The 60,948-nt window shown below is 40.1% G+C and overlaps 1 protein-coding gene across 2 annotated transcripts; it reads right to left on the bottom strand.

The window, feature by feature from the left end:
* Nucleotides 1-21,535: 21,535 nt before the first annotated feature.
* Nucleotides 21,536-60,087, bottom strand: plpp3 (phospholipid phosphatase 3). Of its 2 annotated transcripts, none has more exons than XM_077220744.1 (6): nucleotides 59,464-60,087; nucleotides 40,737-40,891; nucleotides 38,053-38,333; nucleotides 37,477-37,534; nucleotides 31,123-31,299; nucleotides 21,536-23,538 (listed from the first exon to the last, which is right to left on the bottom strand). In XM_077220744.1, exons 1-6 carry the CDS (start codon nucleotides 59,597-59,599, stop codon nucleotides 23,410-23,412), a joined length of 936 nt encoding a protein of 311 aa, XP_077076859.1. In that variant the 5' UTR covers nucleotides 59,600-60,087; the 3' UTR covers nucleotides 21,536-23,409. The 2 variants fall into 2 exon arrangements, with proteins under 2 accessions (XP_077076859.1, XP_077076858.1); XM_077220743.1 differs by lacking the exon at nucleotides 40,737-40,891 and adding an exon at nucleotides 40,186-40,343 and having other exon boundaries at nucleotides 59,464-60,067.
* Nucleotides 60,088-60,948: the final 861 nt, after the last annotated feature.

Below are 60,948 nucleotides of genomic sequence, written 5' to 3' on the forward strand. Positions count from 1 at the left end.
AGGCCAACGGAATAGCTATACATGTAGAAGCATGGAAGGCTATTCCAGGTGCGACAGATTGGGTGCTAAGCACGATAAGCCTCACTTTCGAGCTCGGAGCGAGATGAAAGTGAAAGCGGTTGTAGCACATCTACTCCGTGCAGAAATAGCCAAACTGCTGTGCAAAGGGGCCATAGAACCAGTACCTGGTTCGTTTCTCTCGATCTGAAAGATGCATACTTTCAGATTCCGATAGCCCCGCATCATAGGCCATTCTTGAGATTTGCCTTCGACGGTCGGGTATATCAATACACCGTCCTCCCGTTCGGCCTATCCTTAGCACCCCGTACATTTACGAAATGCATGGATATGGCTCTCGCCCCCTTGAGAGTGAAAGGGCTGCGAATTCTGAACTATTTAGACGATTGGCTGATTTTAGCCCAGTCAGAGATGGAACTGATATCTCACAGAGCTGTGCTTCTCAGCCATCTGGAAAGCTTGGGTCTCACGGTCAACTGGACCAAGAGGTCATTACTGCCCAGTCAGTCAGTTTCCTTCCTAGGAATAGAACTGGACTCGGTGGCTATGACGGCCCGCTTATCGACACAGCGCGCGCGCCGTGTTCGACAGCTAGCTGCGTCTTTCCAGAAAGGCAGAATTATACCTCTAAAGACATTCCAGAGAATGCTAGGCTGTATGGCATCAGCTGCGGCAGTGCTTCAGCTGGGCCTGCTGCGCATGCGCCCGCTACAACACTGGCTGAACTCCCAAGTGCCTCACCGGGCTTGGGTTTCAGGCTACAGGCGAATCAGAGTGACTCAGAGCTGCATTTCGGCTCTGCAGCCCTGGTTAGCGGCCGACTGGTACCAGTGGGGATTGACGATGGAGGCTGTTTCACACCGATTGGTCATCTCGACGGACGTATCCAACCTTGTTTGGGGCGCCGTCTTCGAGGGCAGACCAACCTTTGGCCTGTGGTCGGACCAAGATAAACACTTCCACATAAACTGTCTGGAAATGATAGCGGTCGAGAACGCGCTCAAATGCTTCCTCCCGTTCATACAGGACCACCATGTACAGGTCCGCTGGGATAACATGTCGGTGGTGTCCTACATAAACCGTCAGGGCGCCGTCAGATCCAGAAACCTCTGCCATCTGACGGAACGCCTTCTTATGTGGTCTCAGGGCCGCCTGCGCTCGCTGAGAGCCGTGCACATGCCAGGCCATTTGAACGACGGTCCAGACACACTGTTCAGGAACCACATCCCCCTGGCGGAATGGTCCTTGCACCCCCAAACAGTCCAGTTACTATGGCGCCTTTTCGGCAAAGCGAAAGTCAACCTCTTTGCGTCAAAAGACAACGCTCATTGCCCTCTGAGCGTAAATCTGGCCCAGCCTACAACTTTATGCTTTCCCTCTGGTCTCTCTGTTACCACAGGTAATCAAGAGAGTCAGGGAAACGCGCCACTCGGTGCTCCTTATAGCCCCGCGCTGGGAGAATCAAACTTGGTGCCCGGAGGTGATGCGGCTGTCCCACACAGCCCCTTGGCCGATTCCGGTGAGGAGAGACCTCCTCTCTCAAGCCCGCGGCTCAATCTGGCATCCCCATTCAGAGCGCTGGTCTCTACATGCATGGTTGATCAACGGATACCCGTTGTGCTGCCAGAGGGAGTGATGAACACGATCACGCAATCCAGAGCCCCCTCTACGAGTCGGCTTTACGCGTCTAAATGGTCGGTGTTCTCCAAATGGTGCGCCGATAGAGATCTAGACCCACGAATGTGCGGGGTCCCGGGGTTGCTTAGCTTCCTCCAGGAGCTGTTGGATAAGGGCAGGTCCCCATCCACGCTTAAAGTCTATGTGGCAGCCGTTGTAGCGTTCGCTGAGTCGACGCGGCAGCCGTTGTAGCGTTCGCTGAGTCGACGCGCGGCCAGTCAATAGGAAGGAACGAGCTCGTCATTCGCTTCCCCCGTGACCCCCCTCGGTTCCCATCTTAGATCTTTCACTGGTCCTAGATGCCCTGAAAGCTTTCCCCTTTGAACCGTTAGACTCCGTGGACCTAAAGTACCTCTCGCTCAAAACCGTTTTTCTGACAGCTCTGTCATCAGTTAAACGTGTGGGGGATCTACACATGCTATCTGTTAGTGCTGTGTGTCTTGAGTTCCGGCCAAATGACTCTAAAGTCATCCTCAAGCCAAGACATGGTTATGTCCCTAAAATATTGGGCACCCCATTCAGAGCGCAGGTCATTTCTCTCTTGGCTCTGCCTGCATCCGACAGTGAGGGTAATGTGAATCTCCTCTGCCCCGTCAGGGCGCTCAGGATTTACATTACGCCCTCCGCCTCTTTCAGGTGCTCGGAACAGCTCTTTGTCTCGTTTGGTGGGCGCACCAAGGGTCTCGACGCCGTGAAACAGCCTGTCCGGATGGATAGTGGAAGCTATCACATTTGCTTATATGTCTAAAGGTCTGCAATGCCTTTTGGGCGTTAGGGCGCATTCCACCAGAGGCGTGGCCTCATCGTGGGCTTGGTCCAGCGGAATTTCCATTCATGACATTTGTGAGGCAGTAGGCTGGGTCTCTCCGTCCACATTTGTTAGGTTTTATAACCTGGAAGTTCCCGCCTTGCAGGCTATACTTCTGTCAGTGTGAGCAGTGTGTTGTCCTGCCCAGATTATCATCCGCGGACTTCCCTCACCCAACGTTAGCTCTCCTGGTTGAGCTGCACTATAGGTTGAATAGGTATGGACTGGCGACGCCGCTCTGTATACCCTATATGTGCTTCTAACATGTGCTGGCCCTCATTGCTGGCCACCTGTTTCCCACTTATCTATGTTCCCCGGGAATCGCTGGGTCTCATGAAGTGGAGGCTTGGCACGCACGGCGTTGACAATGGGTTCCCGTAGCGTAAGCTAGCTTACGCAATACGAGAGAACCTCTCGTAAGAGAACGATACTCGGTTACTAACGTAACCTCCGTTCTCTCTAGAAGAGGGAACGAGTATTGCGTAACCTGACCGTGCAAGCGCCACGAGCGTCTTATCGCTTCAGCTGATGAAACCAATGAGACAACCTACGAGCCTGGCTTTTATACGCTAAGCCACCCCCATTTTGGCGGGCTATGACACGTAAGGGCGCGAAGCGCCCTCATTGGACGTGACGTCACACGCGAGGCTAAGTGGTAGGTTGCAGCAGTTGCCGCAGGGCAACCAATGAGCATGCAGTATGGCCTGCTCTAGGTCTGCTAGCTGCTGCACTGCGTTGAAAATAAAAATAAAATTAAGGATAATTTTTGCCTTCAATATCTCGAGCAAAGATGACTTTACCCGTAGCATAAGCTAGCTTACGCAATACTCGTTCCCTCTTCTAGAGAGATCCGAGGTTACGTTAGTAACCGAGTTTTCTTAATTGGAATATTGTAGTTAAATGAAGCTGATCTATTATCTTATGCTCATAATATAATTTATAATCAAAATGTAATTTAAAATAAGAATATCATAAAAAAAACTCCACTGTGTAGGCTCTTAAAAATAAAACACTGGCAATTGTTATTAGCTGATCAAAAAAAATTTGACATTTTTAATGAAAATTTTAATTCAAATTGGCTAAACGAAGTGTTAACTCAAATCTCAATTCTGCCTTGATTTGTTGTTGCAATTCAATTTTTACAGTGAAAGATAGCATGAAGATGAAAAAGGTGGCTGACTTAGAAATCAGGGGAGTGAGTTTACAAGAGATAATGTGCAAGAGAGGCCAGTAGAGCAATGCTGCAGGCCTCAGAGGGTGAGCGGAAGAACAAATGGGGAGTGACAGAGAATAACAGCAGATGAGGAAGGAGGGAAGAGAATGAATGTGAGTGGCAGTGTGGAGGAGTCCAGCTCCCCTGATGCCTTCCGACCTGTAATAACATCAGCATGTGTTCATATCGCTTAATAAGTGTTTGATAAATGTGGAGGATCTCTGCATTAGCATGGACTGTTTCCATTGACAGACAGTCACTCACCAATGCAATCATATGTAGGCCCTACTCATATCTCTTCTAACATGCACATACTGGCCCTCATTTATCAAAAGTGCGTACACCAAATTTCCAGCGTACACCTGGCGTACACCCAAAACCACGGTGACTTTGATATTTATCAATATGGACGTTGGCGTATGGCACGCTCAAATCCTACCAGGGCAGGAGGTGGTGTATACATGTACGCACGTTTAGAGTTAGTGCGGAAATGCGCAGAAAAACAATTCCTTACACCACAAAACGCACTGACAAACTAAAAGATATGAGGAGCTCTTTTCCAAAACGCGATAAACGCCATTTTTAAAAATAAATTTGTATTTTATTTCTATTAATAAACTAGTGTTGTGTCTGCAAAGATGAAATTGATGATCACCATCTCCGTAGTGAACGCGCCTATAGAGAGCACTTTTCGACAGCACTTGATTCAGTAGTACTAACACTTTCTCTTCACTTTCTCTTCTCTTCTCTTCTATTCTATAAAAAAAAATGCACTGAAGTTAAACTGAGAGGGGTTATAGCACTTGCGTATTGTTGTCCTACTGTTAGTTTAACTGCTTCTATTGTTTTCTCATTTGTAAGTCGCTTTGGATAAAAGCGTCTGCTAACTGAATAAATGTAAATGTAATGTAAATGTAGAGAGAGTAGCCTATTTCTTTTCGTTTATAATTGTTTCGTTTAATGACATTGCAAGCTTTCTTTATAGATATATTTCTCATGTCTGTGAGGCATATACTGAGTTTTATTGGTGTTTTTATTACCGATTTATTGCGCATCCTATCTTAGCCTATGTTCACTTTTCATAATAAACATAGATGGGGGAAAAATAACATTATTATTTTTTAACAAATATGAAACTAAATGCACTTAGTTAATGGCTACAACACGTAGCCTAATAGTAGGCCTGAATATTGTTAGCATTACTTTTCAAGTTCGGCACGAATGACTATTAGGCTGAATGTGTTACTAAATGATTTGAATGTATTTTTAACATTGTTGTATTTAAGGACTGTATTTGTGTGTTATTTTTAAATTATTTGTTTTATGTGGTGGACAATATTGGAACGTGACATTGGAAATATTTATTTTAATTTTTACTATTTAATTTATTTTACTATTCATTTTGTTTGGCTTTTATTTATTTCATGCAGTTGCACTTACTTAATTTATATTAATTCATAGTATGAGTCCCTGATTATATGTTGCATGTTCTCTTGTTGTTGTTTTTGTTGTTGTTTTTTTAGACAAAAAATGGATGGATTTATAGCGTTTTGAAAAAAATATAATTAACTTTGAATTTATCATCAACAATATTGTTGTTTGATTTAATGACAATTTTTCATGATGGTGATGGTCTCGATCTCCAGAGAAGTGTCTCCTCTTTGCCGTCTTCCGTGTGTCCATGGCGTAAAATGAAGGTGTGGGGGAAGCGGATACTTGAATATATAGGGGCGTGTTATTCTAATGACGATCGTTTTCAGCCGCGGCATTTATCAAGGGCAGGTATTGCGTACACCTGGATTTCAAAGGTACGCACAGCTTCATAAATCAGGCGGTGAGAGGAGTGTAAGCATAATCTTACGCCAACATATACGCCCGTTTCTACGCAAGAATGATAAATGAGGGCCACTGTGTGGAGTATGCCCTCAATGAAAATCTGAGATTAATATTATATGTGCTAAATAAATAATTAAATTTAAATTTAATTGCAATTAAATTAATATTTTTAAGTACATTTAAATAACATGTAATTTGCCGAAATGGTCCTAAGGTACAAATTGGTTCATATGCAAAACTTTAATCTGTAGTTTATTGAATTTTTTAACCCCAGAGTAGAAGAACATAAGAGTTTATAATGTAGATATCTGGCACACAAGCACACACAAAACAAATATGTATGACTCACCTTGATTTAATTTTACTAGTGATGGCTATATAGGCAGACCATTTGTCTCTGTAGACATTAAAATATGTTGTTTTGGGAAAAACGCAAGAGACACAGAAGGGGAGAGAAAACCTCCCAAATCGTCTGCCGCTGACGTGTTCCAGATCATTTCTGTCCAATTTTGACTACTTGAGACAGTACACAGGAGTCCACCAGTGTGTATCTAAGTGCATATCAAGCTAAGACTCATCCTTACACCATCATTACTCACAGATTCCAAAAATGCTTCATCTTATTACTGGAAAGTGGGACGTGTTCTGTCCCTGAGAGTAACAGACACAGACAGTATAGAGATAGATTTGGACCTCCACACATTTACCACTAATGCAGCATGAATGAGGACTCTGACCAGCTGGATAAAGGCCATTTCAGTCCTCACATGGAAGCAAAATCTCCTGACTGACATTTTTAACAAACAAAGCAAGCTGAAGGAATATTGAAAAACAGCTGAGCACCGGCAAAATTTAAAAACCTCCTGGCAAAAACAAACCATATGTGCTTGACGTAGTTTTGACTTAATGGCATTCAAGGTTCAAAGTAGTTTACATCTATAATAAACTGTCCAGTAATGAGACATTAGCTTATTTAAAGTTGGCAAGGAGTATCAAACATAAGCTGCTTACATCTTACATTTGCTAAGAAGGCCTGCATGTATGATGTCTGATTGTTAGCATTAGCAACATCCATAATTATTGCTGTTTATTGTGCTTAGAATGTTTCATAATATGAAATCCTGATGCTTACCTTGATTTTGCCATGTATGGCGCTTTTCCATTGCATGGTACGGTACGGTTCGGTTCGGTACGGCACGCTTTGGCGCTTTTCCAATGCATGGTACGGTACGGCTCGGCTCGGCACGGCTCACTTGTGGCGCTTTTCCACTGCATGGTACGGTACGGTACGGCTCGCTTTAAATGGTAACACCTCTGTTGAGGTTCCAAGTGTACCGTACCGATACTAAAATGTGACGTGGAAGCACTGTAGATCACTGTTTGGTCAGACAGACAGAATCGTCACTACCAGCGTCATTGTATTTGCGAGACATCAAACCCGCTAGATTTAAAGGGTAACTAAACACTAAAACAACTTTTTTTAGTTAATTATCAGTAAGAATGGAGCTTCATAAATGCTGTTCATTGATTCGAGTAAATTTTTTGACATTTGGGTATAAAGTGTTTTAATTTTCAAATATGTGGTGTAAAAACGTCTGAGTGCTGCCCTCTTCAGGTTAAACGGAAAGCTCCTGCAGTAGGGGTACTCTCTGACGTAGAATACTCTCTGACGTCACTCTGTCACGCCCTTGGTGCGAGCTCACCACGCCCTTGGCAGCCCCTGGTATAAGAGCATCTCGGGCCCGTCAAAACTACTGTAGCGAGTCAGGAGTTGGAATTACAAGTATTGAAAACGATCAGGATAGATACTGTATATATTAGCATCTAGTTAGCATAGCATTTATATAGTTATTTAGATTATTTTGTGTAGCCTAGGTAGTTAGACTCGCCTAGGTAGTTAGTCTCGCCTATCGCTCAAGTGTGCAACCTGCATTTTACGTGGGATTGCTTCTCCAACGCAATGGAGGTGGAAATGGGCTTCTCCACACAGCTCGTGCTGCCAAACGCTGCTCTTCATACCTCTTCCTGCATGAACTCCACCACCGCAGCGGCGTCATGATGTGAGTCAGCATATATTTTTAATCACAATTTATGTTCCTTCTTATAAGGCTAAAGTTAATCCTCTGGTGTCGACAAACGCGCCGGCGCGATTTGCTGATTATTTTTTTCACATAGCAGCAAAATATAATGAACGTAATAGTAATAATAATCCTGGGAAAAATTACCTCAAAATGACTGAATATAAGAATAATCGGATGCCGATCGCGATGCGGGAGTCAAGACCGCAGTTTGAGCTGGTGTCCACAGACAATTCACCCTCCTCCACTTGAAGGTGGGGGAGAAAAGTTCTCGACTTCAAATGACCGCTCTGTTGCAAAGCTACTTGCGTCACTCCATTTTAGCTAGTTTGACAGCAGCTGTCACTACGGGTCTCAGATGTGCACACCCCCCCCACTCAGCCCCGCCCTCGGTCCGTCGCCTCTATCTCTGCTGGGCTCTGCCCACTTTTCCAGCATTTTTCAAATATTGCCAGTGGGTGGAGTCAGGCTTTGACCAGGGGTTTAGTTACCCTTTAAATAGCCAGTAACAGCCTCCAATGTTTTAAAACTACTTGCTTGACTTGCTTGAAGAAAAAAAAACTTCCAAAAAAGAAATGGCTGAATCGTGGTCAGTGGACGAGAACCGCAGGCGTCCCTCTTGTTACCGCTCCTCGGCAACTAACAACTTGCTAGTTGCCGAGGAGCGGATAAACTATACCGATCAGTCATAATCCCAGCCACTTTGAAGCGGTACTAACTGCAGTGGAAAAGCAACCCAGCTATAGCAAACCGAGCCGTACCGCGCCGAGCCGAGTCGTACCACGCTGTGGAAAAGCGAAGCGAGCCGAACCGTGCCACGCCGAGCCGAACCGTACTGAGCCGTACCATCCAGTGGAAAAGCGTTAGTAGATGGTTGCTCCTGGACAAAAATAATTGTTAAAAACATCTCCTTCATCCAACCGGACTTTAGTGTAGGACTAGTTACAGTAGGCCTAAAAGGAAAACGTTATTGTGCTAATAGCTTGCTCTTGCAGAGCTTAATAGAAGATTTAAAGGGATAGTTCACCCAAACAATTTTTTATTGCTTATTTCAAGTCATCTTTATTGTGAGATAAACTTTAAAACGGTCACATTGTATGATTAATAACCACATTGTGACATATAAAGCTACATTTTGCAGCATAAAACCGCAGCACAATGATATATAAAGTTGCAACTGAGATATATATAGTCACAGTTCTGAAAAATAAAGTTTAAATTTGGGAAAATAAAGATGCAGTTCTGACAAATACAAATGTGACTTTGAGATATAAAGTTATCAAAATCAGTGAAAAAATCTCAATTTTGAAAAATAATGTTGAAAAATATTCTAAAAACAGACGCAATTGTTAGATGTAATAATGAAATTATGAAAAATAAAGTTGCAATGAGATAAATTTGCAATTATGAAAATTCACAATTATGTAAACAGACACCAATTATGAAAAACACAGTCGCAATTTTGACATGTAACGAAAATATAATGAAAATAAAGTTGTGCTTCACACACTTGCCAATAATTATCAAGTAACCCAAAACACTTGGCTGCGTTCGAAAGCTGAAACAATGCTGCAGGATACGGAGGTAGGAAGGCAACATATACATCCAAATCCAAAGCTCTAGTTACATCTTGTACTGAGATATCTTCATCTGATCGGTTTTTGAAGCATATAGGTGCTTCACAATCGGAAGACTGCATTCTAATAAGGCTGCATATCTAGGCTGCCACGTCACCAAGCGCCACTGAAGGACGTCTCAATTTAAAGGATCATTGAAAGGCAGCCTTTGGCCCTGTCCCAAATGGCACCCTAAGCACTCCCGGCCTTCCTGCGATTCATGATGAAACGGCACTTGTCGGAAAGAAGTCTGCTGCGGAGCACGCACCAGTGCTCTGCAAAGGTGCTCATCGAGGGTGGATATCGACCGCACAGGGGGCGCTCGTGAGCGCCCTTCTTAAACCTAAAATGTACGCAGCCATGCTCACTTACTTGAACGTTTCATTCGGTTTAATGCCTGAGGAGGACTCTAGCCTACACGCCTCTGAATGACTGGACTGGGAAGGAAGTAGCCTCACAAGGATACAGCCTTCCGTTTGAGAAGCACCCCATGTGTCATTCGCTGCCTATGATATCCCACCATGCTGTGCATTCGATTACATGACAGTTAAAGGGTTAGTTCACCCAAAAATTTTAATTATGTAATTATTACTCACCCTAATGTCGTTCCAAGCCCGTAAGACCTTCTTTCATCTTTAGAACACAAATGAGAGCTTTCTGTCCCTCCACTGACAGCAACGTCATTGCAACTTTCAAGGCCCAGAAAGGTAGTAAAAACATTGTTAAAAGAGTCCATGTAACTACAGTTGTTCAACCTTAATATTATGAAGCGAGGAGAATACTTTTGGTGCGCAAAACACCCCAGAATAACGACATCATTCAACAATCTCTTCTGTTCCACATCATTCTCCTACGCTGTTGACGTAGTGTAAACTGTGCAGCGTTTCCGGGTTCTACGTCAGAATGTAGACTCAATATTGGCCGATGCTGGTCATATGTGTGTTAACCCAGGAGCTAGCCAATAATGAGCCGACGTTCTGACAATGAGAAGTTTATCTATATCATCTTTTTACTCTTTTAATTCAATTTATAACTGTATCATATATCTCTTTTTTATAACTGTTTTAATTTTCCTTGCTTTTATTTTGTGATTATTTTAATTATTTTCGTAAAGCACTTTGAATGGCCATTGTGTATGAAATGTGCTATATAAATAAACGTGTCTTGCCTGGATCAGATCAACCAGATCAGACAGAACAGGAAAACTCACTTCAAAAGCCTCAGACTGCACTCCTCATGTGGAGCCTCCAGCCCAGAACCATGGGAGACATGAACACACAACAACCGCAACTAATTGAACTCAGTTTACATTTATTGGAGGAGCACTAGCGTCATTGTTATGTCATTGGTAGAAATATCCAGAGAGTTATAGTCAATCTTGTCATCAACTCTAATGGTGTGGAGTAAACAGCGAGACCACTAAAAGCCAGTCGATAGATGTCTGTCACCAAACTGAAGTCGTACCGTAAACCAGAGTTATAATCTGCTTATTCTATCATGTTGATTCAGCAATGACAATGTTTAAAAAACAGATATTTGATGTGTTTTCCTGATCACTGTAGCAATTAAAATGTCCCAATCAACAATTTGCATTGCTGAATGTATAATTAAAAAACCTCTATTTCAAATAAATGCTGTTCTTTTGAACTTTCTATTCATTAAAGAACCCAGCATGGAAAGAAAAAAAAAATCAACAAAAATATTAAGCAGAACAACTGATTTCAACATTGATAATAATCAGAAATGTTTCTTGAGCATCAAATCATCATATCAGAATGATTTCTGAAGAATCATGTGACACTGAAGACTGGAGTAATGATACTGAAAGTTCATCTTTGCATCAGAGGAATACAGTAAATTTTAAATTATACCTAAAAAGAAAACAGTTATTTTAAATTGAAATAATATTTCAAAATGTTATGATTTTACTGTATTTTTGATCAAATAAATGCAGCCTGGGTGATCATTAGAGAAAAAATTAAAAAAAAAACTTACCAATCTCTTTTTGAACGGCATATCAAATCTTACATTGTTTTGAACAATTATCTCTCCTTTAAAGGTTACATGTTTTCTTGTTGCTTGTCAGATTTGGTAAAAAAAAAAAAAAAAGGACATTTTTTTTAAGTGTAGCTTTTGGGTTTGAATATGTATTTTATGATTTTTCCTTCTTGTCCTGCTTGTCACTATTACAGCATATCCTTTTTTAATCTGAGGATATGTATGTTTTTGGGGGATGTGTTTCAAATATGTACACATACATACAGACAGAGACCTTCATGTTAAATGCCTTACATACCACCTTTACAATTATACACATGAGTGCTAAATTAATATAATCTTTGTTTATTGCTAGCCCAACATCTGCCTCAATTACTTTTAACTGACCTGGGTGTTGACAGCTATTGTCGAATTTCAAAGCTTTGTGTTAAATACATGAGAAAAAAAACAAACAAACAAATGCTAAAATTGTCCCATTCTCCCCGTTTTCTGTGTGGTTTTACCCAGAATCCAACATTAAGACCTCCAGCATCTGCTATTGCACAATGATCCCTTTGTTGCAGATGTTTAATGGGAAGCTCAAGAAAAGTTTGGGAAATCGGCTCCACAAATCAAAACAAGGTTTACTTACATGATAACAGGATGATAGCAATTTAGAATCATGCTGTTGTATGATGCACTTGAGTAGTGAAACACAAACTAAACTGAACACACTCATTGATGACCTTGTCAGACACTGCAAGAAGGGTGAGAGAGAGGGAAACTGGACTCAAAACAATTGGATTCAACTTGATTCAAACATTATATTTAATTAGGCCTATAATTAGGCCACCATCTCCTCCAATGGAGTCAAAAGCATCTGAGTTCGCTTTGAGCCATGTATGTCCCCGGTGTTCTCAACCGTGTGGCCGACGAGCTATCACGAGCTGTGCTTCCGGGAGAATGGAGACTCCACCCCTAGGCGGACCAGCTGATCTGGAGAGAGTTTAGTGAGGCTCAGGTAGACCTGTGTGCCTCCTTAGAGACCTCCCGCTGCCAGCTGTTTTACTCCCTGACCGAGGGAACACTCGTCACGGACACACTAGCACATAGCTGGTCCCGGGGCCTCCGCAAATATGCATTTCCCCCAGTGAGCCTACTTGCGCAGAAACTGTGCAAAGTCAGGGAGGATGAGAAGCAGGTCCTTCTGGTGGCTCCCATTGGCCCACCCGGACTTGGTTCCCAGAACTCATGCTCCTTGTGACAGTCCCTCCCTGGCCCATTCCTCTGAGGAAGGATCTTCTGACTCAGAGACGGGGCACCATATGGCACCCGCGTCCAGACCTCTGGAAACTCCATGTCTGGTCCCTGGACGGGACGCGGAGGTTCTAGGTGACTTACCCCCAGAGGTACTTAACACCATCACTTCAGCACGGGCGCCGTCCACGAGACGTGTCGACGAATCATGCCTAGAGTTCGGGCCGGGTGACAACCATGTGGTGTCAAGACCCCGGCCTGGCTATGTGCCTAAGGTTCCTACCACTCCCTTCAGGGACCAGGTAGTGAACCTGCAAGCGCTGCCCTTGGAGAAGGCAGACCCAGCCCCAGGCCCGGACTGGCCACCGGGAGCACCGGGAGAATTCCCGGTGGCCTGGCGACTAATTTGGCCTGCTGCCAGCCAGCATTTTTTATATATTTTTTTTTATTATCATTTTATATTACTACCTTTACCAGTGATCATTTTCAAATTCGTCATTCAATAAAATTATTATTATTATCATTAATAATAATAATAATAATAATAAATAAATAAATAAAATCACGAATCTGTTAGTCTTGAATGGGAAGGCTAACTTACAATTCGACTTTACGCCTCAGCCAAACAGTTAAACAAAAAATGCGAGCAGCGCCCGATGATGGAGAGAAAACGGCCAGGTGGAGCAGAGAGGGAAAGGGGAAAGAAAGAGACAGCACTCCAAAATGTTGCAAAATTACTGCCTGTTCAGGCCTTCAAGTGCAGGTCAGTTTCATCTGTAAATACTGTACTTTTTTCTTTGTTAACTCGTCTACATTCGTGGAGAAATCAAAACAAATGAGTGAAACAGCACACAGAAAACTCACAGAAGAAATGTACTGAGGTAAAAATTTGAATTGTTTTTTTTATTTTATTTATAACATATGATTTAGTTTAACATAACACAACTAAGGGAGCTGTTTTGCTGAATATTATCACGATTGAAAATGTTACATTGATTGTTCAAAAAACAAGTAGCATAGTTAATATTTAATATTTAGTTACTTACATTTTAGACACAAACAAGAATATTAACTGTTTTTGTTCTATTTCACCGACAAAAATAGTTCCAAAGGAAAGCAATAGCAGCGTGGTGTTTTGTTACTGAATGATTCAGCGTTTTGAACAAATCTTTTGTTTGATTGACTCAATGACTCACTAATTAAGACGGTCACTTGCCGCCACCTATTGGCGGTTTAGTTTAATGTTTAAGTATTGCATTTTTTTTATATGTATATTCAAACATTTATTTAAAACATCAATCTCATAACAGCATTTATTGCAGTTGTAATTTTGCAGTGCAAATTATTTAATTTGATGGGTAACAGCCCTATAGTGTCTTATTAAAACTGAATTTATTGATCAAATGTAAGAATTTGACATGAAAGATGATGCATACATTTAATAAGGTAATACAAATATTTTTATTAATAATTTTATTACATTTTTTTGAATACATTTATCTAATTAAAAAGTCTTACGCAACCTGCTGACCTTCTAAGCTAACATTTTTTGTTTAACCTCTCTTCTGCAGTTTATATACATTTATGAGTGAGAAGTAGAGAGGAAACAGCTGGACTTCTAGAGTAAATGCTTGTATAACGTTATGTGCAGACCCATTTGATATTAGGACTGCTTTACTTCTAGGTTTGTTGTTTATGTTTTTATGTTATAGTCTGTGAAATAAATGTAAAAACAGGGCTGTCCGTGTTTCTAAATTTTATTTGGGTGGATGGCCTGGATGGGTGTAAGATTTCCCGGCCTGAAAATGTGTCCCAGTGCGGCCCTGCCCAGCCCTGACTTTGCTCTGTCCCGATAGCGCCCTGCATTTGTACGTGGACAGAACTCAAAGTCTCAGGACCTCAGACCAGCTCTTTGACTGTTACGGAGGCCAGCAGAAGGGAAAGGCTGTCTCCAAGCAGAGGTTGGCCCACTGGATAGTGGATGCCATTGCTTTGGCTTACCAAGCACAAGCCGTGCCCTGCCCGCTCAGGTTGCAAGCACACTCCGCAAGAGGCGTCGCATCCTCCTGGGCGCTGGCATGTGGCTCCTCGCTAACAGATATCTGTAGAGCTGCGGGCTGGGCTACACCTAACACGTTTGCTAGATAGTAAAGCCTACTTGTAGAGCCAGTCTCCTCCCGTGTTCTCACCCTAATCGGATAGAAGCACTGAGAGGCCCGGCTCTGTCAGCTTGCTGCACCCTACTGTGCACCCTTATTTCTCCAGAGTGAGAAACCTGTCGAGTCCTCCAACACCCTCGGCCCGGACATGGCAGAGCGTCCGGTGCCAGGCCTTTATCCGCTGAATCCTTGAGAACCGGATCTGGGCAGGGTTCCATATGTGTGACCCTACGGGGATCCCATATGTGTATATTTCCCACGGCTGCTCCTAAGACTGAAGCCAATGTCTTTCCCTTGGGCTAAGTCACCCATTATTTCATATGCAGTACAACCTTCGGGTTAGTCCATATGTATTTTCCACATAACTCTTTGAAGAAGTGGCTTCCGCAGCGTTCTCCTTCCTAAACAGAAAGGGCACACTTTCCCAGTGTTATCCAATATCTCACTGTATGGGTTATCACGGAACAACAGTGACAGATACACTCTGTGTAAGTGTCACCGATGTTAAGGCCAAGGGCCAAGTAAGTTTTTTTATTAAAATTAAAAAGGGATAAAATCAGGGGCAGGGACGTTCGGGGCTGTGGCTTTGGTACGATACAGGGAGGGGAGGGCTGGTAGGTATTCTTCCATTCTTCAGGTAAATATATTCCTCTCTGGGTGGGCTCGTGGGACGGACAGTGACTTCTCTCGTCGTCAGCCTCGTTGAATAAGCTCGTAGGACAGACAGTGGCTTTTCTCGTCGTCAGACTCGTTAAATAGCTCGTGGGACGAACAGTGACTTTTCTCGTCGTCAGACTTGTTAAATAGCTCGTAGGACAGACAGTGGCTTTTCTCGTCGTCAGACTCGTTGAGTCAGCTCGTGGGACAGACAGTGGCTTTTCTCGTCGTCAGACTCGTTAAATAGCTCGTGGGACGAACAGTGACTTTTCTCGCCGTCAGACTCGTTGAATAGCTCATAGGACAGACAGTGGCTTTTCTCGTCGTCAGACTCATTGAATCAGCTCGTAGAGCGGCAGCAGATCAAACACAGCAGTCAGCAGACTCACAGAACAGCAATAGCAGTATACAGCGGCGGATGGCAGAATCCCTGTTCACAGAACAGCAATGGTGAGTACAGAATCCAACAGTTAATAACTGAGTCTTTGCTTACCACAGGACAACAATAGCAGAATGCAGCAGCGGACGGCAGAATTTCTCTGTTCACAGAACAGCAATGGTGAGTACAGAATCCAACAGTTAATAACTGAATCTTCGCTTACCACAGGACAACAATAGCAGAATGCAGCAGCGGACCGCAGAATTTCTCTGTTCACATAACAGCAATGGTGAGTACAGAATCCAACAGTTAATAACTGAATCTTCGCTTACCACAGGACAACAATAGCAGAATGCAGCGGTAGACTCTCTGTTCACAGAGCAGCAGAGGGGACAGATCAGTTTGAACGAATCTTCAAAGTTATGGGTCAATTTCATCCATCAGAGACTCAGAGAAAACACAGTTGTTTGATCTCACCACACTTGTGCATAAATCACTTTTGTAAATCTCCACACGTGTTTGTTTCACTCTTTCAGACACTGCAAACTTACTCTACCTTCACAGTGATTAATCAACTCGTTTCTCTTCTCTTCATAGGGTGAATGATCCAAGGAATAGTGGTCTCAGAAGATGAACATAGATTCAGCGATCTTCCCAGCCGTTACCATTACTGTTCTTTGCTCTGTCAACAGGATAACACACACTGCCCAGAAACACAGGTTAGTCGTACACTGGTAATGGTAAATCTTTACATGTGATTTTCTCCAGAAGGTAAATCATAAAAGGGTGCACTTAACTTTCCCTCGGTGAATCGCGTGAATCCTGCAGTGGGTTTCCACTCTCTTTTCTGCCAGTCACTCTCCTTCTTTCTCTGTGAAGTTTTCTCACTTACTTCGTTGCGTTGCTGTTCGTGATTTCTTTTAAAAGACTCACTTAATGAGCATGTCTCGGGGGACTCAACATAGAACACTGATCAGGTCTTAAACCGCTGCTTTCTGCACCTGTCACTGCTCACTGCCGCTGCTACAATCCACTCGCGCACTCTTGTAGAGCTTTCCTACTGCCCGAGCATTTTTCCTCCTCCAACTGTGCTTCAAGCCCCTCTCTTTACACTCCTTTTTCCCGGACACATGCTTCAATGAAGCGCTACTCACTGGCTTCAGCTGGCGCTGGTTATGGTCGGCGGCCATGACAGGTAAACCCAGCACCGGCCCGGTGTTACACCGGCATTCCTTCCCCCTGGAAACGAGTCAACAATTTTTTGGTTTCCGGTTTGTTCACCCGGTGACATAAGCCTCCTCCTTTCATCCTTCCAGGCAAGAAGGTGTAGAGGCTTGCACGGGGCGCTGGATGGGGTTCAGCGGCTGTGGCGCTTTGGTAGGGATTCCTATTGGTCAGTCAGACCTACGTTGTAGTGACTGACTGATATGGAACATCTCAGTTACATACGGTAACCCTCGTTCCCTGAGGGAGGGAACGGAGACGTAGGTCCCGTCGCCACATCTGCTGCCACCCGCCGGGGCGGGCAGCTTATCAGGCTTGTCTCCTCAGCAAAAAACTGAAGTGTAATTACAGCAGCTGCTCGTTACATACCCGCGATAACGGGGCCGCGCAGCTGATGCAAATGATTGTATGCCAATGTGTATTGGCTTGTTTTAGTTTCACTCGAAGTAGATTGGCATTTCTAGCGAGATTCCTATTGGTCAGTCAGACCTACGTCTCCGTTCCCTCCCTCAGGGAACGAGGGTTACCATATGTAACCGAGACGTTTCTTTGCGAACTCTTCATTAGGCTACACTGCGCCTCGTTTACGAAACAAAATGCTCTGAAAAAAATATAATCCTCTGACGCTATCCGGGATGCCATTAAAATACACCATCCACTTGTTTCTGATGCTGAGATCCTTCTGAAGTATGAACATAGATGCAAACAGGCTGTTTAACCTGGAAAACATGGAAAAGCAGAACAGTGGAATACAAAAATGCATTCTGAGTGAAAGACCTCTGCAACGAAAGTGCAAAACGCATCCTGATACCAGTTTCCGCTTAAACCTGAACATACGTCCACTGTGTAGAACATCTTTTTGAAGATATGAACCATTACATTACATACAACATATTTCCCTAGTTTGTCCTTGCCTATATTTCATAAAGTCAGAAAAGAAAAACTTCATGAGCATTTTCAGGTGTAATGATAAACTGTATAATCCAAGTTTAATTAAATCAAAACAAAACATTTTAACTTTAATTAAAAAATAACTCTCGTCATGTACAGTAAATGAGCAACATGATCCTCATCATCTGCAGATGTTTATTTAATAATAAATCTGATAAGGATACCAAATTTCCTAGCAAAATTCTCGACATAGCTCTCTGTATGACAAAAATGAGAGTAGCCTAAAGTGGGCCAATCCTGTCTTTGACAATAATGAGGATGTTCTCTGGATTGCTTTCTTATTATGTTTAAAGCCAACCGGAAATTCTGGGATATTGTTTTAATACTGCAAATCTGAGAAAATTTAATTGAGCTGCAGGATAATCCCTTAGAAATCAGAGTTTGATTAATTCCTGTCAGACCAGCCTACACACGTGCCTTCATAAGAAGAGGGGGACAAATGACCGTAAATGCTTATGTGTGTGGATTAGTGTCTGGAAATGTTTCCACCATTCATAATGGATTTACCATGAAAATTGTGCTGTGTGTCAAACACCAATAACTCATTTCTCTCACCATAAATAACCCTTTCATCTAATAAGAAGATTGTTGTTACACTTTTTACTCCAGTGAATGTTTTTCACTTTCTAGGTTCATTTGTGCATATCACAAATGTGCATTTAAAAAAAGTTGCTGCCTTACATTTTTAAGTACAATCAACTTGGATGTTTAAGTCATTTCAACTTAAATTACATTAAACTGATTTAAAAAAACAAGTAAAAGCAATCTAAAAACACGTGTTGTCATAATTTATTGATCATATATATATATATATTTTTTTTTTAACAGTGACATACTTTAAAGTCATGGGTAAAAAAAACAAAAACATATTGAACATTTTTAATAGAACATTTTCATTATTATTGTCCAGAAAAAAAGATGCAGTTCATTTAATACACATTGAAAAAAGTATGTATTTATGACATTTATAACAACCAGTGTTATTATTGTTAACATGAGGTAACTCTAACCCTGACCCTAAAATTACAATTAAATTTAAAATGACACTAAAGTTACAATTAAATCTGAAAATATAAAAATAAAAGTTTATAGCAAACTATAAAAGGATATAAATAACACAAGAATAACGCTGGTGACAACTTGCCTCAACCTGATATTTATGGGGGAAAAAAATCTCCTAAAACAACTCCAGGTTTCAGTTAAAATGCCCCGCTTGTCTGAATATGTAGTTACTGTATACCATCACCTTTGACCTTTGCATTCAACTTTAATTGGTTGTGCAGATGACCCCCACCTCCCTTTCTCTCTCTTTCCTCTTTGTGATTATTCCTGTGCAATTCTAGGTTGGATTCAGGAATGTGCTCCATTTCCCTAAAGGAAGTGGAGAGCGGAGCCCAGCCCTGTCGCCCCTCCTCACGGCGGGCCGCAGAGTGAAAAGACCCTCAGAGACCATGGACGTCCTTCCTGATGGGTCTACCCTCGATCCGGTCTGAATCCCTTCCCTACCACAGCAGCTCTGGCTGGACAGCTCCTCCGTTGGTTACAGTGCTCTTCTTGTATCAGGAGTAATGTATAATGAGACCATACTGTATACTGGAGGTCACATAAACCACCCTGCCCAGCCTTATTGAGGCTGGTTTTATCACGTCTGCATTTGTGGTTTTCTAAGCCTGAATGTGGAGGGTGTTTTATTGCAGATTGACGATAACAGACTGATTTCATAGTCAAAGGTGATCATACACTTTCGGCAGGAAAGTGTACAGTTTAAAAATCCCCAGGGAAAACCCATTCACTATAAAATTGGAAAAATGCAATTATATTTAAGGATAAGTTCACCGAAAAATTCAAATGTTGTCATAATTTACTCACCCTCACATCGTTATAAACCTGCAAGTCTTTCGTTCATCTTCTGAACAAATATTAAATTCCACTTGTGTTGAAAATCAAGCTTTTAATGTTGTTTATATGTCTATGCATGTTTAAAATGATTTAAGACAAATCATGTGCAAATTCATAAGGCAACACCATTGCTGAATATTTTCTCCTGAAAACTGCCGAGAACCAAAGACAGTCTCAAAAACGTGGTTTGAAATCGCTGCTGTATCTGATGAATTAGCCCCGCCTCCACTCACTCACACCAGCTCAGAGATCCACTCGTTGACGATCACACGTTGTCCTGATTGGTTACAAGCTAGTGTGTGATGTCAGAAAGACCAGAAGTTGCAAACTGCATTTTTGAGACTCTCTTTGGTTCACTGCAGTTTTAAGGATAAATTACTCAGCAATGGTGTTGACTTCATGAATTTGTACCTGCATGTTAAAAACACCATTATATATAGGCGTGTTGTAACTTTTCACATTTTCACATATAAACATTGATCAAATTGACCCAAAACACCATTCTTGTATTATAATCTGGCTTCTAATCAGGTTAATTAAGGTGAAAAGTTCAAACCTGATGGCCCATTTAAGAGGCAGGACTAGTTTTGGTGGCTTAGTGTAGATGTCAGTGCAAAACCAGTAAAATAGCCCAACCTTTGCAACTTAGAAAAACAGTCTGTGCTGAGGCTCACGGTAGTAGGAGTAACAGAACCTCCCTCGTGTTCTTTCGGTACTGGCATCAGTCCTGCTTACAGGCCTCCCCGGCTCCCCTCCCTCAGCCAAACATGACCACAGAACCAGAACTGCTCTCAGTGCCAACGCCTCGATCCATCAGCAAAGACCTCAAAAGCCTGGCCCGAACCCAATCCACTGATGTAACGTACCCACAATTCAACGCACCAGCCTTTGGCGGCATTCATTTTCCCTTATTAAACCGTTCAATTTGATTGGTTAGTTGCATTTTAGAGTAATTTGTAGAGATGTTTCAGCTATACGGTGATGTTTCAAGACTTAACAGACTTCATAACAGTGGAGAATATGACAGCGTGCCACCGTGAGGGAGCCTAACATTAGAAATTATGATCATGGCTCCTCAACGCAGCCAAAATATGAAGTCAGTCTTAGTCCTAGGAAAACAAGAACGCCCAGCCCTGATTGAAACATGCTGACGGTACTAAAATCTTATTATTTCATTCCAAGACAATTCATTTAGCTTATTTTTCAAACTTTTTTATGACGGGTAGTTAAGTAACACACGTAGTACGCCATAAAAATGTTCTTTTTGAAACTATAGTGATTTACTCATTGAACACTAGGACAATTTCACATTGATGATAACACAGTATTCCCAAGAATAATAACAAACATTCATTAAGACACAGTGGGGGAAGTAAGATTTTTTTTAAAAGAAATTACTTTTATTCAGCAAGGATGCATTAAATTGATCAGATGACTTTACATTGCTCCTTTTAACTTTATATCCTGAAAAAAAGTTAAAAAAATGTAAATAAAATAGTAAGTAGCACAACTGTGCATTGATAATATGAAATGTGTCTTGAGCAGCAAATCAGTACATTAGAGTGATTTCTGAAGGATCATGTGACACTGAAGATTGGAGTAATGATGCTGAAAATTCAGTTTTAAACAGAAAAAAAAAAAAAAAAAATATATATATATATATATATATATATATATATAATATTTAAATAGAATCAATTAAGAAACAATGTTCTGTTTGAAATTTTAATGGGTTTTACTCATCAAAAACAGGACAAATTCAAATTCACTTAAGAAATCAAACACCTTTTTTGTTGTTTATAATGAGCTTTTATTTAAAAGCACATGTATTAGAGCTAAGTACATTTAGCAGAAAAAAAACAAAAAACATTTTGCTATTATTTATTTTGTACAAAACGAGACAATACAAAAATACTAATAGTGAATTTGATACAATTGAATGTGTTTTATTCAATGCTTATTAAAAACGTACTATCACAAATCTACAATATTTTAGTTACCTAAATACAAAAATCTGTCAATCAATGCTCATAAAAGCAGCACTTTGTAAATAACACAGGTCATGACATATTGCTTTTTAGATTCATAGTGGATATATCTAAACACGTTCAGAAATAATATCTTACATAGTTAATTTTAGTGATCTATACATTATTTATATACTTCTGAGAGAGAAATAAAACGGTTTGTTGAAATGATAGGACGGACTATACAATGGGAGGGATGTGCAACACATTTAGAGCTTGAGTTGTGTTGTATGGATGTGTTCTCTGTAATAGTCAGGCATTATTGTACAGCTGTTAGTGGGGACAGTAGACATCATCACGATAGGATCACAAAGGCTAAGAAAAGGCATATATATAAAAAAAAATTTAAAAAAAATCCACAGTTTTCTTAAGTTTCTTCACATGGTAACGGCCAACTGCACCAAGACCGGCTGCAGAAACACACGCGACACATATAAACACACGCAAGCATGAGACGGAGAGTCCTGCTGAAGGACCCCACATCCCCTTAACCCCGTCAGGGTTTGGGGTAGTTTGACTCTTGCCAGGACAGGCAGAGGGCACAGGTGGCATTATGGGTAAAAACACACAACTAGAGTTGAGTGATTATGCAGTCGGAAGGGAAAGAGATCAAACCAGCCAGCGGAAGAGGCTCGTTCCCAGTTCCAAAAAAAAAAAAAAAAAAAAATGTGCCAGTGCAGTCAGTGGGAATCAATCCCAGCGACCGTGGTGGCGAGACACAACTCTACGCCATCCTCCCCAACATCTAACTCCGCCCCCTGCGTTAGCTCTGACCAATCAGAAGACAGCGAGGCGGCACGGCTCAGCCACGCCCCCAGAGTTCGGGCATCGTGAAATCATTTACTAAAATAAAAATCTATTTGAAATCAGTCTATATCTATATATATAACAAAAAGTCCCGTAATTTTCCCACCCACCATTTAAAACCCGTTAAAATGCAGTTAGGCCACTGTTCGGGCAGTGAAGATCAGCTTTGATGGCTGTTGATCTTGTGTACAGACCTTCATCAAGCTTCTCAAAGCTACACTTCTCAGATAGCGAGTGGTGACATTTAACAATGAACTTGGATATAGTGCTATAAGTTATTCTTTATATTGTTAATATATCTGTGCTAATTACATCGAAGGCAAAACGAATCATTCCTATTAATAAGGAATTTGTTGTCCTATGCGGTTACTGAAAGGCCAGAGACAATAGAAAGAGATGTTTGGAAAAAGAGAAGCGCTGGTCACATGACCAGCCTCACATTCACTCTCTCCTTCCTTTCGTTGTCGCTCTTTTACGCATTCGTATATATCTGCATATTACTTTCGTCAATGGGCCGGTTTGCCCGAGCTGAATTCATTCTCTGCAACAAATTATGCAATATTTAGAGGGAGAAATCACTTTTTTTTGTTAGCTTTGTGTCGGTTTCACCTTCCGGATTGGGCTCTAGGATAGTGAGGTCTTTATAAAGTCATAATAAGAGTCAATAGGATTGTCTCTGTCCTGTCCCTACATTCTACTGTCAGATGAGAGAGAGGAGGTGTCAGCTAGGCCGTAGCTCCTCTGTCACAGGTGGCTGTTCTGGTTTCTTCAGGGGATGGGGTGAGGGATGGGGAGATTACAGATGGATCCTCCCGTTCCCTCCATCCTACACTATGTTGTGATGGTTGTTCCTCTCTATGATGTCAGAAGAGGGGAGGAGCTCTTTCTTGATTGGCGAGGGGGGTGGAGTGGCAGCCTTGGCTTTGGGTTTGAAGAGATCCGATACATAAAAGGCCTAGAATTAGAGGAAGAAAAACAAAATTAGATCATTTATTTGAGAACCAAAGTCTTCCCAGAAAACTAAGGATGCAAATCAATCACGTTATCCACAGAATTTTACTGCAATACACCAAAAAAATGGTTGTCAGTGATGTGATAGTGTTGTCAAAAATATTAAACATATGACGATACCAGCATTTCCAGCATCAGCATTTTGAGTGCTGTTGAACGGATTCTTAAAGACCTCTGATTGGCCATTGAGTTCATGCGCTTAACACCTGTGTCTGTGATTGGCAATAATGATCAACGCTTCAAAAACATGTTCTCTTCACCGAGTGGTGAAACAGAGACACGGGAGTGTTTGAAAGCAGGCATCTATCAGTGGATTTGTCTATCAGTGGATATATTAGGGATCTGCATACTCCTAATATATGTTTTTTTTCCTTTGGTTCCTCCTTTAGTGATCCCTATAACATATTGTTTCTCAACCCTGCTCCTGAAGGACCCCCAACACTGCACGTTTTCTTTGTCTCCCTAATCAAACACACCTGATTCAACTCATCAGCTCATTATCACATGGGCCCAGTCACATTTCGCATACTATCCGTCCTAAATAGTATTCGAAAATACAATTAGTACGTCCCAAATCGTAGTATGTTGAAATGCGTGTTCCAAAGATACCCGGATGGTCTACTATTTCCGGTCAGAATCCGAAGTGCAGATCGATGCACACTCTAATGACTAATATTGCCGAAAACCCATCACGCGTTGAACGAGGATTCAGTTAGAACTACAAACACGAGTGAAAAGTGTTAAAAAACTACAGACATGGAGGACGCGCGAGTCCGGCGGTTATGTAGAGAGGTTTAGATAAAGGGGTTTGAGTGATTAATTATCAGTATCTAACCTGACGAAAATGTATTTATTCAACGTTGTCTACATTATATTGCATCTGCAGCAGCATTGTGAACTTTTGTTAAGATACGTTTAGCCATTACCTTTTAAATGCATCATTATATTCAAATTGCAAACACATGAGGAGAGTCTCCGCATGAAAGACCCACGACTGGCAGAGGAACCTGCTCTCCGAAACGGTAGGAAATCAAATTAGATTGAATGGAGGATTTTAATTGTGACGAAATGATTGACAGGGCAGTTTACGGTGACAGGATGCACGCAACAGATCTGTCCGTTAAATATGGCGTGATAGTATGTCCCAAAGCTTGCCTACTCTTTTGCTACACACTCAAAAGTATGTACTTTTTCTTCACAAAAAGAGCACATGCTTTTAGGTCGTAGTATAAGTAGGCGAATTGGGACTGGACCATGGGGATATATGTGATAATGAGCTGATGAGTTGAATCAGGTGTGTTTGATTAGGGAGACAAAGAAAACGTGCATTGTTGGGGGTCCTTCAGGAGCAGGGTTGAGAAACACTGCTATAACCCCTTAATTTTGTCACATTTGATCTATATTAGTTACTTGGACTATCGTTTTATACTAGGGAGCTGTTCATGAAAACAGTGTTTGTTTTTTTGGGATGGAAGGGATGACTTTGCAATCGAAGGAGTAGAGGAGCTAAATAACCAGCATATTATTAAACATCTCAGTTACCCCTATTCAGATACATATTTTGGACCACTGGCCACAAATGAGCAATATGGCTTTTGAAATGTCAGATGATATAAAGGCTTGCATTTCATCGCCCGTGACATACGGATATGAGGTCACACACTGATAAGAGTGGCAAACGCCTTGAGTCAGTAGTAAAGATAAAGCGGAAACCCCTCAGTTCTTTTGTTTCAGTCTTCGACTGGGTAGGGAGTGGGGAGTGAGGTCAGGATTAATGGTCTCACTTGGCGTGGGAAGAACTTTGTTGTCAAGGAGAGATGCCCGACAACCCTCTCTTTGCGTTCTAATGACATCACTGGCAAAACAGGAAGCTGGGGAGGGGACGAAAGGAAGTGTGCCCTTGGCAGACTACGCTTGCACCCAATGGATTTACAAAGAGCTGAAAATATCCAAGTCTGTGCCACGGGCTTTTCATGCCAAAGACGAGATGCTTTCACAGTAATGCAGGCATAGGAGAGGCCTACGGGATATTTAGCCGTCTACACACCATGAATGTTACTGAAGCATGCAGAACAGCTGAGCTGGACCACAGCAACGTGGAATCACTGATTCCAGAAAGCCTGCCAATGCGTAAACACACGCTATTTATGAGTGTGTGAAGAGTATGGGGCCAGTGTGTGACAGTAAAAGAGGTCAGCTAAATTGTCCTGACACGCTTCAGGTGCTGCTGTCAGCCGCAGCGCCACTGCCCTTGGATGATGCCAAGGGGTAAGAAAAAGCACACAGAGTAAAAAAAAAGGAATAAGGGATTTCCTATTTGGTTATGTGAGTGACAGGCCTGAGCAAGCAAGCTGTGGCTATCAACAGGTTTATAAGTGTGTGCGTGGAAAGGGATAGAAAGAGAACAGAAAGCCTTAGAGAGGCCATCAGAGTTCTGGAATCATCTTTCGAGCAGCTGTTTCTTAGATATCCTCTCAGTGAAAGACTCCATGCTCACATACAAAGAGCACTTTATCCAAAGGTTAGAACGGATGAGTTCATCCTATAGGGCCTCCTGTGAGGGTCTTCTGAACCATATGAGTGAAAGCATGCCAGAAAGATCATGACATTTCCAGAGTGACCTTTACATTGCACTGGAATGACATCAGGAAACTGGATCTAGAACCTTTGCTTGTTTTCAATTATGAAGGATTTCAGTATAAGAGGAAGGATTTCTGATATGGGCTTTTAAATGGCAAGTGCATATTTTTATATACAAAGCAAAATAAATGCACTAAATTTTAATTTTTACAGGAAAAACTGAAAATGCTACAGTAAAAAACTTAATTATATACAGTAAAAATGTCACGTTATATGCAATTTTACAAATCTATTGTTTTGTAAATAAAAACTATGAACAATAAAAGGGCATTCCCAGTGTAGCATCAGATATTCTATACAAATATCTATATATAATATAAATATTATATATAAATGTTTTTGTTGTTGTTGTTCATTAGTCTTTGTGTGCATGACTCTGTGAACGTCTATATATGCGTATTGGCCACTTTTTAAGGGCAGGACAATTATGATGATGACGTATTTTACCATCTGTATTATTATTATTATGTTGGTTATCAGTAAATTTTAAAGTAAAATGTTCAAGTTGTAAAATATTCAGGTACCGATATGCAATCCTTTAATACCTGAAAACTGTCACTGTATACTTTACATTGAATTTCTGGAAACCGTAGCTGCATTTATGTAAATTTTTTACAGGATTTTCTTTTTTACAATGAACATTATAAGTGTCAAATACTTTTTGCAGCAACTGTATGAGAGTCGAAATTTAGTACAAAGACTAATACAATTTGAATTATAGCCATTAGAATGTGTTTTTTTTTTGTATACAGTATGTTGTTTTAATGTTTGAATGCTCTTAAAATATTTAAAAACAATTTATGGGGTACAATGGGGCCGACAAGGCTTCTGTCGATAGTCTCCAAATCTGGAATTAGATTGTATGCAGTTATGTGTTATCACATTTGACATCAGCTGTAATCTGGCATTCTGCGGTACTGTCTAAGATGACAACAAGTCGTCTCTCACAATAATTACAGGCAGCAAATGAACCTGTGTCACGGGGTGAGTGCTTCCTGTGTTTCAGCCCTCGGTCTGAAAGTGTTCTTCCACAGCAAACTCACTCCATTGTGCTCAAATGCTCAGTCAGCACCAGGAAGCCTTTTTTTCTTGTTTGTCTAAGCCTGTGGATGTGCGTTGACCTTATTGCGGTACCACTAACTGCATATAAAGGAAGAATTAAAATGCACCTTAAAGGTGATGCAAGCAATTTCTGGTAAACACTGTTGATAGATGAAATCAACAAAACAAACACGCCCCAATCTTGATACCTCCCCCACATTCATGTACACGCTATGCAACAGGCAATGCCACGGCTATGGTGGAATCTGCTGTGTCTTCCGACCGAGGGTATCAAAATCGTGTTTTCTATGACACTTTCTCTTTAAAGTGTAACATATGTGAAAACACTAGGGCATCAAGTTGCCTAATGTACTATTTTAGTCTCCATCTCTGCGTTATAATTTTATTAAAGTGGTTTGACATCATCTACATGGCAAGCTAACTGCTCCACCTCAGCACATTCACTTAATCAGACATGAAATGACACCAAACAATTTGTCACCATCCAACATTTGCCAGTCAAAACATCAACATAATGTATACACTTATTTTGGATCCCAGAGCTGTGAGGGCTCACCACCAACTCAATCCAATCTAGTCTCAAATTAACCTCACTGAACTTCTGTCGCTTTTTACTGATGGCTTTATGGGATTCAACTGAACTGTGAACAGGTTCATAGATGTAATGGGTGTGTACACTTGTGTGTGGTCCTCCATGGGTTTGGGTGTGCTTGATCCTAAAAGCGCCAAACACAGCACATGATTATGTGTGAGCGTGTGTTGCTTATGTTATGCATGTGTCTTAAATTGTAGCTTCAGGCACTGAGCCACATCTGCATAATAATTGTGGAGACCAAGTTGTGTTTTGGCTGCTCGCTCTCCTGCGTAACATTAGTAAGGTTTAATAACACTGTTAAAATTTCCGTTCTTCTTGCACACAACCACACTATTTTTGGTTTGAGATGGTCTCCGTTACCATGGCTACAAGAGTGTTGTGGTGGCCAATGGAGAAAAAAATAAAGAAGAGTGAAGCTCAGGCTTGACATATGGGAGAGATTGATAGGATATCAGGACAACCATCTTGCCACTCAATCCAGACCAGAAGCACTCAGCTATGGGCTATTATAGTAGGAGGAATTGGAGTCCAGAATATTGAACATGACCCTCTGTGCTCTTGATGAATGGTGGGATACCGTTGACCAGGATCTGTTGTGGTGTGAGAACTCAAAGGGTGCTGTGGATTTGGAGAGAGAGTGGAAAGAGGAAAAGACTGTTCGAGCGCTGGCCTCCAGCTGTTTCCACCTTTGTCTAGTCCTGCAGGAAACACCTCTGCAACTGAGCCTTACAAGCAGCCAACCTCTCACACTCTCTCCATCCATGTCAGCAGCTTAGAAAGTGGGCCGTGTTTGATGACATGAACAAACAGCTCACCCCACTCTCCAACAGGAAGAACTGGAGGATGTGGCTGCAGTCAACAGTCCAAAAGACAAAGAAGGAAAAAGTGGCTTCTGAAGTCTGAATCTCAAGGGTTCTTTTAGTTAAGCATCACGGTTAAACATATGCCAAGCTGCTTGACTTCAGCGATCGTAACGGTGAATCTTGTCAAAATCTCTAACACAAACGAGGCCTGAGTATAACGAATTTGAAATTTTAGAAGATTAAACGAAACTGATGGCCTAGTTAGCATTGTGCTGCTTGAAATTTTGAGTTTCCCTTGCATGGAACATAGGCAGACTGATATTAATTGCTGTTCTCAGATCAGTTATCTGTGGGCATCACAGTCTAACAGCACCTTGCGACCTGATCCTCTTTAGTATGGAACATGCGGTAAGTCTGTAATCAGCTTTTGCAATACAGCCATAACTCACCAAGACCTGTAACTTTCCACCTAGCCAGTTGGATACCAACCCAGAGCACTTGCAACCTTTATACGTTTTTAAACACAACCCCCTTAAGCAGTAATCAGTCTATAGTCAAGCTTAAAAGAAATGTTTCACCTCCCAACCATGAACTGTCGGAGACAACTACCTGAGAAGTTTGGATAAGGTACACTGCGGCCTATGGTGAAAAACCAATCCCTGATGTATGGGCACATAACTTTGGCATGTTACCATGTGTCCGTTTCTTCTAAAGACATGTACCTTACCTTACCTCTATAGGCTCCATCTGAGCTTTGGTTATTAGAGATAATCTAATTGGGCCTCTAAAGCGTTCACAGATGGGGAGCGGAACAGATTCCAAATGTAGGCTCATTAAAAACAAGTACATAGGCGCCTTATTCTGTAGTAAAAAGGATCTCATTTCTGCTCTCTTCTATTTTTACTTATCTGCTATTTTTTAGTTTTTCCACACTGGGAAGAAATTTCTCCAGATTTCAAAGACTGTATCCTACACCTTGAACCTGAGGGGTTCAAAGACAATCATGTTCATCAGAAGTTGATAGTTAATTCAAGCAAAACAAGACTGTTTCATTAAAAATGTTCTTCTTAATGAGGTCATTAAAGGGTTGCCAAAAACTAACTCTTGGAAAAATCGAAATGCCAATAAATAAAGACTAGGCCCAACTGAAAAGTGAACCACACAGGTTCAGCAAATTCAAGGGCTTACGCTTAAATGTTTTGGAGGTTCATGATACCAGTAGAAAGATGTTTGGCCAACATCTGTGTACCATAAAAACTGTGCTCTGTCACAACCAATTAAATTGAAGAAAAACACTCCTAGGACATTCTGGGAATTGTATTTTGATGTATGAGAAACACAACTCAATATTTCAATTCCAACACTAACAATTTTAGTGATATTTTTCCCTCAGTTGGTTTAATAATTAAGATGGGGTGATATCTGGGTGAAGAGGTCTTGGTCTCTTGCGCACCCCACAACCCCCTACCCCCACCCAAACTTGTGGGCCTCAAATATTATCACCACCCCCTTTATGATACAGTAAACAACCTGTTTCTCAGAATAACTAATTAACATTGTAATTTCTCTTATAGAGAACAGTCAGTTCAGCAGACTCAAATTTCCCAATCACAATCCCAATCCAGTAAATCCAGCAAAGTGAAGCTTTGCTTACTGCAGGGAAAGTTTGGCACTAACGAGTCTGACATGTGCCACAATTATGAAGTGTAAAATCCCCCCCCCCCCCCCCAATTCATTTGAGAGCTGGTTATGGTGCAATTGAGGCAATATGCTCTGTATTAGTAAGAAAAAGTTTATGCTTCACCGTGATGGATGAGTAATTTTGTGGATAGGGTTGAAAAAGAGAGAGGGTGGGGTCTGGAGAGTGTTGTGGTCTAGTTCTAGATATTCCAGATCCCCTTCTGATCTCAAACTCTGGATGGTCTTCTGTCTTCACTACCAGATGACACCAGATAAAGTCTGTTCTTAATGGTTCTTAATCAGATAAATCAGCCTCTAGTTGAGTTCAAACATAATAATGGACTCTCACAAACTATATTTACAGGAAAAGAAAAATGTTTTCATGTTTCAAAGTGTCAGATAAAAACAGGAAAACATGCTATAATGTCAAACTTGTCAGGCTGATAATTGCCAGCACATTTACGAAAGGAAAGTTTAATTAGTTCTTCTGGTGTTAACACTGTGTAAAAAGTGCTTGTTCACCAATTTGAAAAAAAAAAAAAAAATCCAGATGTTGTAAAGACAAGAAGACAAGACGGGTGGTTATCAAATGTCATAAAGTAGGACATTTCCAGATTGTTATGCTTTCCGACCAAAAAGACAAATTCAAGATTGACCCCACAACAGAATCTTGTCTCCTAAAAAGATACTAAACCTTATTTGGAAACCTGAAGCGGATCTAATGAATGAAATACAAAGATGTACTCACTATGCAGTAGGCCACCAGGGCCCCCTGGACGAAGCCAGCCAACACATCAGTGGGGTGGTGCTTGTGATCAGAGACACGTGATAAGCCGGTGTAGAAGGCCATCATTAGCAAAGTGAACTGGAGGAGGGGCCTTAGGAGACGGGCTCCTCGCCACGTGAACCGAGACTGCAGGTAGAACTAAAATAAAATAAAAGAGATGGAAAGCAATTTAAACAATGGCAACATTAGTAGAACTTGTTTATATTAAAAACAGCTGAGAAATGTAAAAAAAGGGTAGAGCAATGAGAGAAAACCAAAGGCAGGTGAAGAAAAATAGAGTATTTGAGGGGTTGAGCAGAGAATAAGGAAAATAAAAATTTAACTGAAAAAAACTGACCCCCCCCCCCCCTTTCTGAGAACAGGAAGACTAATTAGGGTACGAAAACAAATGAATTGAGGGTTATAAAGACAAGGGGAGGATGGGGGTCAGGAGGACAAACTGTTGACGACGCTCCGGCGGCACATCAGTCCTAAAACCCTTCAAACTGAGTCAGTCAAGGACCCTGTACTCATCACCCTCCTTAAATCATCAATCACAACACAAGAAGGAAAACTTCCATTATGTTCGAAACCACAGCAGACAACAGACATCTCTGAAAAACAGACATCACCCTTACTCACAGACATTAACAGATAAACACACATGCACACACTCAGACAAGGCCCATAATGATCTGTTAGACAAAACAAACAATAGCCATCCTGAGCTTTGAGCTTCCAAGCGAAGGTGTGTACAAGGTCATGTCTAATTTCCTGAACAGCTCTCTCCTCACTCCAAAGGCATTGTGTTCATACAAAGGAAGGAATCCCTCCCTGAGGATGTTAGGGAGTTGGAGTTTCCTTACTGAATGAAGTTCTCAGACGATGCGAGAATGGGTGTGCCTGAACAAGCAGCTCATCGAATCTTCGCAAATTAACTTTTGATAAATGATTGGAGTTATTCACAGACACGACACCAAAGGTGACATCGTTTGGATGTCCGTTGTATTTAACAAAGCCAAAGATTACAAGCACCAATTATGTTCAACCTACCTCATAGGCAGTAAGACTGGATAAATAGAGGCCTCTTCAATCATTTTAAATTGATCTTATCTCGTAAAAACATCCCTCAGAACGGAAGGATGGTAGAGCGATAACCGTCTATGTGTTTATGTGTGGCTGTGCGTTTGTGTCTCAAATCGACTGGGATCCACATATGGCCTGCTGTCTCATTATTTCAATTTACATTGTGGCACAAAGCAGGAAGTCTTCAGAAATATGCTATAACACAACTTTCAGCCATTTTGCCTGATTCAGAAATCATTTCTTTCTCTCACACTACTGTTTATGAGCTGTTGGGTTTATAGGTGGTTAAATAGAAGAGCTAGATGTCACAGATGAAATGGAGATACTTCATGATTATATGGCTAAAGTTCATCTTAGACCAAACACAAATAAATTAAATTCATACTCGTGTTCATTTCGGTCCAGCTTGGCCTCAATGTTGGCAGCAATGAGGGAATTTCTAACCGAGGAGCTGTAGCAATTTCAACCAAAGACTTTCATACACTTGGCATTCCTATCCCTAAAAAAGTTCCTGCAGAGAACTTACAAACAAACGTGTCAATAAAGTCTTTGATCGGGCCATATAAATGCAATGGAATGTTCTTCAACCGCAGATCTGTGGCTTACGGAGACAGAGGTCTGTCTGCCTATGTCTGTCAGAGACTCACTCACATGACTGCAAACACAATTACGAAAGTGAATCAATAAATTAGGATTGTTAAAATGAAGAACATCCATCTGCATGAGTATTCCCTGTTTTTTTCCTTCCCTTTTTATGTAATATTCTTTGCCTTGAGATAAATTTTATTTTTACTGTTCAATTTATTTCTGAAGGCTTCCAGGGTTTTCGATTATAGTCAAGAGTTTTTCATCTAAATAAACCTAACAAATAAAAGCTATAAATAGATAAAATAGCAGTTTGGTTAAAAAAAATGGATGCCTAAGATCCAACAATGACATTCTTGTGCAACATTTGCTGTTGGAGCGAAGGAAGCATAATGCAGCACAAAGCATGGAATGTTATTGTCGTTTCACTTTAAAAAGTGTCCACAACACAAACAAGACAACTAGGGCCTCTGGATGACATCCGCCATATGCTCAGTTACACACAAATGAGGGGTGTTTAAAAGAATTCAGTTTCAGAAAAGAATTCAAGGTTATATATTTGTGTACAGACACAAACACACACAAACACATCATTAACATTAAGTATTTTTTCTTTGTATCAGCATTTGCGATATCCCTAATATAAATCTTTTCTACACTAAAATAGCAAAGAGAGAGTCCTGGTATATGTTGGGCTGTAAGAGGTCATGGAGGGGTGACGTTCGACACACAGGGATTCCAGCTGACGATGATCTCTAAAGCTGTAAGCCAGCATGTCTGAGTATGGAGATGTAGAGATGAGCTCTGTGACTTCTCCAAACTCTTAAATTGGCTCTTTTCCTCAGGGCAAGAGTGGGGTCCCTCTCCACACGTAGGCATCCAAGAGCTGATAAGAGCAGCGAAGCCTGAGGACCATCAGGGCTCAGATACAGCCCATCAAATCTGCCTCTTAGCGTCTTGCTATCAGAGCTCAGATAAGCCAAACGTGCCACAGACATTGCGATCAGAGACGATGCTGTGTGTATGGCTATCTCATCTCAGTGCTTTGTGAGGTGGTGGCAGCAGGAGTGGCAGACGGTGTGGTCTTAGATTCCTCAGCGACATCCAAACCCAAAACACATACACACGGCCTGTGCCCACATTAAGTAGTAACACAGCCTTTTGCAGATAAGATGCTCTGTCCTGCTGACAGTCTCCATTCAGTCCCTTCCCTGAAGGCAATATGGGTCTTATCATCAGATCTGATACAGAGGCATCAAATGGGACAATAGAAAAGATCCTGGTGGGATATTTAAGGATTAGTTCTCAAAAATTCTGTATTTTTACTTACATTCATGTTGTTCAAAAAAGGATAAGGATAAATTCTGAAGACTGTGCTATTGGTTCTATTAAAAAGTAAAAAATCTTCAGAAGTGATAGCTATATATGATGCACATAATGCTAGAACAAACCTCATCGGTTATCATGCTTCAAGCAAGTTGAGCTTCTGTTTGCCATATTCTATGTGCTCTCTATATTTTTTTTGATCAATGTTTATATGCGAATAAAAGCCTAAAGTTAATGTGTTCATTATATAAAGCGATCATCTTTAAAAGACTTGGATTTCAGTTCATTGTAATTGCATGGAAAAGAGTGTGTTCTGTGAAAGAAAGTCATACAGGTTGTTCATCTAAGCCCACCTATTGACTTCTTCAGGTCATACAAGCAGCCACGAAATTGCATGTTCAGTCCAACTTGGGATGGGAAACAGAAAAAGCAAGAGGTACCAAGATGTGGTACACTAAATCATGTAACTTTACAAAAAAAGTGAGTGTGAATAAAACTACACTTATTTGGCAATATTTTGATAGGAAAGGCAGGTCTTTTTCATGCTGCTGTTCATGGTTTTCTAAGTCATTCTGAAGTGTATTTGCACAGTTCTGGTAGAAAACAGTCAAACTTCACCACTGAAACCTTCTCTATCCTGATCTCAGGTCCAAAAACATTACAGCGAAGCCAACACAGCTTCACCACATGGTAATGACCATGAAATAAGCCAGAGAAATAAGCCTTTGAAAAATAACAGGTAAAAGATTTGCTTGTCAAAATGGGTTTGTGCCCGTTTCAACTCTTCCTTTGACCTTTTATCATTCACCGCCTCTTCTATTGGTCTCTATGGCAGACTTGAGCTTCATGTGTCACCATGTGTTCTGAGAAGTGCAGTGACACCACAGCCAAACCATGGAGTATGAGAAGGTCATACTGAGAGGCTAGGAAATAACTAGTTGGCTGCCCACAAAAAAAAACAAAAAAAAAAACACATACACTTGCTCTCCAGAACAAACTGATAGGCTGATACAACTCAATAAGCACATGAGGTTGACCAGTCACTCTGGTATTGAGCTGTATGGATATTGTGGTGCACTAAGGACCCCGAATACACCATCATTCAACTGCATAACCATGTGAGCTCCACTCATTCAGTTTAAAGTTTAGGACCTTAATCTCACTCACTGGCTTCTCTGCAAGAAGATACAGGAAAAGGCTGTGTAATGTGTCCTGCACTACCCTGATCCTCCAGTAGTTGGCGTTAAAAACAGTTATGCTGCTTAATATTTTTTGTCTGTTTTTTTAGGATTCTTTGAGGAGTATAAAGTTGAAAAGAACAGCATTTATTTGAAACAGAAATCTTTTGCAACATCATTATAAATTACTGACACTTTTAATCAATTTAATGCGTTCTTCCTAAACAAAAGTATTAATTACTTTAAAAACAAACAAAAAAATATAATTTGAATGTTATACTTATGTTAAATAAATAAAAAATGCAATACATTAAAAAAAATCTTTTTCATGTAATTTAATTTTCATACTTAATTTTTTATAACAATGGCAGTTGTGGTTTCTTAATACGCTTTGGCTGCTGCTTCAGAAAAAAAATACTACAGTTCGTTAAAAAGAAAATGTAATTACTTTGATCTAACAATGACAATGAGAAATCAATCATGGTTTGAATTTGTATTTTGCTTTAAAACTGACATTTATCTGCTGCACTGGTGAACATTTTACAGCTTGGTAGAAGTTTTCAACTTGCCTTAAAAATGCGAACCTTAAAACTACGGGGGAAAATACATAAATGCAGACGTAATGCAAATGTGTCTTGGTTACCATGTAACGATTATGGTGTGTATGGTGTATGGTTCATCGAAATGGATGACTGTCGTCATTGATGGAACAGGTGTGGGTTCTGTCTTGAGGTACTGTGCCATAATGACTCATTCGCCAATTTAGTGAGAACAAGGACGGTCTAGCTTTGACCTGGGTCATGTGTGTGCAAATAAAAGGAGATCACAAGACTAGTGTGAGCTCTCATTATGACTTCAGCGTCTGACCCATGAAGCATGACAGCTAGACTGAGATAATTACAGGGAGTGAAAGCAGGAAGGGGAAAGCTCCAGTCAATAAGACGGTATCGCTCGATATCCCTACTCAGAGAAAACTTTCCTTCACTTGTTTCTTTTGGTTCTTATTTCAGCTCTGTAATTTTGCTTATCATACTTTGTTCTTTGATATCTCAGAGCATTATTCTCTTGTTTTTAACTCTGAAGGCCAAGAGCAGATGGTACAACAATCTTAGAGAGTCACCTTGCATCTAACCATAATAGTCTATTTATACATTCACGTTTTATAATGGAGTAAGTACGCCGTAAGACATGTTGAAATCTGTTTTGAAGCTGGAAATTCAGCTTTTTAGGATCCTGTTTTTCGGGATGCTTGCATGACTAATGATGTGTAACACTAACTGACATCTCTCCTACCTTGGCTCCTACCGCGGCTAATCGTGATAGTTTAAAATACAGCAGGTTTATGAGTAAAAACTGATTGCTTTAGTCACAAAACACTCAACAGTAGCTGCCTGAGGTCTGGTTCTTAACATACCAGTGTTTTCAGTGTTTCAGCCGTCAGGCCCAGCTGTCAAAATCACACATTAATTTAATGGCTGTTTTGAGAGCATTAGAACGAACCCTGCATGAGTTTTAACAGACTTGTGGCCTCACACACACATATTCTCTATCACTCTCCTAATTCCATTTTTGCCTATTCTCAAATAATCTCTCAAAACACAGAGTGAACATCTGGCCACCTCCATTAGCAGAGCGGCTCCACCTCCTTCCATCTGAAAGAGTGAAAGGTGGAGGGGCCCATGGAGATGCTGATGATTTAGATGCAGGAAGAAAGGAGGAGATAATAGGGAGGAGAGTAGGGCATTGCGTGTGAAAGGGGGAACGTTTTGAAGCCTTTGAAAGAGGCTTTACATACAGTGAGAGACTCCGGGGAGGCTGAGTGAAATCTGGCTTTGTGTGTATGTAAAGCTATATTGAAGATTCTACATAATTAGAATTTAAAAAAAAAGAAGAAGAGTGTGACCCATTCAAAAAGAGAACAAAAATAAAGCATAAGGAATTAGAGAGAAATGAAGGAAAACTTCAGAGAGAAAGGAGGTCTATACAGCTGCACAAATAAAAACAGGTGGAGTGTGTCCATCTGGGGGATGAACAAGGAAAATAACAGTGACCCTCACAGGGTGAGGGGCGATAGAGGGTCCCCTTCTCATACTAGACATAACAGTCAAGAATGAACGGCTTTTTAGTAAATCAACAAAACCATGGCAGTGCATGTACTTACAGCCAGGTACAGCATGGTGTACATTGAAAATGAAGCATGTCCAGAAAAGAAGGATTTCCTGTAAAGAAATAAATGAGCATTTAATCCAAATGTTCATTTTAATTTTAAAATAAACACATCACATTTATTTACTTGGGAAGTTTCCGCCATTTAGTATATTTTGCAAATAAATACATAAACACAATTCTATAATGCTCAAGAAAAATTTACGTTCACTTGAGACATAACCGACTTTGTTTACATGAATACTCGCCAAGACAGGAATTTTGACACAATTATGTATGTATTTGAAAGTTCAAGTGCAATTAGCCGAGACAGAGAACTGAATTGAACTGAACAGAAACATCAAGCAATTACATGTACGTAACAGTCGCGTTACGAATACATGTCTATTCTCTGCTATCTGTAATATGAACTAGCCTATTAAAATCATTTCAGATATGCACATCGCGTTATGTACAAGTGATACATCGTGCAGCTCTTATCTACAATACAATATATGACATTTCTTCCTCTAGCTGAATTTTTCAACCAAAGCAAGGGAGCCCATGTGCATGTGAGTGCTAAATATCTCACCTGGCCTCTTGTACTTTGCTGGAATCTCCACGGCATGTGTATTGAATAATATATCCCAGAGAGCAGTTGATGGCAGAGTAGTCAGGCTGACAAACATCTAGGAAGTGCGGCCTCATCCGCCCAACCGAGACCTTGGCGATGTCTGTGAATGATTGGCTGACAGCGCAGCCGAAAATGAACACACCCACTTGTCTGTAAAGGCCGGAGACATATGGGTTTCCCATGAAAGATTTGGAGCCCTGGTTCAGGTAATGGATCCTGTAGCATTCGCCAATCACGATCTAGAGAACGGTTCATTTTCAAAGACAAAAGATTACTGACAGCTGAGATTGATACTACATACACGTTCTGTTCCAAAACTCGAAGAGAACAGCATATACGTATCCTTTGCGAAAAAGACAATCCAAATACTCAAAACTATCAACAAAAAATGTCAGTGCAATTAAAAAAGACAGATTTTACACGTGTGTGTTTATGTATTTTTATGCTTATTAGAGCATCAACATTTTTAGCTAAGCAACATGCTAACAATAAACTTTATTGAAATTAACTGAGCTGATCCAATTTGTGTGATGCTTGGCAAGTTGTTGCCTACGTATAGTGTTCCAAATCGCTCACTTATCAGGTTCCATGATGGTTAGGAGCCCTATATAGACACTAGAAAGCAAAGCAGTTCACTAGGTTTTGGAACAGAGCTAAAATTCCAGTAACATCATAAAATGAGGGTACATTTGTGAAGTCACCAAAAACATTAACATGTCACTGTATAATATCACAAGATTTCAGTGGTCAGGTCATGGTCATGCAGGGTGAGGTTAGATGTACATGCAAAATAGTTTGCTGTTAGGAAAGCACACTAATCAAAAAAGCAAGAAGAAATGAGGGAAAGAAATGAGGGAACGAGTAACGCGAGTTATGACTGAGCATGGCCTGCCTATTGCTGGTGATATTTTGATGATATGGAACATATTATGTTTCTAAAGGTTATGACTTTCATATGAGCAGTTTGAGCATGGGATTTTAAAACAGTGGTCTGCACCATTTGAAACCAATAGGACATAAATTAGAGAAGAGAGGCGTGGGCTATGAAGTACACAAACCATGCCTTAATGAGATATTTACTATCTCTCTTTTTTTCCCTCTTTAAACTGAAGTGAAACGCTGTTGTGTTGGTAGTGAAGAGTGGGGCTGCCTTCCCTGAGGCCTAACCAAACTAGGACTGGAGACACTGCTAATTAACTACAGCTGTGTGAGGGGTGCCAACACACACACACACACACACACACACACACATGAGAATTGCTGAGCATGGGAACATGTCTACTCCAGACAGTGAGACACGCATGTCTCCATATAGGATCTCAATGAAGTCATGGTTTGGTTTTATGGCAGTTTTCAGGGGCTCATACTTCAAGACCACTTCCCTCATCTTCACCACTTTGTTCCACAAGGGGCTTGTCTGGTATTGTGAATTTTTGTTTTGAGACAGTGTTTTGAAGTTTCACAAGTGCTAAAAAATAATTGCGCTATCTGGTTTGACATTGCATTCTTTCTTGTTCTTCGTTCTACATGTGTCCTGCAGGTGATTAGGTTCATTTGTGAAAGTTTAACCCTTCGCCAGCTGTCACAAAGTCTGTGAATGTCTACTAATTCAACACCTCGGCAGCAGTGGGGCAGTTTATTCTCTTATCCAGATGGATCTACACTATAAATTTTGAGAGTCTTTTTAATAATTTTTTTATTTTATTTAGCTTTAGTATTTAACAGTAACTTTGCATTGCTGTTTTTGAGTAACTTTTTTGAGAGAGAAAAAGTCAAACACAAAAAGAGCAATGCATCACAAAACATGCAGACAAAAGAAGACGGAACAGAAAAAAGAAAACGAGACTGAGACAGAAAGAGAGATAGAGATAGCCCTGACCATGATAAATCCCTTGATGTTGAGTTATTCAAATATTTTAAATGAAAAGATGGGATGGGGTGGACTGGTTAATGGATTTAAAAAGGATTTACTATATAGTTATTTATTTCTACAGTTATTCGACTTATCTAATAGGGGATGAGGGATGTAGATGGGAAGTTTATATGAATCAGTGGTAGATTTATATGAATATATATAAGAGAATAACTTACAGAGAGGATGGCAATTAGAATGCCAGCGGCACAGAGCACGGCATCGCTTATGGTGTCCCCGTTTTTATACGGGTACTGGATGGACTGGTCACTGCAGTAAAACCCGCGATGGTACGGCTCGATTGTGCTAGTTTCAATTATCAGGAAAGGCAGGCCAGCTACAGCGAAACACACACACAAACACACACACACACACACACATAGAGATAGAGAAGAGGGGAGAGAGAGAAAGAGAGAGAAATTTCAGGTCAGTCACAGAAAGACACACGCAGATAGCGGCACGGCACAGCATAGCACAGCACACGGCAACCGAGGATTATGGGAAAAACCAGGCAGGGGAGGGGGGTCTGACATGGTAGCTCGGTTTCTGAGAGAGTGCACGGCTAAATATAGTTGATGTCTGCCTATGATTCGTACAATGCACGAGCAGTTTCTGCTACATAACAGCTATAAAATATAATGACTCTCTCAAAAGACTTGATTTCCCATGCAGTCACCCCACTCCCCTGGCCCCATATCCCCTGTCTGAGGCCCCTCTCTGGGGCACTTACGCTGGCAATGGGCAGGAGCAGGCCCACGGCTGTCAGCACAGAAGAAGGCACAGTGCTGCTTTTATAGGCGTAGCGGATACTGTCGTCCGCGCAGTAGAACCCTCGCTGGTACGGCTGCACTGTCGATTTATGCAACACCATCGAAGGCAGCATGACTACGCAAAAAACACACACAGACCCCATAGGGCGTGTCATGATACACACTTACCTGAGAGGGCAGGGATGTTTCACATGACTTGTGTTCATGAAGCGTAATATAGAGTAAAAAATACACTGCAAAATCAGTACTAGTTTTTATTTATTTTTTATTTTATTTTTATTTTTGCCAACTGGCAATATTCTTTTCTTATTTTGAAGCATACTTCTGATTTATAAATGCTTAAAAATAAACTTAATTCAAGATATATTCTTTGAAACTAAATATTGCAACTCAAGTAAACTGACCTTGTTTAAAGGATTTTTTTAAATGTTTTTATTGTAAAAAATATATATACTGATTGCAGTGTAAAAAGCATGAAAACTAAGTGCAAAAAAGCCTTACAACTAAGCAAAATAGCATTAGATGTTAAAGGAACTGAAGAACTGATGAAATTAATTGTTAACTAAAATCGACACCAACAGGCAAACTAGGAAGTTCTTCTAGCCTTTATCTAATCTTCTAAACAAAGCATTAGCTTAAAGTGCTGCTACTACAAGAGCCGTGTACACACAACCTCACAGAGCACAAATAATGTACTGTGTATCCAATACACATTGTCTTGAAGTGACAGTTTGCGTGTTTGCTAATTAAGTAATTTGCGAAGCAGCACAATAGCAAGAGAAGATTCCCTTCCCTTTTGCTCGGGTTCAGTGCTATTGTCAGAGCAAAGTAGCTTAACAGCTAAAGACAATGCAGCCTAACGCCATTAAGCAAAGCTTTAACACAAACAACACTGTATGTAGAGCTTCAGAGAACTAATTCATTACAGATAAGACCTTAAAATGAACACCAAACCAATCAAAGTCTAGCATTCCTTGTTTCTTTGGTTTTATAGGCTAGTTTTATTGAGGGATTCCAATTGTAAAGGGTAATGTTGGGTTTTAACAAGAACAAGGGTGAAAGATGCCTTTTCAGTGAGAACGTTGGTAATTCGGGATCAGTGTGATTTGTTAAAGTCCTTTTCCAAACCTAGTGAGCTGTCTTGCTTTCTACATTTGCATTTACATCCTAACAATAATGAAACCTGCACTGTAAAAAAAAAAAAGAAAAGAAAGAAAGTTGTTTCAACTTTAAAAAAGCAAGTGTTCGTGCTGCCTTAAAAATTTAAGTTTAGTACACATGAAATGTTAAGGTGTACTACGTTACAACTTGGATATTCAAGTTGCCTAAACGTACATTTTTAAGGCAGCACAAACACTTAAAGTTGAATTTTTTAATTGGAACAATCTACATAGGCAACATCATACAAATAACACTCAATTAATTCTAATAGAGTTTGATGTTAGCATGTTGCTAAGCTAACAACAACACTTTGACAATTGTAAATATACAAAACATAAAATATGATTAAAGTTTGGGCTTAAGGATTTAGCCAAAAAAAGTTATGGAGGTACCATAATGTTGTTGCCTATTTGGAAGAACTTACATTGGGATTGAGACTATGATGCTTCATAGATAGCTGGCTCACTAGGGTTTGGAACAGAGATAGTATGTGTACATTTTGGAGACCGAGTATGTTGATCTTTCAGGTTCACTTGTGGTTTTGCTAAAACATTTTCATAACAGTTCGGTTCATGTATTTTTGCTTCACGAGAGAACTATAATGGAGACACTTTTTGTGGTTGAAAGAAGACTGAAGACTTATGCTGAGGAGGGTTTCCCTTGGTATGGACAACAAACTACATGCATATTAGTTTGGTATGCATCTAAACCATTGTATTTTTTCTTTAAGGAAAGAGATAGATGCCTGGGAACTCAGCCCAAAATGGCCGACTCATTAAAATGTCACACGTCCAGCAAAACACACGTCAGCTGTCATCATCTAGCCAAGAGCGGGGAAAATAAATACATATTTTCAAATCAAAGCAAACTAAACATCAGACTCAAAGTTGTGGTGGGAGCTTTGAAAAGTTCCCCTTTAAGGATTGTAAAACGTGTGAATAGCAAGAAAAACAAAGATTAGCTTACGCCGACCACCCAAATGTCTGGAATGGTGTTTGGAGCAAAAGAGAGAAGGGGGCGTATGCGTTTTTTGTGGTTGGCGAGAGAGGAGACTGCAGCCGTGGTGACTGATTCGTATAACACACACATACTCACACACATATACATTCATACAATAAACCAAACCTTTAATATGTAAGATCAGACCACTGGGAACAAGCACATTTTGAAAAACAACGTTCCTCGATCTTCCCTCAGGGCCTCTTTGCTTTTCTTTGATAGCAAATATACTTATTCCTCAAAGTCTTAAGTGCAGAAGGAAACATATTCAAACATGTTCAAAGGAACATCATGTTGTGGTTTTTAGACATAAGGTTGTCTACAACATAAGCTACTTCATTTACATGTGGTCAAACACCTCTGTCCTTTTTCTGCTTTCAGACGAATAAGCAATACCAGAAATAAAGGCTGTAGACACTTTTAACAGCTGCAAAAATAAAGGGCTTTGGGAGTTTGTAGGGTTTTCTCACAGGTGCTTGAGTTGGGGACGGTCAAAGAAACGTGCTTAGCCAATTCAATCCCGGGGTTTGAGACTGGGTGGAGGAAATCCATGGACCTAGGGTACATATGCAGACATGGACGCACATTCCTCTCTGGCACTGCTTGTGATGTTTTCAGATTTGCTCTGACCACAAGGCCAAATACACTTAGAATGTCTGGAAAAAGCCAAGTGCTAGTGATCATATTTCATCATATGCGCACGCATGCACATACAGACAACGCATACTGTTTCTATTTCTGCCAGGGTGTGTGTATATCTGCATAGGTATGCAGATGGATAACACATCTGTTACATGTGTTCTCTTTATTTAGAATGAGATTTTGTAACTTGTTAATATCCATTTATATTTAAAGTAGTTTTTTTCTCACTGGAAAAGTAGACCAAAACTATGATTTATTAATTAGTAAAAAAAAAAAAAAAACTTTTGTTGTAGGGGGGATTAAATATGGTTTGTACTAGCTAAATTGTTCTGAAATGTGTGTTTGTGTATGAAGATCTCCACATTAATCCCATGTGGAAGTGAAAAGCCTTCCGTCTGTGCCCAATGATGTTGGCAGAGAGCCCGCGTCATGCCAGCATGCCGTTGTTCTACAGCCCATGTCATCACCACGAGAGAGGCCTGGTATGCTGAGACTCTCCTCATTCTTCTCTTATCCTTTCTCACTCTTCAGCAATAAAGGACAATCTTCATTCCAAGAGACACAATCTGAAGAGCAGCTTTACTCAACACACTCAAAAGACTTGAAGGTAGTCAAGCTGTTAAGTGTTGAGCCGGGGTGCTTATGTAAGAGACACAGGTTTGAATGTGGTCCAGATCTCATCATCTCCTCTCTGGAAAATGCATACAGACTTTGTGATCGAAGTTTCTGATCAAAAGGCACAAATTACAGACCATTTTATCATGGTCATCTAACTACACTGATCATCTAACTAACTTGTTCTGAAGTGCTTCAAACAAAGCTCTGAAGATCTTCCAAAGGTTCAATGCCACAATCCTGACAAACTGAGGCTTGGACTAGAAGTAATATGTTTTAAATCTACTGTAACTCTCACTACTTAAACTTCCTGTTACAACAGTAACTATGAGAGACTGAAAGAAAGAGGCAAGGGAGGAAACCAGTAGTCTGTGCGTAGTTAATTAAATAGAAATCAATTCAGTCTGATTCACAATGGACCCATGGCCACAGTTAAAGAGAGGTGACCTTACAGAGACAAAGAAGTAGCTGTCTAATTAAACAGCTCTTATCAAATCCTCATGTCAGGGAAGCCATGTGAGAAATATTAAATGCTTAACTTTTGCCAAACAGACCAATGTCCTTATCAAGACGAACTTAGTGTCTGATATCACCACATTTCAATTGTGAAAGTCAATGTGCAAATTATACAATGACTTTTGTGGTGCCACTGTTATTCAGACTATGTTACTTACTAAGTAACTTACTGTTTATGGGTTTCTCTCACAAATGTCTAAATTGTAAATGAACTGTGTTTTTCAGGGTTATTTACATGTTACATCAGTATTGTACATTTTCAGGAAAAAATATTTTGCTTTAATATTTTGACCATTTTAACACATTACTTTCATATTAAACAACAACCTAATTAGGGAGTACAGACCCCTCTCACCCCTCCTGGTCAGAGAGTTTGTCATATGGCTCTTTGCAACTGGGTTCAGTGCATATAAACTCTCCATTCAGTCTCTGACTTAATGCTCAATATGAGTGTAATGAAACAATGGGTCCAAAATCTATTGGGACCTTGAGCACCACAAAACAATTATGAGTGGGTGGTAGAGTGGTGCATTGTGGGGGAAATGTTTCTATTTGCGTTATCAGATGTGGGCATGCAGCTTTTCTGCTCTCAGAAGGGGAACGGCTAGACACCAGTCAGTCGCTACTGGCAACCACTGAACCAGCTCTTCACTGAACCAACCACAGCTGCTAATAGGCCAGAATGGAAATCATTTGTAGAAATCAATGTTTATATAAGAAATGGGATGATTCTTATTGGAGACAATTGCCTGGAGGAAAACTGTGTTTGTGTGTCTGCTGCAAGATTACATTGATAGATCTTTTGTTCACTTGTGAAAATGTGTGAGAGATTGTGGCATAATGCTTACAGCTTTGATTGCTTATTTTTTTTCCAACTAGGTCACGGCCACTAGAAAAAAGTCACTGGAAGTAATGCAGTCTGACAGAACCACACAATGTCAAGCCAAAGTTACTTGTTAAACAACTTATTAAAGATGAAGAGAGTGATTTCTGTCACTAACGAAATTAAAAAAATGATCCCCCATAAGCCATTGGATATGTGAAAAAGCAAGTCACACCCCAATCTAACGCCACTGGTTGACCCATTGTTGCTGTCTGGCTGGTTGGAATGTTCAAACAAACTATTTTCTGATGGCACAAATCTTAAAAACATTTTTTTTTTTGGTATAACTAGACTTCTACCAATAAGGTAGGCTACCTGTTGCGGAACCTTAAACCATTTGGACTTGCAGTACTCCCAAAACTGCAGTACGAAATAACTGAAATGTTTGACCTTTCCTTCATAGCTTCTAAAAGCTTCTTGCTCGAAAGGAAGTAGTGGTAATGATTTCATGATGGGGTGAAAGTGAACTGAATTGTGAAGCAGAATCAGCGAATGACTATCAAAGGCCGATCTGTCATTGTTGGGACAAAGATTCATTGCTGAATAGGAATAAAGCTTTGTGAAGAAATGTGTATGCAGGAAAGGCCTTCTCCTGACAGGGGCTGTCTGGCCTCCAAAAAGGAGTGCACACAGAGGTCCTAACTCTGAGGTGTCAACTCTCTTTTGAATAAACGTGCAAAAGCACAAACACAATAAAACACGTATACACGTTTAAGTCCATTAGATACACAAAGCAGGACCAAGTTAGATCAGCAGTAAAACAGGAGGTAAGAACACTGATGTAGCGTGACTATGCATGTGTAATGGAGGCCTGAGGTAAGCTAACGAAGTACAAATTTTGAAATGTGGTAGAAAATAGAGAGAGATACTCTGAAATAGAGACCACAATTACCACAATACATTCTAGCCAAGTCTCTTCATAATGTGAGCCCCTGTCATGCATATTATGTCTTCCTGTAGCTAGTGTGGAGAGATACCACAAAACAAAATGTCACGAATCAAAGACACGCTTATAGGCTGCAAAGGGAAAGGCCTAGTCATATGATGTAAGATAAGTAAGGGTGTTTTCCATGCTTTTTAGTCTGTATGAGCTTATCTTCCAAATTGCTCATTTACCGCTTGAGTCAGACAACACCAGGCTTCTATTACATAATTAAACATAAAATAAATGAAGGAAATGGTTTTAGATAGATTATGATAGAAGTTGATCCATGAATGGCAACTTCTGGAGTTTTAATTTACTCATAGGTAGCATCTTGTGAAACGTGTGCCAGAACTAAGATGTCAAGGTTTGGTTGGCTAGCATAGCTAACATCATTAGCCAACTCAACTGCCTTTGAGAAGAATGGGAATGCTAACATATCTTTCTCCAGGTATTATAGACTTCCTTGGTCAGAACTTTGTTCTCAGCACTTCAGGTTCTTTTGTAACTCTTGGCTGGAGAACATGTTGGTCAATACACCCTTGAACTTGTAGCCTGAGTCCCAATTAGACACAATGAGTCTGGGGTGAACTTGATTCATAACGAACCTGATATGAGGAAAGACCTTTACAACGCTTTCAAACTACAATGGCAACAATCAGGACTACACCTAGAGGAAACAATGCACACATGACAGTATGCAAGAAAAGAATAATTTTAGATACAAGCATATCCTCTGAGGCCCTACGGGTGACGTGAGGGTTTGTCGTTTAGCTCCATTGATGGCTTTATCATTAGTGATCAGCAAAGGGCTTGTGGCCAGGCCCTTCACACAATGTGAGAGCCTGTGGAGGATGCAGAGTGAGAGAGAACGGGCATGGTAACCCCTGTGGGAATCTGTTGAGAATGAGTGGCTCACTGCCAGCTCTCATGAGACTCTCACTGGCTGAAAGACTGAAGCCGAACACAGAAGAGAAATCCACCCCTGCTGGGAACAAGGGAAATGTAAGAGGAGGGCTTTATTAATCACTGAGAGAAAGGTAAATGAGGGAGGAAGACAGGGCAAGAGAAAGTGAGGGTGGTCATTGAAATCTAATGCAATGCTACAGCATGAAGCATACTGTATATTTAGATCAGAGTGTGTGAGGACAAAGGTATATAATACCTGAAAAAAGCTTTATCAGCAGTTGTTCAGCTGGCGCAGGACCCTATGGAAGTCGTTGATTTGAAATTTGCCAATTTTGCTCATAGATGCTCAGTTCTGGAGGCAATTACTTATGAACCAAAAACCTGAACCGTATGAATAATTACTCTAGAGAAGCAGGATATTGCGTCACGACAATTCGGATGTGGTGCTTTGTTTCACCACAAGAATGTGCATGCGCCCAAACATTTCACTGCATTGATCTAAATGGCAACCAAACCCTTTGCAGTGCTCCTCTGAGTCTACACTTGTAAAAGATCGAGGCACAAAACAACAAATGGGACACCCTACAGCTTTCTGGACTTTATGGCATTCGAAGAAATGCAAGTCTGCAAGACTGATCAAGTGTGCCATTTGGGACAGGGCCTTAGCATAACTTGGTTTGTATTTAGTAAGTCCCGAAGCCATGCTAACCGTTCAGACCTTGACCCCTTGGTGAGGACATGCCATTTATAAAATGTTCTGCACTTGCTCACTGGAATGAGAACGCCCTGTGTGGGATTCTTCAGAAGTCAGAGATGCATTTCAAACTTGATTGACATTTCCGAAACACCCACACAGATCCATTCTGACTTCCAGGCACATATACCACAAAACCCACCCAGACTAAACACTAAAACAAACACAAAAGTACACACAGGGAGATTAACGTTCTATGTCACCTTTGACCCATGAGCCCTGACCTCTGGAATGTGTGGTTTGGTCTTAGTAGCACCCTGCACGTGGTCTCTCTCACTGACCCGCACACTAAACCTATACCCATGACCCATAACTTACAGATTTTCATGTCAGAAATAGACTATTTCTGATAAACAGAGTAACACAGTCCGATACAGATGAATGTCGTTCAACCCAGACCTACTAACCCCATTTCCTTCTGACCTACCCGGTCAAATCATCAATACTAATAATATCTGTGTCTATCAGTTCGCCCAAACACTATGCACTGCCCAATTTTTGTGCAGTATTTATTATGTTGTCTCCAAAAAGCTGGCGCAAAGTAACAAAATTACAGCTAATCTGAAAATGATTAATCATTCAGGTATATGAAGCGCAATTTTGTACCAATGCCATTTCATCTTGGCCAGAGGTACTCTGTGCAACATTAAAAAACAAGAAATTGACTAATTGTTTGCCACTTGTTACAGGAGCATTCTTTACTACATCATGCTTGGTTAGGATACATTTTGAAGAAAAAACATCATGTGAATTTTTATTTTGTTTGTGACAGAGACTTCACTGTGTTTTTCATAATTGTGTGTGCGAGGGAGCACTGCTGTCACTGTGTTCTCTGCTATCTCACACACCAGCGCCACTCCGTTAGCTTTGTCTATGCAAGCTGCTGAGGTCAGCAAAGCTGTGCTCATTGGCAATCCTACCTTTCTCACTCTCTCAATACATTAGATAGGCTCTGGGGCAGGGCCCCAGTTCAAAACATGTGCTTACGCACAGCAATTTTTACTCACGGAAATCGATGCCAGGGTCATGCCTTTTCACATGGGCATCCAAGTGGGCAGCCTTTTGGGGGCCTGATAGCACTGTATGCAAAACACTAGAACTGTGTCTAAAATCACCCCATACTCTTACATAATGCCCGATTTTGAGGTGTCATTTGTAATGGTGTGTTAAATGTTCTTCAAGGAACCAGCAATGCCAATAAAGAACCTTTATTTGTATGAGTGAATACAGGGGAATATTTCAAATTCAGCCTAGGGCTTTGTTTCGTATGCATACTTGTGTACAGTATCATCACTTTCAGATGAATGCATATCGAAAAATCAAGTGCCAGCTTCAACCTTGCATTCCTCTGGACTTTTCATTAACTGAAAACCTAAAAAGAGATATCTATTTCTGTCGCGCAAGGGGTTGTGGGTAAAATAGCTGAAAAAGAAAATTCACTGAACAAGTATATTAGCTAACTAGCTTCAAAAAACTGATCTGGGATGCAGTAATTCTTATCTTGCATACTATTAGGATGAACTGCAATGATACTAAAGCCCTCCAAGTTCCAAACACGTCAAAAGTGTTTACTAGAGACAAATTATTAACAGAGCTTCAAGTCAAACTGCCTGTGTGTTTAACAAACATTCCTGAAAGAGACGTTTATTAAAATTTTAAATATATAAACATATCACCCATCAAGAGTAAAATCACAGTGCACAGTGGTGTAATGAAAACGTGTCAAAGCTACTCTGTAATTTAACCGTTTTAATCTCTTCCCCATGCACAAACAGCCCCTTGAGGAGGCCGAAAAACAATATATTTCACTAAAAGAAGACATGAGGACACATACATTGTATTTACAGTGGTTTCTTCAAAGACAAAAAGTGTTTCTGTGTTTATTTATATCATGTAATAAAAAGGCCTAGCATGTCAAAATAAATGTCTGGAGATACCACTAAATCAAGCAGCAAAGAGCCCTAAAAAAAATCGACACTGCCAAGTGTGTCACGTTCTTTGGTAGGTCTGTTTACTTTGCCTTTAGGTGCACAACTGCTGGCCAGTTTCCTTAGGTCAAAGGTCAAACCCAGCTTTTTTTCTTCTCACAGTAGAGCACAATTAAACCAATGAACATCTACTATCTGTCTGCCTCTTTTTTTTGGCATTTCTTTACCGAGGCCAATAAAACATCATAAAACCCTGTAGCTCAGGAGAAGAGGCTTCTTAGGACCGCAGGAGTATTCCTTTTCTCTCCATCAATCCTTTCATCCCCTTCGCCCACTTCACAGACTTTAGAGTCAGTGGTGTGTCATGATCCTGGTTAACCTAGGCCACCACAGCCAGCCGTGAGCATCTTCATTGGGGTAGAGCCCAGGAACTGCTCCCATCTCCCACCCTGCCCTGGAGCTCAAGAGAAAGACCCACCATGGACTTAACACTACAACCAAAGTATCTGAAAATAGCAATCTACACTCTACCACTCTAGTGTGAGAGCTGCATTTAGGCTTTTGGTGTGGTGTGTAAGAGCACAAGATGATTGAAACTGTCTAAATGTTTTTTATTATTGTGTAGTCTATGAGTGAATATATATTGACACGTTCATATAAGCTACACATTTTATTGTGGGTGTGTGCTTCTGCAATGAGACAGTAGCAATAACAGTGAAGGTGTAAACGATCACAGCATTGTTCTGCTCCAACTCCACCCACAAGGAAACATCCCACAGTGAAAGAAAGACAAAACAGCTCTATAAACGTACAGACACACTGACGCAGGGATAAAACAGCTGTTTTCTATGTGAATATATAGGAAAAGTGCAATTTATTCCTGTGATCAAAGCTGAATTTTCAGCATCATTACTCCAGTCTTCAGCGTCACATGATCCTTCAGAAATCATTCTAATATGATTATTTGATGCTCAGGAAACATTTATGATTATTATCACAGTTGAAAACAGTTGTGCTGCTTCATATTTTTGTGCAAACCGTGATTACATTTTTTTCAAGATTCTTTGAAAGTTCAAGAGAAAAGCGTTTAATTAAAAATAAACATTTTTGCATTATTATAAATGTCTTTACTGTCACTTTAAAAAAAAAAAAGTATTAATTCTGAAGAAAAGTATTAATTTCTTTAAAAAAAAATCATATTGAGTTTGGGGTCAAATGTTGTTGTTTTTTATTATTATTTTAAATTAATACATATGTATACATATGTAAACAGAATTTTTGATGAAAATAAACTAATAAAAAATGACGAGCATGAAAAAAAAAATGTATATATATATATATATATATATATATATATATAATATATTTATTTTTTTAATTTTGTTTCATGCTCGTCATTTTTTATTAGTTTGTTTTCATCAAAAATTCTGTTTTGCTTTAATGTATATGTAGTAATGTTAGCACTTAAAGTTTTCATTTCAGTCAGCTGCCAAGGCAAAACAATTTAAGTCAACAAAGTTTAAGTTTTTCATTTAATATTTTATTTCACGAAAACTTATTTTGAACAACATTGCTCTACATAAATGCACTGAAACGAGTCATCTGCTTTGATTTACATAGATCCCTCATGGCCCTACCCTTCTCTCCCTAGTTTTTCGAGATATTACACACTTCATCTTTAAGAAATCAAGTTGCAATGCTTAAGAAAATTTCTTCTCTACAGGGGCACCAAACTAAAACCAAAAACCACATTTGAGCTATATCGAGCATTATCCATCACATTAGAATTAGCTTTGGTGACACAGGTGTCATTAGCATATGAATGCGCAAATGGTGACTGTCCTTTAGGGGCCAGCTAGGCTTACACCCAGGAATGCCAAGCACCCTGGACTTAATCCATATGACCCAGAAAAAGTGAAAGAGCGCTTGTCATGTGAGGGTGGTCACCCTTGGCCTTTTGGTGCTAGATGAGATGCCCACACTGGGTTTATAGAAATCCCATTCCAGAAAACATGCACATACTCCAGAAAAAAATCCTGCAAACACCCTGGAATTATAATCAAGCTAAGCAAACTGAGGATGATTGTTCCGCTGTGACAGCTACAGCGGATGAGTCCCACAGACTCCTACACACACGCAATGCCTCGTTTGCTGAAACAATAGCTAACAGGATACAATATAGACTGGTGAAAGGAAATAGACTAGAATTACACTGAGAATAAATAAACAAATCGTTTGTGTTTACTCATAGAGCGGCTTACAAACCAGCAGGGGTTCCTCATACTTGATTCCACACCCCTGAAGATCTTACGCTATTGTTCTGAGCGCAAACAGAGAGCCGTAAACTGATAGAGATATGCGGCTGCTGATCACAGAGAACAGCGTCTACACTTGGAGGAATGTTAGTGACCGTAACGAATCCCCAAAGAGTGTGTGCAATAATGTATGTAATAAAGTTATACCCGACAGTCTACACACACACACACTAAACAGCCAGCTGATGGTCACTCATTCTCATGTCTGCCTGTCTGATTGCTACCTACGGCAACCCACTTCGTCGCATAAACTCTACAAGCCTATAATTAAATCACATGGCAGCGACCTCAAAAACCAGCGTCTCTTACACACACACGCACACACTAAGACATACACAAACAGCCTCGTACGTTCTTGAACAAATAGTCAAACACATTGTACTGCACATGTGCACTTAGACATACACAAATACAGAGCGTGGGCACTATGTTTTGACAGCGTCATTACTAGCGGTGAAGCCGAGGCAGTCTGTGACTCCATCTGAGGCCCAGATGACTCTACTGTACTCCAAGAGCACTCATATGGAAACCATTCCTACATCACACTGTAACCCTCCAGCCTTAATGCTGACTATTACAAAACACAGCTCCCTCAGGAGCCAAGAGACTCCTAATATCACTTTCCAAAAGATCCGTGGCAGCTTCTCATTCAGAGGAATGACTTCTGAAACTCTGTTTTACGCATCAACGGACTCAGCTTGATTTTTAGTTATGGCAGAAGTGTTATTTTATCATCTAATATGTCACTTCATTACGTAACATGCAGAAACGGCCATTTCTTTTGTCATTTTTTCATGTAAAGTGGCTGGAAAAAGCCACAGAGGACCGATCTGCAGGAAGGTTGTCTGAAATAAGTCTCACTAAATGTCGACTTTCTATCCAGCTCTGATTTTACAGCTTAATGCTTCAGATTATCATTGGAAAAGATACCTAGCAGTCAGTCAGAATACATGCTCCTGTATGTGAGGCCGTGGTGCTCTTTCAAACAACTTGAGTTGCGTAATTTCCGAATCTCTCGCAAACCAGGGACCACCAAGCTACATAATCTTGGTAAAACTTTATAACAACTTTGTTATCTTTGAGTGTGTACCTTTTCATTTCTTAAACAAACATGTAGGAAGACACATCATGGCCATATTACATGATGACAGTGTCAAGATTCATCAGGCTCAAATTGTGAAAGAATGGTTGGTAGGGAGCATAAAGAACCATTTTCACACATGAATCAGAGTCCAGACCTTCAATTTATTGAAAGTCCTTGGGATGTGCCGGAGTAGACCTTACAGAGTGCTGGACTCTTGCATTGTCAATACAAGATCTTGACTAATAATTGATGTGTCTCTTGATGAAAATAACATAAACATTTATTCCCATCAAGAGGTGCATCAATTTTTGGTCAAGGTCTTGTATTGAGACGAGAAGAAATACATCTATAAACATATTATATTATAGTAAAAAATTATATTTCTATATATGTCCACAGACCAATGTAACTAAAGTATAAACGCGGAATAAACGTGTAAAGATGAGCGACTCCAAGAGGGTTCCAAGAGGACTAAATAGAGTTGCTGAAAAGAAGTGCAAAACACATGTAAACTATTATAAACAGGATGGGGAAAGTTAATGGAGCACTACTGCAGGAGGACTCCATCAGTCCATCTGACTGACAGCTACGGCAGGTCAAAGTCTTTCCTGAACGCCATGTGGCGGCTTTAGACGGTCTCCTGCAATTACACCCTGCGAATGAGAGAAAGAGGGAGGCTTTGGGGCTAAGGGAAACGATGTAGAAAAGAAAAACTTGGGGGATTACATTTCACAGCACAGCTGGCCACACCTAGGGCAAAGAGTCAGAGCGAGGGAGAGAAAACAGGAGAGCGGCCTAGCGAGACTACCTTTTCCTCTTCCCTCCCTTTCCTAAATGTTTGCCCCTGCATACACCGACCGAAAATTATACCAGATGTCACTTCAAGAGTGGAAGCCGCCCTCGGTCTGCGATGAAGAATTCGAGAAATTCTGGAAAATATTTATAGAGGTGGACCAGACCTTCTCAGCTTAAGAGGTGGAGGTTAATGTAGTCAGACCTAAGGGTCTGTAGAACTCCCAAAGGGTTTTTTGGCACTCCATAACTCTACCATCGCCCTCCTGGAATGCCACAGATAAAGGAGAAGTTAAAAGCAGCAGCTAAAACTGACCAGAAATCATGAGACCGAAACCTTTTCCTTCACTTTGATCTCCTCGCTAGGTTAAATGACTGAGGTTCAAGTCGTTCACACGTTGTTTTAATTCAGGGTGAACGCTGACGGTGGTGATACCTTGGTAGTTTTTAAGTTGAGTTCTCATTTCCATTTCAACACGTAAACAAGAAAACTCCTTTAGAAATGATGCCTCCCCAGAGAGGTACCAGGAAGCAGCTTGGTCAAACCTTTCAGACCGGCAAACCGGATTAAATGTCACTGGTAAGTCAAGTATGCTTTGCATCTGTGGGGTATGAACAATGAGCACATTAGCAAGCATTTCTACTAATCGCTAACCAAGCAGAAAGCATCAATGTAATGTGTTGCATATTAGGATGAATCTCACAAAGCCTGTCAAAAAGAGCATGTCCAAGTCGCCCCAAATTTAAAAAAAAGAAAAAGAAAGTCAGTTTAAAAAAAAGTTTTAGGCACTATTTTGCAAGACAATTACATTAATTTCCATTCCAATTGCCATTATGGTAATGTAAAATAAATAGTGCTGGGTAACGATTAATCGCGTCCAAAATAAAAGTTTGTGTTTACATAGTATATGTGTAGCCTATGTATGTAGTGTGTATAATTATTTTGCGTGTGTGTATATATTAAAGATTTTTTATTTATGTATATATAAAATATTTGGTAACACTTTACAATAAGGTTCATTAGTTAACATTAGTTAACTACCTTAGTTAACAGGAACTAGGAATGAACATTACTTCTACAGCATTTATTAATCTTAGTTAATATTAATTCCACCATTTACTAATACATTTTTAAAATCAAAGGTTGTATTTGTTAACATTAGTTAATGTCCTGTGACTAACATGAATAAACAATGAACCACTGTATTTGTATTAACTAACGTTAACAAAGATTAACTAATACATTAACAAATGTATTGATTATTGTAAGTTCATATTAGTTAATGCAGTAACTAATGAACCTTATTGTAAAGTGTTACCAAATTTTGTATTTATATATATAAATTATGTGTACACGCATATGTGTGTATTTATAGAAAATAATTATATACAGTACACACACATATTATGTAAACACAAGCGTTTATTTTGGATGTGATTAATCGTTGCCCAGCACAAAAAAATAAAATAATTTAAAAATATATATATTATTATTAAATATTACAAATTATACAAATATTAATAAAATATAAAATATACATTTTTATATATAATGGAATACATTAAATTGTTATAATACTAATACATAAATATTTAACAGTAAATTATATGATTATAATTATTATTAGACATATTAAAATATAAATAAGAATAAAACTAAAAAATAATTGTATAGAAAAAACTTTTTTTCCAATTTAATATATATATATATATATATATATATATATATATATATATATATATATATATATACACATGTAAAATACTGTTATATAATGTATAAATTGTAATAATACTAATACATTTGCATTTCCATATATATATATATATATATATATATATATATAAATAATTTTTACTAATATATACACATATAAAATTTGTTTTTTCTTTTGATTTGGGGGCAATGAAAAATATTATGTTATTCATAAGATTCAGGTTAGTAGCCATTTTTATCCAAGCAAACCACTGACATCTCGAATAGTATAGTAAAGCCAGTGTGGATGAGAGAAATAGTCTGGGTGGGTGTTCGTGTTTGTATGTAAACTATTTCAACTATCAGTAGCATTGGCAGGAATGTGTGCGGCCCACCACCCCAGACACCCTTGGGGTGGGGGGCGTGGCAGTCAGAGACACGCCTCCTTCCTGTTACTATAACTACTGTATGCTAATGAGCGGAGTTGCAGCCTCTCTACTTCATCTCAACAGGAGGTAACGCTAAACACACAATCCGTCTGGCAGCTTTCTTAAGCTTCATTAACATTCATAATGCATCAGACACACTGCAGATACAATGCCCACAGAGATAAACTACTAATGAGCAGGAACAAAAGCATCGGTCTCAGTGTGGGTGCACTGCATGTGTAAACACCAACGGTTGAAGTGGATTCAAATGCAATAAAACAGACAAGCGAGAGCCGAGGAGGTTATCAGCTCCGTATCTGATGCGGGAGACTGTGAGTGCCGGAGAGAAAAATCCAGGGAGAGGGAAAGAGAGATAACGCACTAATCTACAGATCTCCACAACAGATGGATCTTGAAGTGCCTGATCGTTGGATGAACCGCAGCTTCGGCGCAAACAAAGCCCATTCACTGAGAGACATTCTTCAGCCATCCTTTTCAAATGAGTCTCCTCTCTTTCACATAACCCCCCCTCCCATGATCACCAAAAACAGGCCAAGCCCACTATCTTAAACATGACAAAGAGAATGTTTGTTTATGTCTTCCTTTCGAAGCACAGCGAATTTAGTGAATTCCTTACATACGTTTATGCGTCTATATAACAGAACATGTGTCGTTTTGGTTGCATTTAAAAGAGGCCGTAAAACATGCACAGGAAGAGCTGAGGGTTCGTTTTCATTTACGATACGGCGACGAAAGGAAGTTATTAGTCACCAAACTCGCTGTAAACTTCTAATTTAGGACCGCCGTTGGATCAGTGATATTACTCCACTCCCGCCTCCACCTGCTCTAAAGCGACATGTTTAAGCCATTCTACTTCGCATTCCTGGGAACAAAAGCAGCGGGATTCGTTCTGCCCCTAAAAGCGGGAGAGAAAGTTGATATGATGGCGTTGCTGGAGTTAAATGAGGCATATGCCAGCTGGCGGGGGGGGTTGGAGGGTCTCTTCTTGAATGTGTAAAGATGAGGGCTGAAGTTTGTTAATCCTTCCATTCTGAAGGAGGAGGTTTCGAACTGCCAGGCTTTGAGGAAAGATGAGAACCCGACGCTGTGATGGTTTCCAGGCATCTGAACCAAACGATACAAATAGGGCACCTATAGCGAAAATTCTGACTTACTGTAGAGGTGTTCCAGGTACAATCCTTCTGGAGTTATCAAGGGTTAAATGTATCGCTCGAGGGCACAATTGTGTTCGACTATTGTGGGTCTGAACCTACAACCTTTAGGTTACCAAGTGCACATCTTTAACCACTATAGGCAACACTTTCATCAAGCTCCCAATGTCACGCTGAGCTGGTGAAAGCTGTGAATGACAGCACGTCGAAAACTGCTTTTCTTTTAACCCTGTAAAGCCTGACTTAATAGTAATAGCCTGAAATAGTAAAAAAAAAAAAAAAAGTGTTTGGTTGAATATCATATTTTGATAAATCAAGCTTTTATGGCCCATATAGTATGATATGGGAGAATATGAGAATAGAGCTCATACATGAGGAGGAAAAAAAAAATACTTTCTCGCAATTTCGCAAAAATGCAATTTCTGATATTTTCAGTACTAAAAAGTAAGATGAAATTGTGTGGCTCTAAACATATAATGCAATGCAATACAATGTAACAGATACAAATAAAAGTTCCTCAAAAGCCTGATTTATCACTTTTTAGCATGATTTTTCTAAAAAGAAAATGATGTATGGATTAAGTGTTCACTGTTCATCTCGAAATACTACTAAAAATATATAAAATATATAAATCAGTAAAGATTTCATAGCAAAAAGACCTGAAATTGCATTTGTACAAAAAAAGTATGTAGTCAATCAAATGACAGACGGCATGTGGTAGATTGAGTACTACGTTTCCGAGCAAAGTTTTGAATATGTTGATAATTTAGAGCCCTTGGAAATTTGAGTATCAAATAATGACACCGTAAGCTTTATAGGGTTAAAGAAAATTGGAAAGAAAATAGATGCGCCTAAGAGCAATTTACAGATAGCACTGTGTGTCCTCTGTAAGGCAAGTATGTCACGGACAATTGACTGTACTGAACTTCAAATTTAAATAAACTCTGTCATAATAAACTGGTCAGATCCAAATCAACTGCACATGGCTGTGATGGTCTGCCTAAAAATCGGTTGCATCACAACTATAAAAAGCTGTGAACGTAAAGTCATGTTTACGGAACTTGTTTTGACTACAGATGATTATGTTACATGTAAGTGATCGGTTAACCATAATAAGCATGGTCTTATGCCACTTCAAAAGATGTCAATAGAGCAAAAAAGGGCCACAATAAGTCCCTCCTTCATCTGAAGAGTGAGAAAGGTCTCATTAAAGCAATCCAAATAAGGTTTCTTACACAACCCATGGAGAAAAAACAAGTGGTTTTACATCAACAACAGTGCCAACTTTGCCCATCCTACAGGCTGTGATAAGAGCCTGCAACGGTTATTCTTCTGTTTACTAAGATACCAATGCGTAATTATGAAAAACAATTTGCATCGTTATCTCAATAAACAGTAGTTAATTTTATTCAGCTCACATACTCTCTGTAGATTAACAGTTAAACCAGTTTAACTTCCATTGTCAACATTTACTCCAGCTGGTGCATTATGCTATACAAAACAGTGCACTTTTTAATGCATTTATATAACTGTACAAACTGTACTTTTTATTTTATTTATTTTTTTCTAAGATTCTTATTTAACCTTTAGCTTAATATTGTGATCTCAATTACTGCAGAATGCTATATTTGTGTACAATATGTGATCAAGTTTGAGATGACTAATAAACAGACAGATAAACACACACATATCTCTCTCTCTCTCTCTCTCTCTCTCTCTCTCTCTCTCTCTCTCTCTCTCTCTCTCTCTATATATATATATATATATATATATATATATATATATATATACACACAGTGTATATAAATGGTTCATTGATTTTAGACATAATATATGCATAATACAAAGTTTTTGTGTGTTGGGACACTCACCCAGGACAAGGCAGAAGATGTCTAGTACTATCAAAAGTTTCCTCTTGTTGTTGTCTACGCCGTTGTTGTTTAACGTGGATGTTCCTCCGTTTCTTGTTTCGGGTGCCATCGCTTTCTCATACATATAGTTTTGCATTTGAGAGAGTTCCTCCAGTCGTCTTTCTCCTTTAAAAATCCCAGAGATTCACTGCAGCGGTTCGTTTCAGTGGTCTTGTCAGCAAGGACGAGTCGTATAAAGTTTGAGGGAGTTAAGTGTCCCGTCTAAAGTGGGAAGACGTCCTGATAAGTTAATGAAAACAATGAGTTGTCCGTGCAATCAAGTCCATTCAGCTTTGTCCAGTGAAAGAGCAGTCGTGTATGGTTGGTTAGTGAGTTCTGAGTGTGGTCTAGTTCTACTCTACTTGAAGGTTTGAACTGAGAGCGGCGTTTTAAAACTAGGAGATCAACTCCTGTTTATGAATCCTTCTTTGGTCTCCACCTCCTTTCCTCCAGTAAGCGCTCAGCCCCCTTCTCCTGTCCCGAGCCACGCTGAATGAAGCCCACGGCCCTTCAGCGCGCGCGCGCGCACGCACACACACACACACACACACACACACACACACACACACACACACACACACACACACACACACACACACACACACACACACAGCGAGCTGCACTGCCCCTAGCGGAAACACACCGTAACCACCAGACCAGTTATCTCATTCACATCAGAAGAAATATGAAGAGGGTTACATTGACCAGTTAGAATGTTTTTCCTTCTTCTTCTTCTTCTTCTTCTTCTTCTTCTTCTTCTTCTTCTTCTTCTTCTTCTTCTTCTTCTTCTTCTTCTTCTTCTTCTTCTTCTTCTTCTTCCTCTTCTTCTTCTTAAAAAAGTAAATTATCCCTTGATTTTCCATGTTTTATTCATAAACAGTACATGCGACTAACGACCATTATATAACGTAAACAAAAACGTAGTATTTTGACTCACTCATTATTTTAATGGATATTGGCCTAATAATAAATAAATGGATACATTTGGTTTGTGACCAATTTTCTGATTGTTTCAGTTTCATATTTTGCGGGTGTTAAATTGATGGGTTTTTAGTTTATTATACCATTTATCTTGGTGTTTTTCTGTAATCCAAAACACTAAAAGAACTCCAGTAAATCTAAAGAGCAAGGAAGTTCTGCAAAAGAACTAGTCGTTAAAAACGGAAGCTTGGAAGAAGTTCATCTTTTTTGTAGGACAATGATCCCACACACAAAGGTTAGATTAACATCTGACTAGCACAAGAACAAAGAGGTATGGTTGGTCGACAATGAGCTCTGTCAGAGATCTGACTCCAATTCAATAGAGGATCTGAGACACTAGAAAAGTGTAGTGCAGAATGAGCATTTGAATAACCTGCAGGAAACCTGGAAAAATAAATAAATAAATAATAATGCCACAGTATGTCAAACTATGTAATTTATGTTATAGCCTATATTCTTATATTG

This window comes from Siphateles boraxobius, unplaced genomic scaffold, assembly GCF_051911475.1.
Source record: "Siphateles boraxobius isolate OS27281-9 unplaced genomic scaffold, OSU_SipBor_1 8, whole genome shotgun sequence".
Taxonomy (NCBI): Eukaryota; Metazoa; Chordata; class Actinopteri; order Cypriniformes; family Leuciscidae; genus Siphateles; species Siphateles boraxobius.

Coding starts and splice junctions, on each gene's coding strand:
- plpp3 (XM_077220743.1), bottom strand. CDS start 59,599: ATGCAAAACTATATGTATGAGAAAGCGATGGCACCCGAAACAAGAAAC. Junction 40,344..59,463: donor CATCTTCTGCCTTGTCCTGG/GTGAGTGTCCCA, acceptor GTTTCGCTGTAG/CTGGCCTGCCTTTCCTGATA. Junction 38,334..40,185: donor TTCTAATTGCCATCCTCTCT/GTAAGTTATTCT, acceptor ACCGTTCTCTAG/ATCGTGATTGGCGAATGCTA.